The sequence below is a fragment of the Magnolia sinica genome, chromosome 5 (genome assembly GCF_029962835.1).
Source record: "Magnolia sinica isolate HGM2019 chromosome 5, MsV1, whole genome shotgun sequence".
Lineage (NCBI taxonomy): Eukaryota > Viridiplantae > Streptophyta > Magnoliopsida > Magnoliales > Magnoliaceae > Magnolia > Magnolia sinica.
This window is the reverse complement of record NC_080577.1, coordinates 56,962,839-57,034,927: the sequence shown is the minus strand read 5'-3', so window position 1 is coordinate 57,034,927 and position 72,089 is coordinate 56,962,839. Positions and strand designations below refer to the sequence as shown.

The following is a 72,089-nucleotide window of genomic DNA, read 5'->3' as shown; positions in this document are numbered from 1 at the left end:
GCACACCATGTGTATAATGCAAGGATAGGGCAGGTGAAGATCTCGGGATGTATGAATGGCATAGACCAACTGATGTACAATCAGAGCTGGGAGACAGATTTTTATCCCTGTGGCTATTGAGTACACTATCATGGTCATGAACCCTATGAGATTGGAACGGTTAGTACCTTTGGGATAGATGTTTGAAGTGAAGATACCATGCAGGACCCGAAATCGTGGTTCCGTGAACTTGGATTTTAATGCATTTCCTTGGTACCAAGGAATGTCACGACCATGGAAAAGGAACTTGGTGACCACTGATTGAGTTTCAGGATTTTCAAGATCCATCTCCAGAAGACCATTAGGTGATAAGGTGAGACCAAAAATTCCAGCAATAGTCATAGGGGTGATCTCCACGTCATCACCATCAACAGACACAATGATGGAAGGTGGATCAGACATAGGAGAATGACAGGAAGTGAAAAAGTTGTACGTTTGTTCAAGTTGACATGGCCCACCAAAGTCAAGAACAGGCAACCAATCTATTATAGCAAAAAGGGGTTCCAGATTGTACGGTATTAAACAATTCCTATCAACCTTCCTTTCATGGATAAGCTTCCTACCAGTGTACTTAGCCAAAACCGGATTCACGCTAACTGGAGGAGGTGTCGGTGCCTCAGATTGGGACCCACCACGCGATCCCCTAATGCGTTGGCGTGTGGGGGTCCCGCGTTCAGGAGCCCTTACTCTTGCTTTTGAGGCAAGAACTTTTTTGTCAACTGGCTCTAGAGTTCTCTCCCGAACCGGACACCTATCCTTTATCCTTTCCCAATTTAACAAACAAGGATTTGAAAGTTTTGAGGAAAATCGCACAGAGTCTCTTTTTAAAAACCTGAAAATACACAAAACCAAAGGCAAGATGGAATCTTGAAAAGAATGAATGGAAGGGGTAATACTGGTTTTAAGGAGTTTCCGAGACCAACCGATGTACTTCCGGCTGAGGGAATGAAAAAGGAAAAAGTGAAATGCCCTTTTGAAAAGAAATAAAAAAAAAATCCGCTCGACCGCCTTTTATCGGGCGGCAATCTTCGATATCATCGACTAGTGTTTCAATGATATCGAGATATCCTTACCTGATGTTATCGAAACTGCCTTCGATATCATTCTCGATTTATGACTCTTCCCATTCTAAAGAGGCGTCGATGATATCGACCTCTGATCGATTAATCGAGAATCCACATGACTTATCAACAGACATATTGAAGGTGAATAATTTTCCTTTTTTCGCATTACTTCGACAAACCATTCATGTATAATGTAGTATATCTTTGAATCAACAATATACATAGCAAAAATGTTGTACAAGCATTGTAAAAATCAAAATTATAAACATTTAGAATGTTTATATACAAAAAGATTGAGGTGAGAGACCTCAGATGTATCATTAGGAGCTCAGCAAAAATTTCATCATTTCAGCAAATATCCAGATCTTGATGCATGATCTGGACATGTTTTTCTATGCTCAATATTTCTAGGCATAGGGATCATCATTTCCTTTACCTTTGATGACATAGCAGTGGTTATTTGTGCGAGAACACTTCATCACTGATTTTCCTGAGTGGTCTAGGATTTCGCATTTTTCCTTGTTGAATGTAAGTACATGCTCATTGTCACATATTTGAGAAATGCTTAAAAGATTATGAGTTAATCCTTTTATGTAAAAAGCATTCTCATTTTTCAGCAAGTCTATTCCTTTAATAATTCCCTGTCCAACTACCTTAACGGTGCTTCCGTCTCCATAGGTGACTTTCCCATTATTAAGATCTGAGTAATTTGTAAGGAGAGATTTGTCACCTGTGACATGTCTTGAACATCCGCTATCCAAGTACCACTTAGTTTCATTGCCTGGTATATGGTTTGAATGAGTAACCAGACAATTCTTCTTTTCTTTTGGAACCCATTTTGTGACAGGATTTTTTACTATGGTGGATTCAGCCACTTGATTCAATACTTCTTTCACTCTGCCATTTATTCCAGGTGGTGATGGGTGTGTATTCCTCATATTCCTAGGTGGATACTTGATGTCTTGTATTTTCTTGGCTGGTTTGAATTTTTGTCCAGAATTATGTTGTCCCCCTAAGTGATAAGCATTCAAACTTATAATGACCCAAATCACCACATAAATGACAAACGAGGGTAGTTCCAGTGTTACTTCCTGAAGCAGCAGATTTTTTAGTCTCTTGTGCTGCTTTTACAGATTTTGTTTTAGATTTTTCATATCTTAAGCCGCTCTTGTCCTTTCCATGTCTTCCCATACTTAAGAGTTTTTCTAACTTCTCACCACTCTGGGAAAACTTATAGTTTAGCTTAGCGATTTTTCTGGATTCTTTTAAATCAAATAGGAGTGTATGATTTTCATTTTGAAGGAGCATGTTTTTGTCTTTTAAGAGCTCAACCTGTTTGTTTAGTTTTTCAAATTCGAATTTAAGGAAGGTGTTGATTCTTTCAAGTCTATCGTTATTTGAATGATATTGTTGTAAATCATTGATTAAATGAGTATTAATTTCTAGAATTTTATCTAGATCTTTTTGGAGCAATTCCTTTTTGTTTTTAGATATACTAAGTCTTCTAACAATGTTAATGCTATAAACATAAAGTTGATTGTAAGCATCTTGTAGTTTATTCTGTTCTTCTTCTTCTTCATTTTCAGTTTCCTCATTATCTGATGGAAATGATTCAGTGGCTTGCGGTTCTTCCTCATTCTCAGTTTCACTGGGAATGATTGGAGTAGTGGAGATCATAAGAATTTTCAAGGATTTCTGGTCTCCATTGCTCTCTGAGTCGCTAGATTTTGAGTTTGACTCTTCCGTATCATCCCATGTGGTAGCCATTGCCTTACCCTTAGTTTTTCTACTTGGGCATTCAGTAGACAGGTGTCCAAACTTTTGACAAGCATAACATTGTGGTTCTTTGGTCTTTTTACCAAATTTACCTGCAGACTGTCTGTTGTCCACCCTTCTTCCTTTAAATGGACTACCACAATTTTTCTGAATCATTGAGCCAATAAGGCCACTTCCTCATCTTCATCTTCTCTTTCACTTTCAATGTCCTCATTTGTTGTTTTCTTTGAAGTTTTGAGGACAGTAGTTTTAGATTTTGGGATTTGTTTGAAGTGTAGTTCAAATGTTTGTAGGGAACCTATGAGTTCTTCTACTTTCATTTCATCTATGTTTCTATATTCTTCAATGGTTGTTACTTTAGGATTGAACCTTTCCGGTAATGATCTTAGTATTTTCCTACAGATTTTAGGAACCAGAACTTTCTTTTCTAATCCTCCCTTGGAGTTGTAAATGATATTCAGTTTTATGAAAAACTCTATAAAGGTCTCATGCTCTTCCATTCTGAGACTTTCGAACAGTGATGCTAGAAGTTGTAGTTTGGATCTCTTCACAGTGCTTGTTCCTTCATGGGTTGTTTCCAACAAATCCCATGCTTCTTTGGCTGTCCCACACATACTGATTTGATTGAAAATATCTTGGGACACAGCACAGTAGATAGCATTCATGGCTTTAGCCTCAACAGTTTGGTTTTCTTTGTCAAATGTTGTCCACTTCTCTTTAGATTTCGGTTTGGTGATAGTTGTGCCATTTTCAAGTACTATTTGTTCAGATGGTGGCACATATCCTCTTTCAACTATATCCCAAACATCATGATCTAAGGATCTAAGAAAGTAGTGCATTCTAGCCTTCCAATATGCATAATTTAATCCATCAAATACTAGAGGTCTAGAGATCGATGAGCCCTCTCCTTTGGCCATATTCCCAACTTCAGTCAAGATCACTCTCTAGGCAGTGAAGCCCTTAAAGAGAGACCCTCTCTGATACCAATTGAAATTACGTTAATGACCGCTTTAGTTGAAGTAGGAATATGCCAATATGTCCTAGAGGGGGTGAATAGAACTTTTTTAAAATTTTATAACAATTTAAAAACCTATCACTCTAATCCTAACAACAAGCATACATTAGGATTACTCAAGAGTAACTCTACTAGCTTCCAAGCCCGGTAGAGGATCCAATCACAAACTATTTGAGAGATGAACAATATGCAAATTAGTTTATGATGGATGTGATTGTGTATGTGTGTGAGGTGTGATCTCAGATAATCAAATATGAAAGTATTTAAGGAAATCACATAAGCAAATGGAAGGCAATAGCAATCTCAAACACAATCATTTTTATAGTGGTTCGACTACTTGTCTACTCCACTCCTAACAACCGCACTCAACCTTTGAGTGTACCAAATTTTACTAAGGAGGTTTCACATGGTTCACCCCAAACCCAAGGTTTTAAATCAGGTTCACCTTTAACCATTACAACCTACACCTAGGCTGACTGTTTATTCTCCCACGAGCAAGGGTCAACACATAGCACCCGATTTTAGGCACACTGGCCAAGGATCCACACAAGGAACCTCATTGTTTATGCTCTCATGAGCAAGGGTCAACATAATGCACCCACTTTTAGGCACACTGGCCAAGAATCTTCTATAAGACCCTAACTATTTATGTTCTCCATAGAGCAAGGGTCAACACAACGCACCCACTTTTAGGCATACTTGCCAAGGATCTTCCACAAGACCCTAACTGTTTATGCTTTCCACAGATCAAGGGTTAACACAATACACCCACCACGTACACTCCTGCCGGAGGCCTCCTAGAGGACTTGCAATGGGTGAGAAATACTTTAGACCCAATCCTACAAAGGAATGATCACAAGGGTCCTCTGGACTTTAATAACTTACAGATAAGAGGATGAGTCCCTTTTAGCTCATTGTCGAAAATCTCCTCCTTTGTTGATGAAGAGACTTCAACTTCCTTGAACCACAACTCAGAAGATGTACTAATGCATGGCAAAGGGTTGGGTCAAGGTTATGATGGAATCCTACTCTCCTAAATGTTTTCCTATAAGGGAGATAGAGCAATTCTAATCATTCATGCATTCAAGGTATCCCAGCTCAATGATTTTCCATTAAGATAGTAGCTAGAGGATCCTTGACTGCGAAAGTTCATTCCCTAATCCACTCTATTGAATGTCAATGATGAGGGTGGATTGGAGGATGAACTTCCATGAAAGAAAGGGATTTGGGTATATGATCTAAGGTTAGACACTCAAAAGCACTCTCTTCTTTCTCTACCAGCAACTAAAGACAAGTTCTCTATATATAGGCAAAAAGTTCCAACGGATATAAAATGGTCACATTTTTTACAGAGTTCGATATCATCGAGCAGGGTCGATATCATCGAGCGTATACTCTCGATTGTATCGACTAGCAGCTCGATGACACAAACTCAGATGTCATACGCTTTTGAAATATTTTGCCAACTGGTCGAGGGAATCGAAACACGCGTTGATGTCATCGGATTTCGAACTCCAATTTCATCGATACGAGGATCGATTCCTCGACATTTGAAAATGAGAGAGACATGCCTTAGAAATATTTTAAGTCAAAGATATGATCGAGGTACACTCGATATCATCGAAATTTGAATGTCGATGATATCGATAGTCATGTTAATGCATTGATAAATCAAAAGGATTTTCCAGTTAAGCTTGTTGGGTAGTTTATATCCATTCTCGATGCATTCTACCCAGCCTCAATATCATCGATATTTCAATATCAAATTTATCGAGTGACCCTCGATCCAAGATAAAAACCACCTAAAAATATTACTAATAAACTGTGTCCTAGATTGATATCATCGAAGGTCTTCCGATATCATCAGTTTTTGAATTCTGAGGATAGGAGTGCTTCAATATATCGAAGGACTTCATGATTTTCTTTAGAAAAATAGGGACACAAAAGCTCTGCTATCGATTTTATCGAGTCAACTTCGATAGACTCGATATTCAAGTTTCGATGATATCGATACTGCTATCGATTTATCGATAATTCTATCCAGAAGTATATGCGGTTGCTGAACAACATATGTCCTCATTCGATAATATCGAGTGAGTTCTGAGGACATTGATAACATTTATTGATTATATCGATCAGTCTATCGATAAATCGACAAAGGTAGAAAACTTAGAGATTTTTTGAATTTTGAGAAAAGTTTTCTAACTCAAAAACCCTATGATATACTAACAAGTTTTAAGGGTTTTAATTACTTAGTGTTTTGGGACATGGGATGTGAGGCTTAGATTTATCTATGGCGAGTTCGGGCCCACATCCGGTTGAGGCAGACGAGTGATTGATCTTCCTATGGAGCTTCTCTGTCTAGCGAATCAACACTCACGCTAATTGACAAACCAGGGCACTTTCACAAAATAGGTTATCGGAGTCGCTTGTGAGAGAGCTTTGATGCGAGGGCATACATCATTATTTGCACTTCATTCCTGCATTAATAAGAGTAGTTAGGAAGTGATTGTTATATTGCTTTATCATTATTGCTTGATGGACTTGATAACATGTTAAACTTTGCCTTATAGTACCACTGAGTTGGCCACTCATTCCCACTTTGGGACGGTGTTTTAAACCACCAATCAGACTCTGGTTTAGATACAGGTGCTGATGAAGTCTATGCGATGGAGCTGACTTTATGGATAAGGAGGAGGAATTCTCCTACTTTCAGCTCTCGAGCGGGTCGATGTAGACCTCGTGCTGATGCGCAGGAATGACAGGGATATTTGGCTTAGTTGGACACATCTACTTTTCTGCATTTTGTTTATTTTGAAACAATACATGTATATATTCAGCCCGGTTGCATACTCATACTCTAGAGGTTGTGAAACACTTACATACTTAAATATATATGTTTCAGACTTCCACTTGCTTAGTTTAATTATATCCGGAGTATGATATGTTGTTTTAGTATAATCTCACGTATATTTAACTCATTAATATGGGCAAAATCTAAATATCATCATCCATATTGCACATATTGCATAAGTGATGTTCTGGATCTCGGGAGTACAGCTTTGCTCGACCCTCGAAATTCAGGGCGTTACAAGTCCAATAGAAAAGGTCTAGGGTTCTATTAATTTTAATTAAATTTAAATGAAGTGGCTACTTGTATTAATTCTCTTAAATCTTGATAAGAAGAGTATTCACTTTTTTTCTTTAGAATCAGAATGACAGAGTTTGAGATTAAGAGAATTAAACAAAAAAAAAACTATAAATTGATTTATAAATATCATCCAATAGCTTGACAATAACTGAGGCTTCTCTCTCTCTCTTACAGAAGGATTATAATAGTATAATAGTGATAATTGAATAATTCAGATTGAGAGAGAACCTCAATTTATAGGCAAAGAAGTTGTTTCTTTGACTGGCCTAAGGCAGTCTTTAATTGGCCCACGCACTAGATTATGTTCCAATGGATGTATGGATTTGATCGGGATAAGATTTAACAAACCTTTGACTGGTCATAGGCCCTGCTCGACTGGTTGAAGGTGGTCTTCGACTGGTCGAGGATGCCAAAATACTAATTGATTCAGTTGCTAGACTTCGAGCCGAGGAACCCTGGACTAGTCGAAGATTGTCCTTCGACTGGTTGAGCAAACCACTCGACTAGTTGAATGTGTAATAAAAAAAAAATTTCACTTGGTTTGTACTAGGACTGGTCAAAACTCAACCAAATTCAAGCATAAAAACCCATTTTTAAATAGATATTGAAAGCACCTAAACCTAAGGTCTTTTTAGGGTTTATAATACCTGTATGGACTGAACTTCATTGTCTTGAAGTATATTAGAGACCTGAACTTCTCTAAGGAGATTGATCTTCTACTCGAACATCAGTACATCTTGACTTCATGTTGTCTTTCGAGCTTGATCTTCAACTTGATCTTGGTCTTAATCTTCTACTAAATCTTGAACTTGTCTTGAACCTTGATCTTGAACCATACTTGAAGATCAATAGATAAGATGTTTTGACTAAACGAAATTTGACAAATAAAGTGTACTTTAAACATTATAGCACTTACACTCTCCCCCTTTGTCAATTTCGTGACAAAACACTTAGTATTACAATTATCAGAATGAAGCCTTGTACTCTTGTACTCATGTTGTAGAAGAGTGTTGGAGATTTCAAAATATTTACTTACTACTCCCCCTTAATTTGTACTTCCCCTGTTTAATGACATAAAACATTCCATTCCAAAGCATTCATTCCATAGCATTCATTCATTCTCCAAGCATTCAAGTATCATTTATATATTCATATATTAAAAACATGTCATTCTTCAAGTAATAACTAACTCTCTCCCCCTTTCTGTCACAAGTTTACAAGGGAAGGAATAATTTATCTATCAAGTAAATGAGATATTCAATGAATTAATTAGCACAGAAACTTAATAGAAGAAGAAATAAGCATATGAATATAGCAAGGAGATAATGTAAATTAGCATATGAAATTGTCAAAGTTAGAGAAATCATTCAAGCAAATAAGTAAAGTTTAAGTTTTATAGACCCATAAATATAAGTACTAAAAAGAAATGATCTCAATCAGATCCAGATGATGAAAGAACAGGCATAGAAGGATCAAGCTGATTCAAACTCCTGGAGATACGATGGCAGTACTTTTTCATGTTCTTCATTGAAGATTTTTTTAGTTTGAACCAGGTTGTCCTGAGAGATATACAGTGCAGTGACCTTCTCCTCTAAAGATTTAAGACGATCATCAACTTGAGAAGGTTGATAATCAGGATATGTTGGATCATTAGACTCATCCAGTTCATCAAAAATGTCGTCCATGGAAGTGTCTTCAGGTGCAGGTGCTTCTTCCTCTTCTTCTTCACGTTGGCCTGTTTTGACCAAAAACGAATGCGTATAGATAAGGGAATTATTATTCAATAATAACAAAGAAAATAGAAGAACATTCATCATCATAAATTTCATTAATTCTGAGTTTCAATTACATCCTCTTATCCCTTAATTCTAAGACAGAGTACAGAAAATTAGTGCAATGAATGAAATGAGAAAAGTTCAATGGCAATTTTAGCATCATTTCGGCGTAATTTGCATCAGTCAGAGCAACAGAGGTGTTGTACGAGTCCAAGATACTTTGCTTCGAGTCAACACTTGAGAGGTGTATGTATTGAAAATCGAACTGCGAAGTGATCCCTCAAAACTGCAAAGCACAGGGCTGTGGAGGCCTTTTATTGCAGGACCATGCAACAGACTCACCAATCCACGCAACACTATTCACCCCGCACAACACTATTCATTGCACAATACTATTCACGCACAACACTATTCACTGCGTAACACTATTCACGTGGTTCATTCTCTCTCCAGAATTTCTGATGATGCAAATGAGAGGGGGAGGGGGTATTTATAGGCTTTCACACGTGCGAGGCATTAATTTTTGTGCCACGAGCCCCATTCCGCGAAACACTATTCACTGCGCAACTATTCATCTCGCGCAACACTATTTATCATGGCACTATTCATCCCGCGTAAATATTTATCATGCACAACACTATTCATCACACAACTATTCAGCCCGCATAACACTATTCATCACAGCACTATTCATCTTATAACTCTTCATCCCGGCCTTATTCATCACGGCACTATTCATCATAGCACTATTCATCATGGCACTATTCATCATGGAACCATTCATCGCGGTGGATTTTCCAAAGAGGGATGATAGAGAGAGGGCTACATAATGGGTAGGGCTGCCTATCTTGGATCCTTGATGTGCAATAAACCAAACTCCTATCGACTCATGCATTTTTTGTGCCCCAACAGATGCCCCCTCGATCCAATTGTTTGATTGTTTTATGAAATCAAATAGAGAGTCGATCTTCTTCTGCAAAAAATCCTTTCACGTCGGAGAAGGATCGCTTAAACGAAGATCTTCAACAGTTAAGTTCGAAAAGAAAACTAAATAATCGCGCTTGAATGGAAGATTGAATGATTGTAGTCGAACGGAAGATTGAATGATCATGTTCGAACGGAAGACTGAATGCCCCCAATCAAAAGCACTGGATGAGTTTTCAATAGGGAGGATAATGGTGGTAACGAAAGCACTCTGTCTTCAAAGCAGTCAATCAAATAGAACTCCTTTCTATGAACATGGCCACAATTGCATCCTCCACAGTTTTAACTCCCTTATTCGCACAATTCTCTTTTCATCGAAACTTACGACTATAACAGCTGTGGCAACTCCATCTTTGAGAAACTTGATCAGAGAATTATCATTCAATTTGCTCCTGCTGTAACGATCTCTTTGATCAACTCTAGTGACTGTAATGCCCCAGATTTCGAGGGTCAAGCAAAGCTCAACTCCCGCGATCCAACGCATCACTTATGCAACATAGATAATTATGTTTAAATGTTGTCCATATTAGTGCATTAAACATGAGAGGGATTACACTAAATCGGTATATCATACTCCAGAGTTAATGTAATTAAGCAAGCGAAAGACTGAGATAGATATATAAGGTATATGTACATGTTTCACAACCTCCAGAGTATAAGTATATTACTGGGCTGAATATATACATGTTTTAACTCAAAATATACAAAATGATAAAATGTAAGTGTCCGACTAATCCATGTATCCCTGAAATCCCATCGAAGCAGCACGAGGTCTACATAGACCTGTCAGAGAGCTGAACATAGGAGAACTTTCCTCCTCATCTGCAAAGTCCAACTCCGCTGCATATACATCCTCATCACCTGCATCTATAACAGAGTCTGGTTGGTGTTTTAAAACACCGTCCTAGAGTGGAAGTGAGTGATTAACTCAGTGGTACTATAAGGCAAAGGTTAATATGTTATCAATTCAATCAAGCAGTAATGATAAAGCAATACAAATCATTCCCTAACTACTCTTATTAATGCAGGGATGGTATGCAGTAATGATGCATGCCCTCGCACGACACTCCCTCAAGCGACTATATCAACCATTCGCGCATGGAAAACACCTTAAAGTGCACTTCCTCGCCAAAGCACATGCAATGCGGTGCATGATCGTGTTAGCCGAGTACTTAATTAGGCTTATTCATACAGTAGATTCAGGAAGCTAAGGTACCTCCCTTTATATCATTTACCCAACCGAAAGATCCATCTAGGGTCGTCAATCCTAGTTAATCACACACGATAGGCAAGTTGTAGGGCATCACTACTAATGAAAAGCAGTGGATAGGTAAGTTCGAGAGTTTATACTTGAGGTCACTACAGGGAGGCTCGTTACCTCAGCGTAGGCCGACAGCTCAAATACAGTGTCCCATACCACTATATTCAGCTCACGAGTTTGGGTTGCTCACTGGTCACTACGGGGAGGCTCGTCACCCTAGCGTAGGCCGACAGCTCGACTACAGTGTCTCATACCACCATGCCCGACTTATGAGTCTTAGCGGATCGTAGTACCATGGTTGAAACAGGTCTTTACATTGGTAAGTGGTACCTAAGATTCAAGCAGTGATGTCTATACATGGTAAACACACAATAGGCCAATCAGTTTATTAGACAAGTTCGATTGGTACGAGCGCATACCAAATTAATCGACATGGAGCGTGTAAGCACTCCCTGTGGCCTAACCACTGTCGATAATCGTCGTACGACCTGGATTCACCGAACGTATCAATGTGGCGAGACTAGTTCGACCACTCAAACGGGAATTGTTACCGACTGCCTGGACTGCATTGTAGTCCCAATCTTACTCAAATATAGCATGTGAATACATGTGATAATTATATAAACATTTAATGAACAATCCAAATACAACACTTATTTGAGCATTTTATCAAACACATGGAACATGTCGCCAAACACTTGCATTAAATCCATAAGTCGCATAGCGGCGATATGATTTCATGAAAGAAGCCATACATATGATTAAGGAAATTAAGAATCGTATCTTATTACACTTAACAAATGCCAACCATCAACATTTTTTTTTCATTCAGATATTTTATCAAACACTTAAACTATACCTTACTAAATGCATAAACTATATTAGTTACGACATTCACTATAACAATTCATTTCACAACATCGGTTATAAAGCATATAACACACATGGATCTTAGATTAGTAATCATGACAAGCACAAATCAAGATTTCACATGCATTCAAACATTTCAACAAGCACATGGAATGCATTTTCATACAAAATAATTCATACATGTGTAATATATCGAAATCGACGTGTCTAAGATGATATGACAGCAGTCAAGTCAGACATAAATCATTAGCTAACATTGAAAGCCTTGAAAATCATAACCTAAACATTTATATTCCGCACCTTTCGTCGGTAAGCTTGATTCGGACTTATTTTAGACTATACGTTTCCAAAAATGAGACGACAAACACCTACACGACATAATAGGTTAGCTAGGTTGACAAACTACCAACCTGGATTTCTACAACGAAATTAGGGTTAGGATTTCTTACTCAAATCGTAGTTGAAAATGATGGTGTAGTGAAACGGGAGAGGTGATTCAGCCCGTGGAGTAGTGGGAGTGAATCCCAGCAACGATCTCCCTATCTCTCTCCCATTTCCTCACTCTTTTCTCTCTTCTCTCTCCTAGGGTTAGAGAAATTCGTATGAAATGGGAATGGGGTGGTTTAAGGGCATTATATAGGCCCAGAACTGGCGTAAATGGCCCTAGAGCCATGGTATACTTAGGTTACAGCTAAAGGCTGCTTGTTTAGGGAAAACGGGTCTCATCTGGAGGTACATTTCTCCCCTATGGCATGGAGCAAGTTCTTTGACCATAGATCTAAGCCAGGTTATGATTTTGGTATGATCGGATTAGCGGATCGACCGTGATGGACCCCCGTCAAATCAACGGTCGTTGTCGCTCAATCAGGACCACAAGTATACAAATATGTGTAGAGAAATTTTTCTGATCCATGGGTGAAGTTCGGTTAGAAATTGACGGTGTGAAATCTTTAATTTCGCCCACAAGCGAATGACCCAATTCACTTAAGTTTCAATACATTTTCTAAGGATATTCACGTTTCTCACACACTTCGCTCAGGGCTCAAGTTGTGCATTTCTGGATACTATTTGGGCTCGATTCCCGCATTTGTCTTCAAGCCCAGTAAGGCGGACATAACCCTATAGTTTCGTGGTCATCGGACTTTCGACGTGCAGTCCAGGTCCGATTCGGAGTTTCAACATGCTCCTAAGAGCAACTGGCTTTTGGGATTTCTCTTAGGTTATTAAGTAGTGTTGAGTCATTGCTTTTGATAGTTTTGGGTCTTGCCATTTGTATAGATAGTGGTTCAAGCTAAATCCACTACCTATTTAGTTTAGTATTTAACTAAATTTCGCCTAAATTTTTGAAGGATACGATCCTTAGGGATTTCTGCCTGAGGTGGTACTCGGGACTTTGTACGAATTTTTCTGAGACGTTACAATCTACCCCCCTTAAAGAAAAATTTTGTCCCCAAAATTAATACCTTTTTGTACTCCTCAAGGATTTGAGGGTAGTTCTTACGGACTTCAACTTCCATTTCCCAAGTAGCCTCTTCCTCAGTGTGGTGAGTCCACAATACTTTCACAAGCGGGATAACTTTGTTACGCAACACTTGTTCTTTCCTATCTAGAATATGTGTTCGTCGAAGTACATAGGTAGCATCTTCACTTAGCTGTACTTGCTCCCACTTGATAATGTGAGTAGGATCAGGAACATATTTCTTTAACATCGATACATGAAATACGTTGTGCATGCCTACGAGTGATGTGGGCAAAGCAAGGCGGTATGCTACCACACCCACTCGATCTAAATTTAGAATGGGTCAACGAATCTCGGCGTAAGCTTCCCTTTCTTGCCAAAACGAAGGACTCCCTTCATTGGAGAAACTTTCAGGAATACGTGGTCCCCAACTTCAAATTCAAACTGTCGTCGTTGGGTATCGGCGTAACTCTTTTGTCTGCTCTGAGCTGTAAGAAGTCGACGCTTGATAATGTCTATCTTCTCTGAGGTTGCCTAAACTAGATCTAGGCCAACCAAGCTCTTCTCGCTAACTTCTGCCCAACAATGTTGTGCTCGACATGGGCGCCTATACAATGCTTCGTAGAGAGTCATGCCAATGTTCACTTGGAAGTTATTGTTATAAGCAAACTCGGCACAGGGAAGATACTTGTCATGCCCCAAACTCAGAAATCAGGCTCACAAATTTTTCGACCGTTGAATTCGGCGCCGATAGCCTCCATAGTACCCCATTCTTAGCTCCCAGCATCCATACGCTAGATTCCGATCCTAGGATCCTACAAGGAGGATTTTCCAGTGCACATTTATCTCATAAGAAATATAACCACAAGTATACCCAAATCACAAAGGCAATATCATCATCACATATCCACTAAAATAATCATTTGAGTACAATGCTGAAAGGGAAATACATATATCAAACTCAAAGCTCCAGAAGACCGCTTCACGCTCCAAGCTCAACGCTACTGCTGCGACCTAATGCCACCTGCATGCATCTATCGTGCATAAGCTTATAGAAAGCTTAGAGGTGGTGAAAGTGTGTGCACAAGATAAGTGCCAAGTATTCAATACAATGCCTTAATCATACAATATCGGAATTACTGGCAAGATCATGAATCATACGATATCAGAGTAAGCGGAAATACTGCAAGTCTATAACTCATACAATAGTTGAGTATGCAACACAAATCAGCTATACAAATGAGGAGTCATAGAGAGCCAAATATCAGATGCCGAGGGTACAATGCAATATGTAAATCCTGCTAAGTCCGTCTAGGACATATAAGTGCAGAAACATAGCAACCCAAAATGTCAATGCCTGTGGATGTAATGCAATATGCAATATGTGGTGCGAATGAAATGACCAAGCTGCAGTGTGAAGTCGGGATGATAGTACGTAGTATCGCAGGCTTTGGGGTCCACCACAAGGGACTTCTATCCAAACCAATCCCATGCCTAAATTTGGATAGTCAGACTCAATGCAGTAAACTCCTGATCTTAGGTTAGTCACGCGCCCCAATCGAAATCCTAGCCATTGCGACAGTACACAACAATTAGTTACGCACCACCAGCCCGAGTGGATACTGAATGAATGAATATAATGCTGAGTATGCAACTCCTGCTCCACAAATCAGTACTGTATATCTTTAGGATCATCACCGCGGTCTAGTACACTCTAAGCTGGCTACCGTCTCTGCAGGCCGCGGAACCTAGCGAGTGGAAAAGACCTCACTACCCGCCTGCCAGCAGTATACCAATGCCTACCCGGCTCATCGATAGTGGACCCATTTAGGAGCTGGTCAGACTCAGCTTAACTATGCTTAATCCCTCAGGCAGGTAAGGCCACACTCACTCCCAACTGACCACGACACAGTGGGAGACGCAGCATCCTGGTATTCGGCATCGGGCGCTCATATATCCACTTGGTCTCAACGTTGGGGCGTCCTCTGGTACAAAGAGGGTTTAGGGATTTTCACCCAAGGCCATCTATGGTGGCCCGATGCTAGTAACGTATTTTCGGTGTCCCATCTGGCCATCCACGATATGCCTGTGGAGGCTACGGCCCTGATGTCGCTAGGGCGTACAGTAATCACAACACATAATGCAAGATGCATGAGTCATATAATCTAGTCATGCATCAATCCTGCGCATAACGTGCACTCATGTCCGCCTATCAGGAAGTCTCATAACAACCTGCCCAATGACATATGTAATGGTCAACCACATCTCATAACAAACATGCAGATGATGCGTATGGGCATGTATCATGATGCTATGCTGTCACATACTCATAATCGGTATCAATAACCGACATCGACAATCGACCACGACAATGTGGACATTTAACCAACATTACTCCCAAAAAACAGCCCACATAGATCCTAACATATGGTGGACCCATGACCTCACACAAGGGCTAAATATACAACACCATGGGCCTCACTCAAGAGCTTAATACACATCACGATGGGCCTTTCATATGGGCCTAACATACATCACAATGGGTTCCATCGCCTGACCCTCAAATGTATCACAATGGGCCTCATCACATAGGTCTCATATACATCACATTGGGCCTTAAACACGGGCTGAATACATATCACAACGGGCCTCAAATATGGGCCGCATATACATCACATTGGGCCTCAAAAATGACCGAATGCATATCACAATGGGCCTCTAACACGGGCTGTATATACATCACATTGGGCCTCATTAATCGGCCTTGATATCTGACTTTGACAATCGTAATTAGCCTCGATAATCGGAATCAGTATCAATAATCAGAATCGGCCTCGATAATCGACCTCTACAATCGGAATCGAAATTGACCTCAACAATTGGCATCGACAATCGGAATCGACAATCGGAATCGCCTCCACAATCGGAATCGACAATCAGAATCAACAATTAGAATTGACAATCGAAATCGATCTCGACAATCGAAATCGTCATCAACAATCAGCGACAATCGGAACCGATGAGAATGGGCCTAACAAGGCCTAAGGGAAGGTTACAATGTGGACATCCAACCATCATTGCCCATCAATGTGGACATTCAACCAACATCGCTCCCAAGCAGTGGCCCACATAGAGTCAAACATAAAGTGGGCCCATGACCTCACACGAAGGCCTAATATACATCGCAATCGGCCTCATATACATCACATTCGGCCCACACAAAGGCCTCACATATGTTTCATTGGGCCCACTCATGGTCCTTATATACATTATATTGGGCCTCAACCCATGGGCCTCAAATACATCAAATAGGCCGCATCATGTGGGCCTCAAATACATCAAATGGGCTGCACCAATGTGGGCCTAATACATATCACAATGGGCCTTGCCCTTAGGCCACGAATACATCACAATGGGCCTTGCCCATAGGCCTCGAATGCATCACAAAGGGCCTTGCCCATGGGCCTCGAATACAACACAATGGGCCTTGCCGATAGGCCTTGAATACATCACAATGGGCCTCATAGATGGGCCGCACCAATGGGCCTCAAGTGGGCTTGGGCCACACCAAAAATCATTTCAAAAGTTGTAGGTGTAACATGTGTATCACTATACACTATCATTCCACGGGGCACATGGCCCACTAACGATGATCAACACTGTCCAAACATTGTCCAGGTAAATCAGCACCATCCAAACATTGTCTATGTAAATCAACACCATCCAAACATTGTCTATGTAATTCAACACCATCCAAACATTGTGCAGCACCGTCCAACACAATCTGAACGGTGTGGATGAAATAAATACATCATGGGGTCCTATGCTGGTGAAACAGATGGTCGACTAGGAGAAATGCGTGCATCACGCTGGACCCTTGAGATGGACGGTTTGGATATAACAATACCTCATGATGGAGGCCTAAGGACACAGCTGACGTCAATACAGTCAGCTATATATAGCTGTGTGCGGTACACTATCCAATCCGTTTCCACGCAAGTGGGCCCTACTGGACGAGTGTCGATGATATCCTTACATCATGGTGGGGTCCCCATAGTTGGTCCAAACGGACGGCTGGGAATAAAAACATTAGGGTGGACTCCCACGTGGTGTGGCCCACTTAGATATATATATATATATATATATATATATATATATATAAAGATGGGCTCCACCCGTCCAGATTACTGGATGGTGTGGATGAGACCCACACACATGGTGCGGCCCATCCATCACCGTCCGGAAATGGACGGTTAGAGTAAGCATCATGGTCCCACAGAATTTGGATGGACGGTGTAGGTTGAACAATACATTAACGTGGGGCAGATGGATGGACGACTGGATGAACTGTGTACAGTAGGTGGGGTCCACGCTCACCAAATGGGTAGAGGGTAGGATACAACACATGCATCAGAGGGTGGGGCCCACCGTTCAGCCATCCGGACGGTGCGGCTAAGACCCATACATCACGCATACATCAGAGGGTGGGGCCCACCGTAAAAATGGATGGACGGTCTGGATATCATGCTTACTGCACCGTCCAGCAACTGGACGGTGTAGATATAACCATACATCATGGTGCGGTCCACGTAGTGGCCCACCAATAAAATCTTATATTATAATATATATTATATAATATAATATTATATATTACATGTGTCTACACAGTAGCAACAGACTACCCATACTCATCATCCAGATGGATCTAGACGATGTAGGCATTATGATAAAGGTGGGTTCCACGTAGCAGTGGCCCACCACAACATTCATATAATATGTAATATATTATATTATATAGTGTGTGTGTGTGTGTGTATATTATATGTATCATATGTGTGTGTGTGTGTGTGTGTGTGTGTGTGTGTGTGTGTGTGTGTGTGTGAAGCCTTGTAAGTGGCAACGTCCAGCATCTAGGGACGCTGGACAGCCTGGACGGGGGCCCACCATAATATTTAGGTCCCACATAAATGGACGATTTGGATGTAACATATACATTACAGTGGCTACTCAAGGCTCCTGCTCGTCCCAGCTATAAATGGATTGACGGTTGATTTGCAACACAAACATCAAGGTGAGGTTTCCACTCCATCGTCCATATGATGGACGATGTGGATAACATCATGCATCAAAGTGGGCCACTAGATGGGAAAGCAGGAGGTAGAGAAAGAGAGAAATCAGTGAGATGGAGGGACCCCGCCACTACAGGCCCCTCTCTTTACAATACATACAGTAAGTGGGTCCCATCACAAGTGGGCCATTAAATCAAAAATCAACGATGGATCAACTACCTATTGCACTCTTCCTTGGTCCCTTAGACTCTTATGCTCCTTGCCTTCAATTTTAATGGAGGTAGATGATGAATGAATGGTTAAGATGGGAGATGAGAGAGTGGGAAAGTGGGTCACACTTGGATTTGGGAGAGAGGGCTTGGACGTTGGGCATTGCTTGGGAGGTTTGAGAAATGAGAGAGAGAGAGGTGATGACATGATAAGGGATGGTTGGAATGGATGTTGTAAGGGATGGGAATGGGAAGGCATGGGTTGGGTTGAAATTTGTGTGAAAGAGGGATGGGTGGAGAGAGAGAGTTGACTTTGGGAAAGGGACTGGAATGGGTTGCTTGTACTTGTGGTATGGAGTGTACTTGACTTAATTGATTGATTGATTAATGGAACATGTTGTAGAGATTCTTTCGCAATTCGCAATACACGACGTTTCTTCGGAATAAAAGCGGGCCTACATCTTCTCGCCTGGGTATCGGATCGGTGCGCGAGTTGCGGCGTTGGAACCGCGGCGACGGCGCGGTTGCAGGGGTACAAGTTTCGAGTCGAGTTGACTCTGATATGTGATACTCAGCTTAAGATCGCGCGCAAACGTTGGATACGGGTCGATGGTTGCCGGAATTTGACCGGAAGGACCGCGGAAGCCTACGGAATGGTACGGACTATGATACGGGCCTTACAACTCTCACCTCCAAGTAAAAATTTCGTCCTTGAAATTTACTAACGTCACAAGTATACATAACTCATAAAAGAGGGAAAATTGTTTCACTATGAAAAAATCAGAAACATAACATACAAGTACAATCAAACAACAAGGAGACAAGGATAACACTCGTGAATCTCAGCCTCTTACTTCCAGGACATCTCCTCACTACCAAAAAACAGGGTAAAGCCGACGGATCTTTTAGAAGGCTACGGCTACGGATTTTAGCCGTTGGATATAGCTACGGATTTTAGCTGTAGCTGAAGCCAAATAAGCCATTGGCAAAACCGGCTTTTTAACAGTGGACATCCAATCACTATTTTTTTTCACATTGTGTGGTCCAACCAAGCTTTAGTTCAGCCTCATGTTTTGGGATCAATGTTGAAATTATGTTAAGAAATGGATGGACGACATGGATGAAACAAACAGATCATGGTGGGGCCCACAGAGCCATACCAGTTCCAAAGCTCAAGTTATCGTTTTTATTTTACAGTGAAAGAATGTGAGTTTTGTATTTGATTTAAACTAATGGTGACTTTTTCATAACAATAGTGGCAAAGATTTAGAGTTATCCAGACCATCCAAATAATTAGTCTAGTTGTAAATGGTAAATATTTATACATTTTATTACATAATATTATCTTAACCATCCAAAAAATGGTCCCATGCATGTACGACTGTTAATATAGCTTGTGTTATAAATAATGGAAAACTCACAAAAGTTGGATTTAAAATCATTATCATACCCAAAAGAGGATTTCCATGAGCGCCATTTCATCTTCCATCCAAAATCATTTTCGAGCGCCATTTCCATCGAGCGTCGTTGCCGAGCATTATCTTCCATCAAGCATCGTTGCCGAGCATCATCTTCAAATAGGTGAGCTTCTCTTTTCTCCACCCTCAATCTTCAATCTGGATTTGAAAGACGATGCTCTAATGAAACACATACATCATGATGGCCCTCTGTAACTAGCTCCATAAAAACAATAGATGTCCCTCCTACCTCAGCTATATCTGTAAAGTGCCCCATTTCGATGAAATATATAGAGAAATTCTCCATTTAGCATGACATCAGACTCACCACTGCTCAAACAACCCTACCGCATCTCCAATCTGCCACTGCGAATGCCATCCTACGACACCCTGGCCCAGGCTTCTTCCTCTGCTGCGACACCCATCCTGCCCTTGGCCGACATCTTCCAAAAGGCATTGTAAGGAAACGAATAGACTTGTTAGTTTTGCACAACTTAAAAAAAAAAATGGTTGAGATGCTTGAACCGTAGACATTTGTGAGGGCGATCCTGATTTTAGGGCCAAGGCATCTACATGGTGGGATTCTCAAGATCGATGGACTGGATCACACACTTGTGTGCAAGACAGACCTTGAGACCTTACATGTTCTTTTGCTTGGATTTGTTCTCGGTCATACAAGATGGGCGCAATGTTCCATGATCCAGAATTATTTGATGGGCCCCACTGTGGATGGACCATGCCTTGTAAATGTCATATTAGGCCTATATTTGGCATCCTTAGTTGAAGATGGACCAGTGTTCAAGTTGATTTCTTGACTGTCTATTTTCAGGCCGTGAATGGAATGGAATGGATTGGATTGGATTGGATGGATTTTTGGGACATGGTTGATACTGTCTGGGGCCCATCAGATCAACAGTTTAGAATTGGATTCAACAAAACATTCCTGAATGATCTCTGGAGGAATTGGATCCTTGACCTGAGCATTTCCACTTGTGGGCCCATGGTTCATCAATTTGTGCTCCATAAGCCACAAATGGAATTATTAGGATTGTACATCAAGGAGATTTTTAGGCCCATTGTCCATCCAATGTGAGGCCCTTCAAGATCACCAAACTATTGTGAGTGGAAGCACCATAAAATACATTTAAATTTTACAACAAGAAAATCACTTTCACAACTATGAGCAGCTTCTTTGCTGCACAAAAATACTTCTGCACAAAAATACACAAGTAAACGAAGGAAAACCTATCAGAGATATTGATTCTCCACCATGACAAAAGATATATATAATATGAGATCTTTAAATTTGGTGAAATGGGATTTCTAGGATGGAAGCAATTTTCTAGGGCCACGGCTTCAGAGAAAAGAGAAATATCTCAAATTAAAGCCCTAAATATATCTCTTATATTATAGTGATATTAAGGCGTACCAAATTATGGAAGCAATTTTCTAAGGCCACGGTTTGAGAGAAAAGAGAACTATCTCAAATTAAAGCCCTAAATATATCTCTTATATTATAGTGATATTAAGGTGTACCAAATTACTAGCTCCCTTTTAAGAAGAAAACCCAATCTACTCCCTTCAATCAAGTACATCTAGTGTGGAACCATTGACTATTATACTTCTTAGGAGATGGCATCACGCTAAATCCGCAAGTGGACTAAAAACAATTCATCATAATTTCTGACTGCTTATCTTAAAACTATTAATTTGATTACATTTAATTAGGTATTTTTAATTCCTTATGTGCATTTTATAAATTTCAATACTCCAATTGTGATACATCCTTATTTAGTTTTGAAATCAAATAGATTTTATCTATACAAACTTGATCTATCAAAACCCATTGAAAATATTAAATATCTAAATTTTCTCTAAAAAACAGTTGATAATAAAATTGGACTATACATTCAATCTGATGTCTTACTTAGATAAGCCTCTTATACCAGGGATCATAATGTATATTGTCGCTCTTTCTTTAACTCGTCTTTATGGCCCAACCTCAATTTAATCACCTTCTTAACATGCTTCTGACTTCAGCAAATCTGTGTCATGATCCTGAGAACACAAACAAAAATAACGTCACCTCATCACAACTTTGCCAAATAATATAAAGTAATAAGTACACAAGTTACTGGATTGGAATTGAGTGTCATTTGTAGGTAATTGATGTCGTAGCATGTGTAGCTCAGTTCTTGTAAATGATTATTCATCTACGCGATCATTATGTTGGATTTGTTCTCGGTCATACAAGTACTATTGTTGTGCCTGCACAGAATGGAATTTATTTTGCATAGATGTTTTTCCTTTTCTTATTAAAGAATTTTTATTTTTATTTTTTAAAATGCTTGATATGCTGATATTTCAGCTGTTTCTAGTTGTCACTTAAGAACCAAAGCTTATATTTTTCTTTTTGGTAGCATTTGAGTGTCTAATTACCTGCTTGCCTTTTTTTTTTTTTTTTTTTTCTTTCTTTCTTTCTTTTAATTGTAATTCTCGTTGACTGTTTTATATCAACAAGGGACGTCCCCGTATTGAAGGAACGGTTTTAACATGACAATGACGGTAAGCTTAACTCTAAATATCACCTTTATAATCAGAATTTGTGCTCTTTATTGTCTACTTTTGAACTATAAGCATATGGTGAATGTGGGTTGCGCATTGCAGATGTTGTTCAACATCCAGACCACTCTTTAGCTGGGTTCTGGCTTATATGGGATATGGCCGAAAATGAGGCCATTTAAAAAATCCTTACCAGTTAGTCCATCAATCTGGATGGGACAAAAAATTCTCTTTCTTGCCTCAAGTGAAACACTTAGGGTTGCCAGATCTGCATATTTTTTTGACATGGGCCAGTTGTGATGTCGTCTGCTAGACAAGCTGTCCGGATCTTGCATGCCTAAAAATGTCCCCCGTGGGAATTCAGGAACAAAACCAGCATTCCTTGTGAATAAATGAAGGTTGTAGGAAATATTAGGGTGCAAGAACTTCAGACTTCAAGTTCGATTCCTGTTAGATGCTTTTGCTTGTATTGTATGTTATGTTAGCTCTTAATGGGCTGTAAAGTTTTCTACTTGGCCCAACTCAGCGTTTTAATCCTGTCTATGATTATTCCATTAATCTATCATGTATATTCTTTATATTCTGTGAATTGGATTGATTGTGTTTTATATCGTTCCTCTTGCCTATCTCGATTCCTGCAATCCCGAAGTACTTTACTACAAAAAATTGGCTCCCCCCCTCCAACCCCATTTCGGCTGACTGGAATTCGCCTTTTGCAGAATTCAGTGCCTTTGGAGGAAAGTCATGACAGCAGCTGGGTGCCAATCTTTGTGAGGCAGTCGAACTTCAAACTTCCTGCAGATTCTTCTGTGCCAATCATCATGATTGGTCCTGGCATGGGATTGGCACCCTTTGGAGGGTTCTTGCAGGTTTATAACTCTGACAGATTTGTGCGTGAATCCCTGTGCCAGTGAGGTGAATTTACTAAAGAAGTTGAATGCTTGCCATTTTCAGGAAAGACTTGCTCTGAAAGAAGCTGGAGCAGAACTGGGCCCCTCCAGCCTCTTCTTTGGCTGTAGGAACCGCAAAATGGTAATGAATCTCTCAAATCATTTGTTTGTGGGATTGGGGGACAACTGGGTTTTTTTATGACCTCTACTGAGGCTACCCATGGGAGTGCGATTTTTAGTTACTTTCCCACAAATGCTAGCATGAGTTTGATATCAGGGCAGATCAATCTGGTGGACCCCCTATATATGTTATGGCCCAATGACCAGGCTGATCCAGTCATTAGGGAATTCACAACTGTATGGTGAATGTTGGCTGTTGGTTAAATTCTTTTCAACTACCCACTTGTCATACACGTGTGGCCCATGTGATGACCCCATCATTGTGATTTTTGGGCCATGATGCATATACCATGTAGGTTGTTGCTGATTACCTGATTCAGCCATCAGATGATCCACAAGCATATAGTGAATGTGGGTTGTTAAATAATATTCTAACCATTAACTCATTTATTGAAGTCAGACTTTACTGAAGAATGTGAATTTGGCAAAACCTATGAACTTGTTAAATTCATGAATCTACTTTACATTTGGATTTAATAAATTCCAAAGTCTACTTTATAGGTATTGTTAAATAATATTCTAACCATTAACTCATTTATCTGACTTGCATATAATTAACTGAAGTGGTGATCCAACACACAATTAATGCAATACATATGTGAGGTCGGCGCACACGTGATCACCGGCATTCCCTACTTTTGAGGTAATGCAAGTTTAGAATGGGTCCACATATTGAAAGGGCCTGGATCCGCATGAACTTTCTACATCTCATCATGCAGTTTCCAGCTAGTATTCTTAGGCTCGGATCATCATCTTCCAGGTCAATGTCTACCAATTCAGATGGTATTATGGTGCGTCGAATGAATTATGCTGGAATTAGATACTCCAATAATAATCAAATTCCGATTTCTCCGTCTTACAAGACGTCGGCCTTTGATTTTTATTTTATTTTTCAAAAGAGAAACCAACAATTTCTCATTTTGACTTCTCTTTTATAGTTTTTCAATTTTTAACATCTATCGCCTTATTAACGATCTAAAATCTTCTTTGATTTCAATTTCCAATGCCTAGTTCCAAATGGGACGGAACAACTGCTTAGAGATCCGAGCAAACAGCACGTGTGAGAAATTCAACCCATTCATCAGGTAATGCACACTGTAGGTATGCCATGTACCAAATATCTGGATGGTACATTCACTGAGTGAGCCACCCAAGGTTTCCATCTACTTGTCTCATACTACATGCCCTGCTCATGAGTTTTTACTGTATTAACTTTTGTGCCGAGGAATCTATATGGTGGGTATTGGATCTCTCACATGTATGCCAGATTGGCATGTGTTCGAGTGTATAGAGGAACTGGGCTATACATGGATGTTGAATTAGCAAACTTCCAGAAAATTATTTCACCGATCTTGATACTTCTGCAATTTGTGAATGGGTCTTTCCGATCTTCCATGTATTGCATAACTTTTTCCTGAGACGCTACTTTGGTGTCTGTCTTAAAAATTCTATGCATCTTGCCTATGTAACTTGGTGTACATGTGGTGAGGTGCTCTATTAATCTACTGGGCCACTGTACAGATGTGATATGGTACAAAACTTTGGCATCCAACTGTGAGTTTTGTAGGTTGAGTGTGGACCTTTGCCTGTTTTGAGCTAATTGTTCCTTTTGCATTTATATGATGTTGAAATGCCCTTATTTCTACATGTAATTGCAGTATGCCTAGAAGCCCACCATTTATAGAAGGTTCTTTGTATTCACAGGAGCTTTGCTAAGACCATATGCCAATGTTAGTTTAGGGCAGCCCATCTACATGCCACCACATGTGACAACTACCAACGTGCAATGTGGGTAATGCAATCCAGGCTGTCCATCAGCTGGTTCCCACAAGCATAAGAACCCTAGCCCCATGCCATCTACTTATAAGGTAGGCCACAGTTTACAGAATAAATGAACAGCTGAAATAAACTTGGCCAAGTGTTTCTGAATAGCCCACCTATTTCTTGCACACATGCTCACACATGACACATGTAGTGCCATGTACATGGGCACCCTTGTACATATGTTTATGCTTAGAAAACCTCTAAAAACAATTCAAATCAAGATCAACTAATAAATTGAATAACCAACCTTTGGCTAAATACAAAACTCAAGTTAGCTTCTTTTCCAGTAGAGATGCAATTGAAACTAGACATTCTAATCTAGGTAGGCCCACAGTGGCTCTAAAACATCAGATTGAACATTGATCAAAACATCCATAAAAATACCTAAAAATAATAAAAACATGAGAATTGATAACATATACAAGCACTGTATGTGATTTTCCAGTCCGTCCCACTAAGATTTCATGTGCATAGGACATCTGAGCCATATGAAAAATAAACCACACACTGAGGATCACCTGGGGTGAAAACAAGCCTGCACCAATCTTCTGCTTCTTATTCTTATTCTTCTTCTTCTTTTTTCCAATTGACATTAGCAGACAGTTCATGGCCTGACTCAATGTGCAGGTGTTGCCCACTCATTATCGATCTGATTTTAAATCAAGGTATCTTCATGGTGTATACTGTAAAACACCTTTTGCATGGCCTGATCATCCTAAACTAATATGTTGGCAGGAAAACTAGAGTATGCAAGAGTTCTCATAAAGAGCCTATAAGTGATGAGGTCTGATCACTGTCAATAGCAACATAATTTCCTGTTGTGTCAACCAAAATGGGTCCCGCCATGATGTATGCATGACATTCACTCTGACCATCAGGTACGCGCTCCGATATTTGGCCTAGAGCCCAAAACGAAGTCTGATCCAAAATGCAGATGAGCCACACAACATGGAACATTTCTGAGGAGATGCCCACCCATTAGAACCTTTCAGATTGTGTGCAGTGCCCATCGTGGTGTATATATGCCATCCAGTCCATTTATTAGCTGCGCCCTATCAGGATGAAGGAAAATTCCAACAAGCAAGCCATTTCAAAATCAAAACCCAGATGGGCCATGCCACATGAATTTATAGGTTTTAGGCATGATTTTTTTATGTTTTTCCCTATGGTAGGCCCACCTGAGTTTTGGATTGGCCTGATTTGAGTTCTAGGTGTGTTCTTTAACATCTCCTTATGTTTCATTGAAAATTTCCATCAGTGAAAGTTTCACTGAAAATTTTCACCATTTTCCTTGAGGTTTCCCAAAATTCACATCCTCTCAATGTTTATCTCTCTGAAATTGTGAAAGACTGTTTACTGACTGAGCTTTTCATATGTGAATGCAGACCCCCAAATGAATGGGAAGCAGATCTTCCAATCTTGCCTTGTGGCAGGAACTGTGGGGTCCACTGTGATGCATGTGTTTTATACACCCTGTCCATCCCCTTTGCCAGCTCATTTTCAAGCATAAGCCCCAAAATGAAGCAGATCCAAAGCTCATGTGGACTGCAAACAAGCTGATGTGCTTTTAGGGATTTTGATGGTTGAATTTCTATTGAAGTTCTGTTTCTTCAACTTCTGTTTCTACAACTTTTACTCTCTCACTCTCTCTCTCACTCTCTTAATTTCTTTTAAAAAGGTGGCAGCAAGATAGTGTCATTGATAATAGTTTGCCTGGCGTGGAAGATGGTCAACAAGGGTTCTTCCATGTTAGATTTTGGGAGTGTTTACGTCACTTGGGACGGGTTTAAGGTTCTCAAAGTGCATATCCTCCACAATTGGTGACTTCATCTTCTGCCACCAGTGTCAAGAACACGATTCTTTTGCTGATGAGGTGCAAACAGTTCCAAATTGATGGCTCTGAGGCCTGTCTCTGGAAAATGTCGCCGCTGGTAAGCACCCTCAATGATGTGTGTTACAATTCTTCTAGACTTCCAAGAAATCTCCCCAAGGGTTTAAGGGAATGTATTTGAATTGGATTTTTATAGGCATTTTCCCAGGACAAATCAATCTATGCAGCTGTTACGGATGAATTCATCACAATTAATTTGATGAAAAGCCCTACATAAACTGCTGTGAATCTATTGAACCTTACTATAGAATCTAGTGTTGGTGATCTAGCAGCTTCATAATTTATAGTTGGTTCGTGGGTATCCAAAGGGGATATTTCTACAAGCACGACATGTTTATTTGATTGTCTTAATTCCAGGTCCTACTTCCATCAATATGATTCACTCACTCTACTGGAAATTATGCATCGGTGTTCTTTCACCATTCTTTGAAATGCATAGCTAGACTATAAGAACTACGAGTGCCAATTTCTACACAATTAGGATCATATTCATGCTTGTGACAAATTTGAAAGCTGAATGTCTTATATCACATGAGAGAATTACACACTGTGGTAAGAACTGTTATAACTATTTGATTCCATTTGAACATTTATGTGAAAGGTTGGTTCGGTATGCCATGCATGTGCTTTTCTGTTGTGTAGACTTTCCTTCTCAAGTAGGTTGGTTCGTTCAAGGCTTTGCAGAAATGGGTATATCTAGAAATGGATGTGTGCGTTGAGCCCTGAACGAACCAACCTATTTGAGAAGCTAAGTCTACACAATAGAAAAACAAGAAATATATCATCCAAATTCAATGGATGATATATTACACATTTCATTTTTTTAAAACTAATGAGAATCGCCGACGGCTTTAATCTATCGACAACACCGACGGTTTTGGCCGTCGCCCTTAGCCGTCTGAAACGCCGATGGTTTTAGCCGTCGAAAACGCAGACGGTTTTGGCCGTCGCCCTTACCGTCGACGAGCAACGCTGATGCACCCTTTATCGATGGACCTTGCGATGAACCATCGGCATTGCCCTGTTTTTTGGTAGTGCCTCCATGAGCAATCTAGCAAGACGATGCAGGGGCCAAGTTGCACGAATCATCGTCGATTCCTCCTGATGCCTGAGGATCCTGCTGTTTTTGTTGCCGCTGTTGGGGTCTCGGCAGCAGATACTATCGTTGCTGCTGCTGCTGTTGAGGACGGGGGCACTTGCTCCTACGATGCCCTATCCCACCGCATCTAAAGCAAGTACCTGTGAACTGACACAGAGGAGGTGCTGGAGGTACAACTGGTGCCCTTGGTTGCTTCTGCTGCAGTCGGGGGCACTCCCACCTACGGTGTCCTATCCCACTGCATCCATAACAGGCACCGGAGGTCTTTGCTGCTGTCGACGCTGTCGGGAGCTACTGGAGGGCGTCCGCCTCTTCCGGCCTTCTCACTGAAAAATGGTGCAAGTTGCCTCAAAGGTAGTGCTGAAGGTCCTACTGGTGCTCTGACGGCTTGGTAGGCTGCGCGTCTTTGTTGCTGTTGACGCTGTCGGGAGCTACTGGAGGGCGTCCGCCTCTTTCGGCCTTCTCACTGGAAAAATAGCGGTTATCGCTTGCAATATCAGCTGCAGCTAGTCCGCACTCACGGACATGGTTGGTGTTTTGCTAGACTCGAACGGGGGTGCATAAGTCTCAGGTGGGGGAACAGGAATCTTAGGCGGGGAAGCGGAAGTCGCTCGGGTTACTTGCTTGGGTGCCATATCCTACATGAAGGAACAATGGCCTATTATCCTTAAGCACTTTCGAATGCATATACGATGGGGAGCTATATCAGGAAGTTTCTAAGTTATTTGAACTCGGGGATTTAATCATTCTAAGTTCTCAATAACCATAGAGTGCAGGGTAGCTATCAGCAGATATGTGATGTTGTCCTCGGGTATTTCCAAGTTATGCTCTGATACCATCTTCTGTCAAGCCCCAAACTCGGAAACCGGGCTCACAAAATTTTTGACCGCCGAATCCGGCGTCAACAACCTCCGTAGTAACTCATTCTCGGCTCCTAGCATGCATACGCCAGATTCTGATCCTGGGATCCTACAAGGAGGATTTTTCAGTGTACATTTATCTCGTAAGAAGTATAACCACAAGTATACCCAAATCACAAAGACAATATCATCATCACATATCCACTAAAATAATCATTTGAGTACAATATTGAAAGTGAAATACATATATCAAACTCAAAGTTCCAAAAGACCACTTCACGCTCCAAGCTCAACGCTGCTGCTACGACCTAACACCACCTGCACGCATCTATCGTGCATAAGCTTATAGAAAGCTTAGAGGGTGGTGAAAGTGTGTGCACAAGATAAGTGCCAAGTATTCAATACAATGCCTTAATCATACAATCTCGAAATTACTAGCAAGATCAAGAATCATACGATATCAGAGTAAGCGGAAATATTACAAGTCTATAAATCATACAATAGCAAAGTACGTAACACAGATCGGCTATACAAATGAGGAGTCATAGAGAGCCAAATATCAGAAGCCGAGAGTACAATGCAATATGTAAATCCTGCTAAGTCCGTCTAGGCCATATAAGTGTAGAAACATAGCAACCCAAAATGTCATATGCCTGCGGATGTAATGCAATATGCAATATGTGGTGCGAATGAAATGACCAAGCTGCAGTGTGAAGTCAGGATGATAGTACATATTATCATAGGCTATGGGGTCCACCACAGGGACTTTTATCCAAACCAGTCCCATACCTAAATCTGGATAGTCAACTCAATGTGGTAAACTCCTAATCTCAGGTTAGTCGCGCGCCCCAACTGAAATCCTGGCCATTGCGAAAGTACACATAACAATTAGTTACGTACTACTAGCCTGAGTGGATGGTGAATGAATGCATGAATGAATGAATATAATGCTAAGTATGCAACTCTTGCTCCACAAATCAATACTGTACATCTCTGGGATCATCACCAGGGTCTAATACACTCCAAGCTGGCTACCGTCTCTACACGCCACGCAACCTAACGAATGGAAAAGACCTCACTACCCGCCTGCCAGCAGTATACCAATGCCTACCCTGCTCGTCGATAGCGGACCCATTTAGGAGCTGGTCAGACTCAGCTTAGCTATGCGTAATCCCTCAGTTGGGTAAGGCCACACCCCTTCCCAACCAACCACGGCACAGTGGGAGACGCGGCCTCTTGGTATTTGGCACTCGGGCGCTCATATATCCACTCGGTCTCGACGTTGGGGCATCCTTTGGTACCAAGAAGGTTTAGGAATTTTCACCTAGGGCTATCTATGTCGGCCCGATGCTAGTAACATATTTTCGGTGTCCCATCTGGCCATCCACGATATGCCTGTGGAGGCTACGGCCCTGATGTCGCTAGGTCGTACAGTAATCACAATACAATGCAAGATGTATGAGTCATACAATCTAGTCATGCATCAATCCTACGCATAACGTGCGCTCATGTGAGATAACCTCCGCCTATCAGGGAGTCTCATAACAACCTGCCCAATAACATATGCAATGGTCAATCACATCTCATAACAAATACGCAGATGATGCATATGGGCATGTATCATGATGTTATGCTGTCACATACTCATAATCAGTATCAATAACCGACATCGACAATCGACCTCGACAATGTGGACATTTAACCAACATTGCCCCCAAGGAACGACCTATATAGATCATAACATATGGTGGACTCATGACCTCACACAAGGGCCAAATATACAACACCATGGGCCTCACTCAAGAGCTTAATACACATCACGATGGGCCTTTTCATATGGGCCTAACATACATCACAATGGGCTCCATCGCCTGGCCCTCAAATGCATCACAATGGGCCTCATCACATAGGCCTCATATACATCACATTGGGCCTTAAACACGGGCTGAATACATATCACAATGGGCCTTACATATGGGCCGCATATACATCACATTGGGCCTCAAACACAGTCGAATGCACATCACAATGGGCCTCAAACACAGGCCGTATATACATCACATTGGGCCTCGTCAATCGGCCTCGATATCTGGCCTTGACAATCGGAATCAGCCTCGATAATTGGAATTGGTATCGACAATCGAAATCGGCCTCGATAATCGAAATCGGAATCAGCCTTGACAATCGGAATCGACAATCGGAATCAACCTTGACAATCGGAATCGGCCTCCACAATCAGAATCGACAATCAAAATTAATAATCGGAATCGATAATCAGAATCGATCTTGACAATCGGAATTGGCCTCGACAATCGGAATCGAAATCGGCCTCGACAATCTGAACCGGATTTGGCCTCAACAATCGGCCTCGACAATCAGAACTGATGAGAATGGGCCTAACAAGGCCTAAGGGAAGGTCACAATGTGAACATCCAACCATCATTGCCCATCAATATGGACATTCAACCAACATTGCTCCCAACCAACATAGAGCTAAACATAAAGTGAGCCCATGACCTCACACAAAGGCCTAATATAAATCGTAATGGGCCTCATATACATCACATTTGGCCCACACAAAGGCCTCACATACGTTTCATTGGGCCCACTCATGGTCCTTATATACATTACATTGAGCCTCAACCCATAGGCCTCAAATACATTAAATGGTCCGCATCATGTGGGCCTCAAATACATCAAATGGGCCACACCAATGTGGGCCTAATACATATCACAATGGGCCTCATGGATGGGCCGCACCAATGGGCCTCAAGTGGGCTTGGGCCACACCAAAAATCATTTCAATAGTTGTAGGTGTAACATGTGTATCACTGTACACTATCATTCCATGGGGCACAGGGCCCACTAACGGTGATCAGCACTGTCCAAACATTGTCCAGGTAAATCAGCACCATCCAAACATTGTCTATTGAAATCGATACCATCCAAACATTGTGCAGCACTGTCCAGCACAATCTGGACGGTGTGGATAAAATAAATACATCATGGGGTCCCATGCTGGTGAAATAGATGGACGGCTAGGAGAAATGCATGCATCACGGTGGACCCTTGAGATACACAGTTTGGATATAACAATACCTCATGATGGAGGCCCAAGGACACATCTGACGTCATTACAGTTAGCTATATATAGCTGTGTGCGGTACACTATCCAATCTATTTCCACACAAGTGGTTCCCACTGGACGGATGTGGATGATATCCTTACATCATGGTGGGGTCCCTACAGCCAGTCCAGATGGACGGCCGGGAACAAAAACATTAGGGTGGACTCCCACGTGGTGTGGCCCACTTAGAATATATATATATATATATATATATACACACCTGGTGGGTCCAACATGGATGTGGCCCACCAAGATATTTATTTTCTATCCAGTCTGTGTATAAGGTCACAAAGACCTGGTTATAGAGGAAAAGCAAATATCAGATGGTCCAAGACCCTGTAATCCCAAGGGGGGTTTTTAATGGTGGACGTTCATCCCACTGTTTTCTTCAGCGTGGGCCACTTGATTTTAGATCTGTCTTATTTTTAGTCTCAGGTCGTGAGACGAGGTGGCCAATTAGATGGACAATTTGGATGAATCACATCCATCAAAGTGGGGCCGCTGGAATGCCAGATGGAGGGACAGTTTGGATTACATCACAGTGGGCTCCACCCGTCCAGATTACTGGACGGTGTGGATGAGACCCACACACGTGGTGCGGCCCATCCAGCACCATCCGAAAATGGACGGCTGGAGTAAGCATCATGGGTCCCACAAAATTTGGATGGACGGCGTGGGTTGAACAATACATCAAGGTGGGGCAGATGGATGGATGGCTGGACAAACTGTATACAATAGGTGGGGTCCATGCTCACCAAATGGGTAGACGGTAGGTTGCAACACATGCATCAGAGGGTGGGGCCCACCGTAAAAATGGATGGACGATCTGGATATCATGCTTGCTGCACCGTCCAGCAACTGGACGATGCAGATATAGCCATACATCATGGTGCGGTCCACGTAGTGGCCCACCAATAAAATCTTATATTATAATATATATATATATATATATATTATAATATAATATTATATATTACATGTGTCTGCACGGTGGCAGCAGACTACCCATACTCATCGTCCAAATGGATCTAGACGGTGTAGGCATCATGATAAAGGTGGGTCCCACGTAGCAGTGGCCCACCATAGCATTCATATAATATGTAATATATATATATATATATATATATATATATATATATATATATTATGTATCATATATACGTGTGTGTGTGTGAAGCCTTGTAAGTGGCAGCGTCCAGCGTCCAGGGACGCTGGATAGCCTGGACGAAAAGGGCCCACCATAATATTTAGGTCCCACATGAATGGACGATTTGGATGTAACATATACATCACAGTGGCTACTCAAGGCTCCTGCTCGTCCTAACTATAAATGGATGGACGGTTGATGTGCAACACAAACATCAAGGTGGGGTTTCCACTCCATCGTCCATATGATGGACGGCGTGGATAACATCATGCATCAAAGTGGGCCACTAGATGGGAAAGCAAGAGGTAGAGAAAGAGAGAGAAATCGGTGAGATGGAGGGACCACGCCACTACGGGCCCCTCTCTTTAAAATACATACATCAAGTGGGTCCCATCACAAGTGGGCCATTAAATCAAAAATCAACGGTGGATCACCCACCTATTGCTCCGTGCCTTCAATTTTAATGGAGGTAGATGATGATTGAATGGTTGAGATGGGAGATGAGAGAGTGGGAAAGTAGGCCACACTTGGATTTGGGAGAGAGGGCTTGGACGTTGGGTGTTGTTTGGGAGGTTTGAGAAATGAGAGAGAGAGAGAGAGAGAGAGAGAGAGAGAGAGAGAGAGAGAGGTGATGGGCTGATAAGGGATGGGTGGAATGGGTGTTGTAAGGGATGGGAATGGGAAGGCATGGGTTGGGTTGAAATTTGTGTGAAAGTGGGATGGGTGGAGGGAGAGAGTTGACTTTGGGAAAGGGAAGGGGATGGGTTGCTTGTACTTGTGGTATGGAGTGTACATGACTTGATTGATTGATTGATTGATGGGATATGTTGTAGAGATTCTCTCACAATTCGCAACGCGCAACGTTTCTTCGGAATGAACGCAGGCCTACATCTCCTTGCCTAGGTATCGGATCGGTGCTCGAGTTGCGGCGTTAGAACAGCGGCGACGGCGCGGTCGCAGGGGTACAAGTTTCGAGTCGAGTCGACTTTGATATATGGGACTCGGCTTAGGATCGCGCTCAAACGTCGGATACGGGTCGAGGGTTGCCAGAATTCGATCGGAAGGACCGCGGAAGCTTACGGAATTGTATGAACTATGATACGGGCCTTACAACGGTCATCCCAACTGTCCTTAAAATCAAGCACACACGCTTGTAACATATCATCTCATATCTGATTCACTCGTTCCGTCTGCCCATCAGTCTGTCGGTGGAGCGCGGTACTGAACTTCAGTTATACTCCCATTGTTTCTTGTATTCGAGTCCAGAATATAGACGTGAATTGCATGTCTCGATTCGACATAATCTCCATAAGAACTCCATGCTGTCATACAATCTCCTTAATATACAGCTTGGCTAAATCTCTGCTGAGTTTGAAACTCTAACCAGGAGGAAATGAGCTGATTTCGTCAATCGGTCTACAATCACCCAAATAGAGTCATGCCCCTTCCTCGTCTTCGGTAACCCGAAAATGAAGTCTATAGATATGAAATCCCATTTCCATTCAGCTATGAGCATGGGCTGAAGTAAACCAGGAGGTCGGCGATGCTCGGCCTTGACCTGCTGGCACGTGAGACAACGGGACATGAAGTCTGCTATTTGAGCCTTCATGTTGTCCCACCAGAATGAACGCTTCATGTCTCTATACATCTTCATACTACCTAGATGCATTGCCAACTTTGAATTGTGAGCGGCCTCTAAAACTTCCCTTCTCAAGTCATGACAATTTGGGAAGCATAAGTAGCCATAATATCGTAAACTTCCGTTCGAGCAGACTCTCCATTCGGATTCTTCACTCTCACCGGCCCGTTCTCTCATCTTCACCAACAGTTCATCTTCTTTTTGAGCCACAATGATTTGATCATCAATAAGTGGTTGTACATGGATGTGTGCGACGCTCTCCAACGGCTCTTCTACTGTAAGCTTCAGTTCGAAGTCTCGCACAAACTCTACCATATTCCATTCTTCTATCATCAGCGGAGCTACAAATTCTATTGTCTTCTTGGAGCTCAAAGCATCGGCCACAAGGTTGGCCTTGCCAGGATGGTAGGAGACCTCAAACTTGAAGTCTTTTAAGGTTTCCATCTAACGTCGCTGCCTCATATTCAGGTCTCTCTACATGAAGATGTACTTGAGGCTCTTGTGGTTGCAAAAGAGCTTGAACTCCTCTCCGTAGAGGTAATGTCTCAAGAGCTTTAATGCGAAAATGACCACTGCTAATTCCAGGTCATGCGTGGGGTAGATTTTCTCGTGTTTCCTCAACTGTCGTGATGCATAGGCAATCACTGTCCTTTTGCATAAGAACACAACCCAAACCAATACGAGACGCGTCGATGTATATAGTATATCTGATCCCCTGCTTTGGCAATACTAGCACGGGTGCAAATGTCAGCTTGTCCTTTAATTCCTGAAAGACTGCTTCTGCTTTCTCATTCTAGACAAACTTAAGATCCTTTCGAGTGAGTTGCGATAACGGTCTAGCTATCTTGGAAAAATCTTTAATGAAGCAGCGATAGTAGGCAGCAAGTCCGAGGAAACTCCTCACTTCTGTAATGGAACCGGGCTGCTCCCAGTCCTGCACTGCGGTCACCTTGGCAAGGTCCATGGCAATTCTTTCCTTGGACACCACGTGTCCCAGAAACTTGACTTCCTCCTTCCAGAAGTCGCATTTCTGGTATTTTACAAATAACTGATTCTTCCTGAGAGTATCAAAGACTGCTCGCAGGTATTCTTCGTGATCTTTCCGACTCTTGGAGTATATCAAAATGTCATCTATAAACACGATGACGAACCGGTATAGATACGGCCGAAACACCCGGTTCATGAAGTCCATGAACACAGCCGGTGCATTCGTAAGTTCGAACGACATCCTAAGAAACTTATAGTGCCCAAAACTAGTTCTAAATGCTGTTTTCTGCATGTCTTCATCCCCGACGGGCAACTAATGATACCCTGACTGCAGGTCGATCTTAGAGAAATTTCATGCCCCTTTCAACTGGTCAAACAGGTCATCTATCCTGGGCAGAGGGTACTTGTTCTTAACCGTGACGTGATTCAGCATGCAATAATCAATACACAACCGCAGCGACCCGTCCTTCTTCTTTACAAACAATACCGATGCTCTCCAAGGGCATAAAACCTAATTCCAGCAGATCATCTATTTGCCTCCTCAATTCCTCCATTTCACATGGAGGCATGTGGTATGTTGGCAAGGAAATGGACGTCGCACCAGGCACAAGGTCGATAGTAAAGTCGATCTCGCGCCGAGGAGGTAGTCCAAGTATCGTTTTGAACACGTCCATGAAATCTTGGACTACAGGCATGTCCCCAAGTGTCGGACCATCAACATTCTCCAATAAGGAAGTGTAACAACTTATGCGGTAGGGCTAACTGACCTGAACTGGGAAAGTAAAGGTCGTGCCCTCGGGTCCATGTGCCATCACCAGTCGAGTTTCGCAGTCGATCTCTGCCTTCATTTCAGTGAGCCAATCCATGCCGAGGATGACGTCGTTATAATATAGCGGGGTGATGATCAGGTCAATGCACATCGTTCTGCTTCCGAAGTCTATCGGGCAACCTTTACAAAGCTTAGTAGTGTCGGAGAAGTTCCCTGTTGCGGTAAGGACTCTCACCCCGACCATAGGGATAATGTTTAGCCCTAAGCGCTTGACTGTATAGTATGATGTTATCAAAATAGTGGACCTGATGTCCACCAATAGAAATACAGGTGTTGAATGTGGGCAGTGACTTCGAAGGCTAAAGCACTGTAGTTGCTGACTCAGATGCTTCAATTGCAAGTGCATGTACACATGCTTGTTGAGAACGATTGGGTTGTGCTGACATAGGTCATTGAGGCGGCCTATTTCGAGGTACAGGTGGTCTGTAGAATGGTTGTGCTGGTGGTGCGGATCGTAGGGTTGGAGCTGAAATAGCTTGTGGCAGCTGGCGGTTGATCTTTTGAGGCAGCATAAAGCTGTGGTCCTTCATCTTGGTAAAACAGTAGGTGTCTGTATGGCCCGCCCTCTTACAGTAGGTGCACCAAAGATCTAATCGCCTCAGTTGGGTCGATGGAGCCATTAGCCTGAGAGGCGAATCCGCACGTGACCTCTTGCCGATGAATGGTCGATTTGGCAGCTCGGGTCGAGGCCTTGGGCCCATTGGCATACGTGTCCGTGACACCCTGTCTCCATCCTGCTTAGCTTGCAGGGACATGTTCACTAGCTCAGCATAGTTGGGAATGCTAGTGCAACACATATTTATACAGATGTCAGGCCGCGGACCCTCTAAAAATGTCCACATCCTCATCAGCTTGTCCACCAGGATCAATGGTGCATATCTGGCTAGCTCCATAAAGCGATTTTCGTACTTAGCTACTGTCATCCCCCCTTGTTGAAGGCAGAGAAATTCACCCTCCTCATTACGGGATGGGAGGGGAAATACTTTCCATGGAAGCGGGTTTCAAACGCGTCCCACGTCCACACGTATCTTGTGGGAATGGTTCGTATGATGTTGTCCCACCAAAGACTAGCCTCCTTCTCAAACATATATGTAACTAGCTCCACCTGCTTTGCCTCAGTACAGTGTAGCGGCTTCAGCATCTTGGATATATGATCCAACCAATACTCTACCTCCTCAAGTCGGTGGGTACCCACAAAAGTAGGAGGGTAAAGGCGCTGAAAGCGCTCGAGCAAGCCACTTGTGCTCATAGCTACAGCAGGCTGCATAGGTGGCATAGGCAGGGCCGCGTTCATGTTTTGGGTAATGGCCCCGCAATGGTAGCCAAAACTTGTTGCTGTTGTTACATTAGGAGCATATCTGCTCCAACCTATTAGGAGGAGAAGCTACCTGAGGCATGTGTGGCGTCGATGTAGACGCACGGTTCCATTTCAGAACCGGTGGTGCACATGGTGTTGGCCCTTTGGTGGGGCCAGTGGCCGGCTGAGAATCTGGCATTGTCTCAAAATTCGGGCCCAAGCTAGAGTCCGTCTGGCTATCATTCAGGGGAGGTGTCCTGTCAATTGATCCGCCAAGTGCTAGACGTGCTATATTCCGAGTGTTTTTAGGAGGCATTCCCTATATACAACATAGGGTGCAACATGTGTAAGATTTAAAATAATTACTCACTTTTCCAAATATTCTACACATTTCAAATCAAAGAAGCTTCACGCATTTCATTTAACCAAAATTGTCACGATACATATGTACAAGATTACGTGAATCATGATCGAGAATGCATGTGAGCTAAGCTTAACAAAAGTTTTAACACTGACTATTCTAACACCAAACTAAGCCAATTAAGACTATTACATAGAAAAGCAAGAAACAGAGAGAACTAGAAGACAACTGTAGCACACGCCTAGTCCTCTAACTCTAGCGAGGGTGGAGGAGCACCCTTATCCTACATACAACACATGAGGGTCTTTAAGGTGCAAGACATTTTCTTGAATTTCTGTTTCAGATAGGCCTGATTCTCCTTGATCTCCTATTTCAGGGCGGCCTGGTTCTCTTCATTCCTAGCCATGCAGGCTTCCAGGGTGGCTCGATCGTGGCGGTCTTCATGTGTAGCAGGAGGTCCCCTATCTGAGTCCCAGGCCTCCTCTCCTTCCTCACTTCCTTCTTCCTCACTGCCTTCTTCATCACCACCTTCTTCATCCTCACTTCCATCTTCCTCTTTGCTTTCTACTTCTATTTCATCACTATCCTCATCGTGTTGTTGGGCGTGTTCTCACTAATAATGTGGATTGGGGCGACGTTATCCATATGGAATCTGAAGCTGAAGTGTCGAGTGATCTTGCAAATAAGTTGGCTGAAAGGTAGTGAGGAGTCTTCTCTAGTAGACCGTGCAGTGTTGATTATCTGAGATGGGATGAGAGTAGGCAGGCATACCTTCTCCCCTTGTCCAACTCTGTACAGAAAGTCTACCATAAACTTTGTGCATTCGGTGCGATTGCTCCACGTAGGATACACGTTATACGTGCATATGTGGTGGAGTAGGTGAAAGTCGTTCGTCATCTTAGTCGAAGCGAGGCTATTTCCTCGCCTCCAATGCTCACATTGGCCACATAGGAAACGTGTGCGGCGATTTCTCTCTCGCTCACTAGCGAGATTCTTCTCACTTGATGTACTATTCCACGTTCTACCCCCATAATACGGGCCACCATGTCCACATTGACTACGGCTTCCTGCCTTCCCAAAGGGATAGTAAACTGGAGAGGCTCCAACAGTGGGTTCCATATGTGGGCATAGAAGGCTCGCACAACGCCTTCACTTGCATGAGTGTTTCCCTCGAATATGGGACCCCGCCCATTTTCTAAGAGAAAGTCGATGGCTAGATACAGTCCAAACATCTTCTCATCGACATGTGCTTCAAACACCACCTTGTGGTTACGGAACTTATCGAGATTAGCGCCCGCCGATAGCAATCTTTCCAACGGGATTTGAAGATCGAGGTCCCGTTTGGATCTTTGTTCTTGCTCGGCACTTGTACTAGCTTCGGCGCTCGCCTTTTTCGTAGTGCGGCGTGGTCGGCTTGGCCCGGCCTCATCTGGGGCAACTCTTTTCTTTCCCATGAGGGAAATGAGCGTAGAGATTGAGAAGATGGCAGTGATAAGCTCAAAGAGAGCCATGAAAGTGAAAAAACTTGAAGGATGAGATAGGTTGGTGGGTTTGGAAAGCTATGAGACACAAAAGAGGGCTTTTGTGCTTAAATAGATGGAAATAGAGAAGGTGGAGGGATGCAAATGAGGGATAGTGGGGTGAGGATGAACAAGATAGAAGATTTGAAGGTTTGAATGTATGGAAGAAGGGATTTGAGAGGGAATGGAAGTTTTGGAGGCTTCAGGAGTGAAAATAGAGTTGAAGGGGTGTGAAATGGGTTTAAATAACCCAAAAGGGGCTTTAGAGGGGTGGTGGGGTGGTCTCACATGTGAGCTAGGGCCCACATGGTCGGTCGGATGGCGGTGCACCGCCGCCTGCATGATGCCACCGCGCACCCGGTGTGAAGGCTGACGGTGTGCCGCCGCGACCTCCCTGGGTTGCCGGTGGTGGCCACCCCCTCCTAGGGTGTTGTACATGTGTGGGGGACCCCCTGGGTCCCACCGAAAATTGGGATTTGGGCCCCTACGCCCGTATGAGGTGTTTTCTCGGTCCAACAAGTGCGTATTCACTCTTTTTGGATTATTTCAAGTGTGGGATTCACCGAATTCTTTTTCAAACCCGTCGATCAATGGACCAAAGGTGATTTGAATCATTGCACGTGATCCAAGTCTCTCAGGTATTCGTTGGGAACTAACCTATAGCCTTTTGTTTCGCCCGTCGGTGAAACTTTAAGATCCTATGTTCGTTTCTAATTTCCATCGCTCCCTTCCTAAGTCAAAGTGCGTTAGAGTGTGTCGTGTTACCTATAACCCAAGTCTAGTTTAATCCAAATAATACTCTGATACCAACTTGTAACGCCCCGGATTTCGAGGGTCGAGTAAAGCTCAACTCCCGCGATCCAACGCATCACTTATGCAACATAGATAATGATGTTTAAATGTTGTCCATATTAGTGCATTAAACATGAGAGGGATTACACTAAATCGGCATATCATACTTCAAAGTTAATGTAATCAAGCAAGCGAAAGACTGAGATAGATATATAAGGTATATGTACGTGTTTCACAACCTCCAGAGTATGAGTATATTACCGGGCGAATATATACATGTTTTATCTCAAAATATACAAAATGACAAAATGTAAGTGTCCGACTAATCCATGTATCCCTGAAATTCCATTACAGCAGCACGAGGTCTACATAGACCTACTAGAGAGCTGAACATAGGAGAACTCTTCCTCCTCATCTGCGAAGTCCAACTCTATTGCATATACATCCTCATCACCTGCATCTATAACAGAATTTGGTTGGTGTTTTAAAACACCATCCCAGACTGAGAATGAGTGATCAACTCAGTGGTACTATAAGGCAAAGGTTAATATGTTATCAATTCAATCAAGCAGTAATGATAAAGCAGTACAACAATCATTACTTAACTACTCTTATTAATGCAGGGATGGTATGCAGTAATGATGCATGCCCTCGCACGACACTCCCACAAGTGACTACATCAACCATTCGTGCATGGCAAACTCCCTAAAGTGCACTTCCTCGCCAAAGCACATACAATGCGGTGCATGATCATCTTAGCTGAGTAATTAATTAGGCTTATTCATACAACATATTCGGGAAGCTAAGGTACCTCCCTTTATATCATTTACCTAACCGAAAGATCCATCTAGGGTCGTAAATCCTAGTTAATCACATACGATAGGCAAGTTGTAGGACATCACTCCTAATAAAAAGTAGTGGATAGGTAAGTTCGAGAGTTTATACTCGAGGTCACTATGGGGAGGCTCATCACTTTAGCGCAGGCCGACAGCTCAAATACAGTGTCTCATACCACCGTATTCAGCTCACGAGTTTGGGTTGCTCACTGGTCACTATGGGGAGGCTCGTCACCCCAACGTAGGTTGATAGCTTGACCACGGTGTCCCATACCACCATGCTCGGCTCATGAGTCTTAGTGGATCATAGTACCATAGTTGAAACAGGTCTTTACATTGGTAAGTGGTACCTTAGATTCAAGCAGTGATGTCCATACATGGTAAATACATAATAGGCCAATTGGTTTATTAGACAAGTTCGATTGGTACGAGCGCACGCCAAATTAATCGACATAGAGCGCATAAGCACTCCCCGTGGCCTAACCACTATTGATAATCGTCGTACGACCTGGATTCACCAAAAGTGTCAATGTGGTGAGACTAGTTCGGCCACTCAAACATGAATTATTACCGACTGCCTGGACTGCATTGTAGTCCCAATCTTACTCAGATATAGCGTGTGGATACATGTGATAATCATATAAGCATTTAATGAACAATCCAAATACAACACTTATTTGAGCATTTTATCAAACACATGGAATATGTTGCCAAACACTTGCATTAAATCCATAAGTCGTGTAGCGGTGATATGATTTCATGAAAGAAGCCATACATATGATTAAGGAAATTAAGAATCTTATCTTATTACACTTAATAAATACCAACCATCAATATTTTTTTTTTTCATTCAGACATTTTATCAAACACTTAAACTACACCTTACTAAATACATAGACTAAATTAGTTACGACATTCACTATAACAATTCATTTCACAACATCGGTTATAAAGCTTATAATACACATGGATCTTAGATTAGTAATCATGACAAGCACAAAACAGGATTTCACATTCATTCAAACATTTCAACAAACACATGGAATGCATTTTCATACAACATAGTTCATACATGTGTAATATATCGAAATCGACGTGTCTAAGATGATATGGCAGCAGTCAAGTCAGACATAAATCATTAGCTAACATTGAAAACCTTGAAAACCATAACCTAAATGCTTATAGTCCGCACCTTTCATTGGAAAGCTTGATTCGGACCCGGTTCAGACTGTATGTTTCCGAAAACAAGACGACAAACACCTACACGACGTAATAGGTTAGCTAGGTCGACAAACTACCAACCTGGATTTCTACAATGAGATTAGGGTTAAGATTTCTTACCCAAATCATAGTTGAAAATGATGGTGTAGCGAAACGGGAGAGGTGATTCTGCCCATGGAGTAGTTGGAGTGAATCCCAGCAATGATCTCCCTATCTCTCTCTTCTCCTCACTCTTTTCTCCTCTTTTCTCTCTTCTCTCTCCTAGGGTTAGAGAAATTCGTATGAAGTGGGAATGGGGTGGTTTAAGGGCATTATATAGGCCCAGAATTGGTGTAAATGGCCCCAGGGCCATGGCATACTTAGGTTACAGCCAAGGGGTGCCTGTTTCGGGCAAACGGGTCTCATCTGGAGGTCCATTACTCACCTACAGCATAAGGCAAGTTCTCTGACCATGGATCTAAGCCAGGTTATGATTTTGGTACAATCGGATTTGCGGATCAATCGTGGACCCGTGTCAGATCAACGGTCGTTGTTGCTCGATTAGGGCCACAGTATACAGATATGTGCAGGAAAATTTTCCTGATCCATGGGTGAAGTTCGGTTAGAAACTGACGATCTGAAATCTTAAATTTCACCCGTAAGCGAATGGCCCAATTCACTTAAGTTTCAATACTTTTTCTAAGGATATTCGCGTTTCTCACACACTTCGCTCAGGGCTCAAGTTGTGCATTTCTGGATACTATTGGAGCTCGATTCCCACGTTGGTCGTTAAGCCCTGTAAGGCGAACATAACCCTATAGTTTCGCGGTCATCGGACTTTCGACGTGCGGTCCAGGTCCGATTTGGAGTTTCAATGTGCTCCCGAGAGCAACTAGCTTTTGGGATCTCTCCTAGGTTATTAAGTAGTGTTGAGTCATTGCTTTTGATATTTTTTGGTCTTGCCATATGTATAGATAGTGGTTTAAGCTAAATCCAGCGCTTATTTAGTTTAGTATTTAACTAAATTTTGCCTAAATTTCGACAGGATACGATCCTTAGGGATTTCTGCCTGAGGTGGTACTCAGGCCTTTGTACGTATTTTTTCAAGACGTTACAGTGACTCTTTCTTTAAACTCTGTGGCCAAGGAATTGTTCTTTAATGCTTTTCCTACTGCAACAATCTCTTCGATTGTCTCCTTTATTCATAGTCTGCATAATCTGAGATTTCGAATGGTAATCTTTCCTACGAAATTAATCAGAATTAGTGTTTCAAGATAGCATAATTTTCCAATTTAGTTTCATGAAGTATTGATAATTTTGAAATATCTTGAAAGCTTTTAGAATGATTGTAATATTTACAATATGATAATGATTTGGCCATTCCATCTTTGTGCTTGTCAGTGTGCTTTACATTGTATTTGTTGCATTCTTTGCTCATTATATCATGCTTTTGGAGATATCATTATTGGCTCTAGAGGTTCAACTGCTGAGTCTTTTCTAGTTTGTGCTCCTTGGTATTTCTTCATAGGCTGGCTAGGAGGGTATTTTCCTTGAACCTTTGCTGATTCAGAAAAATAGAGAAGACTTCTTTCAATTTCCATTTACTAGCTTTCCAGAGGACATATAAGTGACTGATAATGGTTCTATCTCTTTTGGTGAACATTCATTTCTTGTCTCCATTAGGTCCAATACTCGGAGACTTGCGATATCATTACTAGAACAATGAGAAGTTATGACATTGGATCATATAATTGGGCCTTGATATGGAAACAACTTTTGAACGTTCACATTGGATCACGCTTTATAATTTTTAGCTATAATTATCCAGTTCATGCTTATTATAGTTGGATGTATTGGTGGGCTCATCAATATTACTTAGTGCGCGATTATTGCCCAGTTGATTGTGTCATATCGATTCCTTCACCGCGCATAAGAAATTATCAAAAAGACCAAGACATAGATTACTTTAAAGAATTAGATCATGCCCCCTTATCCAGGCCAACTTTGCATAAGGATTTCTTTAGAAGATAATATTTATGAAATGAAATCTGCTGATACTCTTGAAGGATGGCTAGCATTTGGTGCCCTTTGAAGAATTCGAAGAATGCATCTGAATTTTCAAATCTTTTAGAAGAAAATGATGATTCTTTGCGATTTCATCTTCCTCCGCCCTTGCGAATTTTACAGGATAACCTTCCTTCACATCAGAAAAGCAAGAGACAGGAAGACATCGTAGTTCTCTTCGGAAGGATAAGCATATTATAATTGAAAATCCATAATTCGTATAGTTCATCTCGAAGAATTAACTTTTGAATAGAAAGTAACATGTATTTTGAACAAACTTGCTATTGCTATCATTTGAACTTGATTCAAACAGATAGGTGAATATATGCATTTCCAGATGTTGTTTAATCAGTGTTTGAGATTTTCATGATTTATTTTATCATATCAAGCAATTACATATTTGAGCATATTTTAAGTAAAATAGGCGAGCGTATGTATCTGCAACATTTTGATGCTACACATAGTTTAAGCTCTTGAGTAGTGGAGCTAGTATACTTTTTGACTGAACATACTTTGACTGGACATGATTTGACTAGACTGGACTTGACTTGATTGGACTTAACTTGACTTGACTGGACTGGATTTAACTTGACTGGACTTAACTTGACTTGACTTGACTGGATTGGACACTTTCATACACAGTTTAAGCTTGGAGCGGGCACAATTTTTTAGACTCATAAGTTGTTGGAGTCGGGTCTTACGCGAATGGCCTCTATAACTCTTATGAGTTCACTGGACTTATCGCGGTCGGGGAGTTCACAAATTGCAATCCATCAGAGGGGCTCAGTGAAGCTACCGGGGCAATGAACTCAGTAGGTTTTACGCACAGGGTTGGCCGCAGTAACTCTTTAGAGTTCACAGGGCTCACAAGGCTACCTTAGGGTACCAAATCCAAGCTTTCAGTCAATTGATGAGGGGGTAGTTTTCTTTAGAGACCCATCCTCATGAGTTTCTACTGGAATCAAACCAGGAATCTGGGGGGTCTTATGTATGGTTGGCCTATCTATGCACGAGCCAAAGAGCGCACATTGTAGCCTGCTTTTTCTTCTTCTGCCAGGTCGGACCAATTCATGGGAGGGCATTTTCTCTCACCTTCTCCCGTGATGCTGTCGGAAGCTATATAGATGACATTACTCTTACGCATGACTAGCCTTTGAGGACTTTTGGCAGCTTAGGGCTTTTAGTCGTTGGCTTCATCTGTTGCCCGCATGGGTCTAAGCATGTGATGGCCTTCGTGGGCTTTTTAGGGCCACTGGCTTCTCACTACTGCCCGCATAATATTTGACGCATTGCCAATATTGGTAGGTCTTATACGTGATATTCCGCTATCGTAGATAATAAATCGCCATCACTATTGTAAGAGTTATGCATAGCACTCCGCTGCCATAGATAATAAATCGATAATTATAGTACTTATGTTATAGATAATAATATCAATTTAACGATAATGGCTTTTGTAATAGTGGTCAACAGCGATTAGCGATGACGATAAATATCAATTTGACAATAATCATCAGCGCTTGGCGATAATCGGTGAGAAATTTGATAGGCTTGATATGCTTGAGAATTTGCCTTTTATATAAGGAGAAGAATACATGGCATTGCCTTTTGAAGCTTTCTCATCATTCTGCTTATCTTGCCCCCTTTTAATTGGGAAGTATTATAATGATAATCTTCAGAATCAAAATTGCAGCGATCGTCAAGAATATACCTGCCCCCAGTCTTGTGAATATACTTGTCTTGTGGCTTCACATTCCAATCACAAAGATATGAAGAGTTGTGTCCATATTAGAATATTGTTCTTCTTTCAAATGATCATGACTATCTTCAATCGAGATTGCGTGTCATTACTTTCTCTCTTATATCATATGTTTTCCTTATGACTATTTCACTACTGTTCATCATTTTTTGTAAAATATTCTTCAAGACGAAACAATTCTTAGTTCGATGTCTGCGAAAAAGATGATAATAACAGTAATCATTTTCTTCATTTCCTTTGGACACTTTAGCCATGACAATTTAATTTTCTCTTCGGCCAGCAATTAGTTTATCATAGGAAATCTATTGTCTTCTTTAAATGTATACTTCTCGCAGTTCTTAAATCGTCTGAATCATTTCTTTACTTTCTTAGTTGTGGAATCACTCATATTTCTTTCACCATAGGTTTTTTTTTTCATCCTAACAATTCTTCAATTTTCTTTTCTCTTTGGTAGTATCAATCGAAGTTCTTTTGAGATTTTGAAACAACCGGCTCATATGAGAATCGTACACTTTTGTACTAACCTTTTTAAAATTGCAAGCATTCTCGATCAGATCTTGAAAGGTTTGTATATTCAGACCAATAAGACTCAATGCAATATCTGGTCTTATGCATTTTATACATAACTTGATTTGTTCTTCTTCTTCTGCAAATTTTGGGCATGATGCCCCCAGGAATCTCCATCGATCGATGAATTCTTTGACCAGTTCGTCTTCTCGTTAGCATATAGAAGCTAGATTGTTCAAACTAATTTCTTCAGCGGATGGCCCAGGAAGCCATGAATAATGATAAATATTCTTGATGAAACTCGTTGTTGGAAATATTGCAAGTGAGAACTCCCTTGTCGCAGTAGTTTTCTCTTTACCTTTCCATATCTTTGACGGATCTCTTGCAGACGTCATATTTATAATTACTTTTCTATCTCGTTATTCACCTTTCTTTATTACTATCTATCCTTGTTTTACCATTTTCTGTAACATATCCTTCAGTGTAAAGTAGTCTTCTGTGGAATGTCCTAGGAAACGATGATAACGACAATAATTCTTTTCTTTTGTCATCTCCACTTCCTCTGGATATTTGAGCTGAGGTAACTTAATAGCTCCAACAATTATAGTTTCTCCTTCATCAACAAAACATCTTCTTTTTTGAAAGTGTATCATTTGTGAGAGTCATATAATAGATGTCGTTTATCATTTACACGACCCTTGTAACGATCTGAGTCTTCTCTTCTCCTTGTTTCTCGTCTGTTGTGAAAGGTGTCTCTTTTCTTTTCCCGATCAACAATATTTACCATTGATCTATTTGATCTATTCTGTTTTGAAATGCTGGCATTTTGCTCACCATTAACTCCAATGCATGTGCTTTTATAGCAAGATCTCAGAAGGTCTTTATGTTGGTGCTTGTGAGTTTGAATAGAATTCCTGTTTCCATAGATTTTAGGCACATCTTTACCCATTCCTTTTCTTCGGATAACTGTTGCATAAAGCTCCCAAAGTTTTACATCTATCAATGAATTTCTCCATGGGATATGACTCTGGCGGTAGCTCGAGACTTGTCACTTCCAGTCAATACAGGTTAATTCTTACGACTAGGATATTAGTTACACTTGCCATTGGTTGTAGCTTAAACGTATGTATTGTATCGTCGTTCTTTCGATCGTTGCTTAACTTTACTCATCGATCTTTGATTAGCTTTTAGAGCTTTGCATTGAAGCTTTGTGGGTGGAGCTTGGAGATTTGTATTAAAGCTTTATTGTTGATTTGCTCCCTTTTGATTGAGTGAGATTTTCTCTGAGAATCTTCACAATCAAAACTATTTTACTTTTGGCCGTAGCAATAATTCGATCACCATAATACTCTTGGGCTTGAGCATTATCATATAATAGTTCAACCGTAGTAATAATTCTGGCTCCAATGTTGACCCACAAAATTGATACTGACAATTATTATATTAAAAAATCAACAATTACCTTTTTCAGGATCAAAGAATCAAGAGTTTCACATGGCTGATTGGAAGGATATGTTTAAAAAGAATATTTAGAAATCGTGTTTTTCTCTGATTTCTCTATTCATTGAGCATTCTTTATTCTTGCTTCACCAAAGAACGAGGGTTCATGAAGACATGACTTGAAATACTGCTTGTCTTAGGTTATGGTGTTTGCTTTCTCGAAAAATCATCAATACTCTGGACTCACTTTCCCTTTTTCTTTTTTTTTTGTCATGCTCTCTTTCATATGTCATTGTAATCACACATTTCTATTTTCTTCATCATTGTTTCTTTCGTCATCTTGAACATAACTTGACCTGATTTGATTCTCGCGGAAGATATCGACATGATGCCCTCAAATCTTTCCATCGACTAATGAATTCGTCATCTGATTCATCTTTCTCGTTGGCGAGTAGAGACCAATTTAGTCAAACTGAATTCTCAGGTCTTGTCTATATTTGATCGTAACTGCTTCAACTTTCTCTGGTATTTTCTGTGGTGGTGATTGTGTATTGTTGATGTAATTTTGTTCGAATCCATTGAATATGAAGTAAACAATCGCGTTAGTTGGGAGAAAAGTTATTGTGGTTGTGTAAGGACGGAATACATGTTGTTCAAAACAGAGTATCAATTATTTTAATTAAATAAAATTATACTTTGTTTTAGAGATGGAGGGGAGAATGTTCCTGTTGAGAGTCGTCATTTTCGCATCTATTTGATGCCAAACAGTGATGAAAATTCTCTAAATATTATCTAAGTTATCATTGAATAATAACAAATCCCCAGCAGAATCGCCATTTTGTTTCGACTAGAAACGAATACATTTCGATGGGGGAATTATCATTCAATAATAACAAAGAAAATAGAAGAACATTCATCATCATAAATTTCATTAATTTTGAGTTTCAATTACATCCTCTTATCCCTTGATTATAAGACAGAGTATAGAAAATTGGTGCAATGAATGAAATGAGAAGCAGTTTTATGGCAATTTTAATAGTATTTTGGTGTATTTTGCATCCGTCGCTGCAACAGAGGTGCTGTGCAGGTCCAAGATACTTTGTTCGGGTCGACACTTGAGAGGTGTATGCAACGAAAATTGAACTGCGAAGGGAGCCCTCAAAACTGCAAAGCACAAGGCTATGAAGGCCTTTTATTACATGACCATGCAATAAACCCACCAAATCCGCACAACACTATTCACCCCACACAACACTATTCATCGTGTGCAACACTATTCACCGCGCGCAACACTATTCATCTCGCGCAACACTATTCATGCGGTTCCTTCTCTCTCTGAAATTTTTGATGATGCAAATGAGAGGGGGAGGGGGGTATTTATAGACTTTCACATGTGTGAGGCATTGATTTTCATGCCACGAGCCCCATTCCGTGCAACACAATTCACCGCACAACTATTTATCTCACGCAACACTATTCACTCTGCAACTATTCATCCCGTGCAACATTATTCATCGCAGCACTATTCATCTTATGCAACACTATTCGCTGCGCAACTATTCATCCCGCGCAACACTATACATCGCGCAACTATTCATCCTGCGCAACACTATTCATCATGTAACTATTCATCCCGCGTAACACTATTCATCATAACACTATTCATCCCGACATTATTCATCACGACACTATTCATCGCGGCACTAGTCATCGTGGAACTATTCATTGCAGCACTATTTATCGCAGCAAATTTTCCAAAGAGGGATGATAGAGAGAGGCCCGTGTAATAGGTAGGGCTACCTATCTTAGATCCTTGATGCGCAAACCAAACTCTTATCGACTTGTGTATTTTTTATGCCCAAACATGGTTATGAAGAAATTTCAGATTCATCTTATTCAAGTTTATATTTTAAACGGTAATTTCGACTCCAGTGCCTCAGACGCAGGAATGGTGACATTACAATGTAAAGCAATGTAAGTCATGAGGTAAGCAAATGGAATCGAACCATGACCAGGATGTAGATGAAACTAAACAATAATGTAGCATATTGGAGAAGGAAGATAGACTTGAATGCCAGATGCAACCGAATAGAGGACATGAGTCATAAAGGGAGTAAGTTCAGACTTATTCCCCGATCTAGGATAGACGTTAGACGTAAAAATCCTATGAAGAACTTGATATATTGGGACCATTTCGTTAGCACGGAGAGCATTACCGGATTTCCATTCAGCATTAAAATGACATAATTTATGAGTAATCGCTTGTCATTTAGAATTAGTCATTTTATCAGTCAGATTATCCATTGGAATTGCATCTTCCGCAATAGTAATCTCAGTCAATGTCGAGATAGTATAGCGATTAATTGTGAAGGTCTCTTCTACGAATTTAATCGTAAATGTAAGATCTTCTAGAGACACATCACAAATAGAAGCGTACATTCCTTGTGCAATGGAACGGTAAGCCGTTCTGCCCCAACCAAGGATGTGTTCCCAACCGATATTGGAAAGAAGAGGAACATAATCAAACGGTGCAATGTGATCAAGATTGACAGTCCGCTTGATAATTATATCACTTGAGCGAAAATCCCTAACGTGCTCTGAATCTTCTTCAGGGCCCCTTAGGGTTCTCACATTAATTGGAGTCGATCTAGAGGATGACCTATCACGACTCTTGTGTATTGCCATTCTTTTAGTACGATGCTCCATTTAGTGCTTGCACAAGAACTAATTCAAGAGAGTATATGGATTGAAGCTAGATCATATTTTACACAAAACCCACTACGAAGAGGGTTTGAAATAAAAATACACCCCAAATATGAGATTGACTAGTAAAGATGTACCAAAACTTGAAGGAAATCGAAAAACAAACACTTACAACCAACTTTGGAAGTTGGGTTCTTCGAGTGAGGCACTTGCTAGTCGAGGAAGATGATGGAAATGAAATGGAAAAAGTGGTTCTTCCCTTTTTATGGTGAAATCCTGTGGTCCTCGACCGGTCGAGCACGTACTCGACTCGTCAACGGTTTGACCAGTCGAGTATGTACTCAACTCGTCGAAAAAGACTCAAAATCTGAATTTTGACATGATTTTTTTTTAAAAATTTTTTAAAAATTTATTATCATGTTATGCATTTAATTAATATAAACATAAAACAACAAAAAGAAATGCATAAACATGATAATTAATTAATAACACACAAACCAATATCATGCTTAAAATTGAAAAATCTATTCCTGTTAAGCAGTTTGGTCAGTATGTCTATAAGCTGCTTCTTCGTATGAATGTATTCTATCACAATACTCTTATCTTCAACTAATTCTCGAATATAATGGTATCGAATATTAATATGTTTAGTACAAGAATGTTAGATTAGATTTTTTGAAATATTAATTGCACTCGAATTATCGCAGTATAGTGTCATTATATCTTGCGCAATACCATAATCAGATAACATTCTTTTCATCCAAATAAGCTAAGTGCAAGTATTACTAGCTGCGTGTATTTAGCTTTAGCTGTCGAAAGAGATAATAAATTTTGTTTCTTACTGAGCCAGGATACTAAACAGTTCCCTACGTAAAAACATCCACCACTAGTAGATTTTCTATCGTCAATATTTCCTACCAAGTTTGCATCAGTATATCCGGCAATTTATACAGATGTATTATGCGAATACAATAGACCTAAGTTAGCGGAACTTGCAACATATCTGATTATCTGTTTAACAACAATTAGATATGATTCTTTAGGATTAGATTGATATCTAGCACATATTCCAACATTAAAAGTGATATCACGTCTACTAGCAGTTAAGTATAGAAGACTACCAATCATACTACGATATAGACGGGAGTCTACACTTTTACCTGATTCATCATTTGAGAGTTTAAGAGTTGTATTCATTGGAATATCAAACTTTTTCCCATTCTCAAACCCAAATCTTTTTACAAGATTCAAGGCATATTTGGTTTGTGAGATGAACATCCCATCTTCAAGTTGTTTAACTTGTAATCCAAGAAAATAGTTTAGTTCACCAACCATACTCATTTTAAACTTGGATTTCATTAGATCCGCAAACTCAACAGACAAGTTAGTGCATGTAGATCCATAAATGATATCCTCAACATAGATCTGAACTATCAGTATATGATCGTTATATTTCTTGATGAATAAAGTTTTATCAACATTGCCCATAATAAAGTTGTGACTAAGTAAAAATTTAGTCAACTTTTCGAACCATGCCCTGGGAGCTTGTTTCAAACCATAAAGTGTCTTTTTAAGACGCTACACATGATTTGGAAGTTTGGGGTCCTCAAAACCCTTAGGTTTTTCAACATATACTTCCTCATGTAAGTCACTGTAAGACCCCGTCTATTCCGTACCATTTTCTATGCCTATATGCACGATGATCGACGCCCTTGGCGAGACCTGAACTAGCCGTGCATAGTGCACACCCGACTGACCGAAACCCCAAGACTTCGAAACCTATTTCATATCGACCGCCCCATCACCATGATCGTGGAGGTACCACCCGTGCATCTGTACGATGCTCCGTTAGTGAGATACGCCGCAAAGAATTGTTAGTGTATCATGTGCGCATGGCGCCATATATTACATTCCACATATGTGCACAACACATGCTCCCACACATGCACCATACCACACATGGGTGAGAGAATCTCTACCCATGTGTGTGATGTCACACACCCATACCCCCCCCCTCATGTGCACCCCAAAGTCAACTCTTCTCCATACCATATCCTATGCATGATGTCATCACACCATACCATCCCATGCCTCTTTAATCCACCATTAATTCCTAATCATGCACAAATTCTCATAATCCTAGCCTAAGCTAACATTAATCACATTAACTTAACCTAATCACATTTTTATCCATTTCTCTATAAATAGTCCTCCATCCCTTAGCATTTTCACCATTTTCTACAATAAGGAGAGAGAGAGAGAGAGAGAGAGAGAGAGAGAGAGAGAGGAGTGATCTTGGTGGGCCATCAATCCCATCCCATTAATCCCATCCCTTCCATCCATCTCAACCATCCATCTAATCCATCAAGGTGAGTACACCCACCCGACTCATTCTTATTTTGTTTTCACTGTGTTTATGTATGGTGGAGATGATGTTGATGATAATGACGTGTTTAATGGTGTGGATGCATAGGAGAAGACATAATATATATATATATATATATATATATATATATATATATATATATATATATATATATAATATATATATATATATATATATTTGTTATAGACTCCATGTGGGACCCATTGATAGTGGGCCCCACCAGAATGTTTGTATCCCATCCAAACACTCCAAGTAAGGCCCATTGGGCTGGCCAAATCCACACACACCACACTCCACCTATATATGTAGAGTATAAAAAAATAAAATAATAATTTTTTTAAAAAAAAATAAAGATGAGGGGACACTGTTGCTGCCAGCGTCCCAGCTGCCTGTTGCAAGAGGGGTAAGGGATTGTGGGACCATAGTAGGCCCCACCCATAACGTATGTGTTTAATCCATGCCGTCTATCCAATTGCCCAGCTCATTTTAGGCATTGGGCCGAAAAATGAAGTTAATCCAAATCTCTGGTAGGCCACACCATCAAAAAGATTGTTTTAATAATGATATTTATTATCAAAATTGTTAGGGCCCGCTGTGATGTTTCTGTACGCTAAAAAATGCTGAATATTGAGCTCATTGGGTTTGTCACGAGCTATAGAATCCAACAAATGGACTGAATCGTCCTCATGTGGGCCCCACCTATGAAAAACCTCGATAAAATAAAAATAATAAAATATATATAATAGCAAAGGGGTTGGACGCCCCTTGCTGCTAATGTCCAACATCTAGGGGACGCTGCAGCGTCCTGCTGCTGGACACAAGAAGGGATGGTGGGTCCCACCTCTGGTCCCACCATGATGTATGTCGAACATCTACACTGTGCATTTGATGGGTCCCCTTTAGAAAATGGGTTTCCCCAAAAATCAGTCATACACAAAACTCAGGTGGCCCACACCATCTAAAAACATGTGAAGACTAGATAAATCAGCAAGTTTTGTGGGTCTGATCATGGGGTATGACTTATATATAAACTGTACATCCATTTGGCGAGCTCGTTTTAAGGCTTGAGAAGAAAAATAAGACAGATCTAACTATCAAGTGGCCCACACTACAAAAAGCAGCAGGGGATTGAACGTCTACCATTGAAACCCTTTTTAGGTCACAGAAGTTTTGGATCAATATGAAATTTGTTTTTCCTCTTCATTCAGGTCCTTGTGACCTTATGAACAGATTGGATGGAAAATAAACTTTATGGTGGGCCCTGTAAATTGTTTAACGGTGAAATCATTATCTCCACTACTATATATGGTGTGGTCCAGATAATCTTTGGATATGATTCATTTTTTTGGATAATGCTCTAAAATGATCTCTAAATATAGATGAACAATGTAGATATAATAAATACATCACTTTGGGACCCATGTAACTTTGATCTCCTTGAACCGTTCGTACAACTCGAAGCTCAAGGATATAAAAGCACTTACTGGGGTCCACCTGAAATTTAGATGCATCTGAAACTTGGACTGACCCCTCAACCAAGTGGGACACACATAATGGATGGGCTGGATTTATGAACCACGTCTTGGTGGGCCTAACAAATGATTATGAATGTTTAATGGAGGGTAACCCTCTCTGCTTGTGTGTGTGGTATGGCTCACACGAGCCATAGATTGACTTGATTTTAAGCCCCCGGCTGTCATGCCCCAGACTCGGTAACCGGATTTACAATAGCCGGTTCTGGCCGCAACAGCCTCCGTAGTACCCCATTCTCGGCTCCTGAAGCAGGTTCTGATCCTGGGATCCTATAAGGAGGATTTTCATAAAAGTATAATCATTACCAATACGAGCATACCCAAGATCACAACAAGTATATCTGAGAATAACAAAGGTACACATCACAAAATCCACTATGAATTTGAATTTTTACAAGTATCCATAAGGTCCAAAAGGACATACATAAGATAATAGAAGAAGGAGAGAAAGGCCTGCAACACTGGGGTCCTCAAGCTCAGCTCTAATCCAATCTTTGCCACTACGACGCCCGCCTAGGATCTCCTACACGCATCAATCGTGCATAAGCTTGTAGAAGCTTAGAGGGTGGTGAAAGTGTGTGATAATGGTGCTCAGAAGAATAGAATGAGGTACAGAAAGGACATGCTCAATGACAATATCACTAGCCTTACCAAGGCTTATCATGAATATGATGCAATGAGTGTTGGGCACCATACCAAGGTAATGCATGAAGGGGCTTACACAGCCGATGCGAATGCAATGCAAGTAATGCTAGTGCTCATATCCAATCCATACATCAAGTACATTTCCAATTATAAGGAAATCACCGGGGTCCATTACATTGTTGGATGACTTCCTCTTTACAAACCCCGCACAGTCAAATGAGTGTAAGAGACCTCACTACCTGCCTGTGGACAGCGAATCACCAGCAAAGCCTGATAGTAGTGGATCCATTTACGAGCTGGTCAGACTCAGCCTAGCAATGCCTTCTTACATCGGGTGAGTAAGGCCACACCCTTATCCAATCGACTACAAGACAGTGGGAGTCGCGGCCTAATGGTATAAGGCCCTCGTGCGCTCATATATTTCACCCGGTCACGGTGTTGGAGCAAATCCTTGGTACCATGGAAGTTTTAGAAATTTCACCCATGGACATCCTATGTACCCGGTATGCTCAAGTAATATTTCCAGTGTCCACCCATACGGCCATCCACGAACATCCCTGTGGAGACAAGGCCTTGGTGAAGCAAGAGTGGTATCATCATGAAATACGATGCCAATGCATGAATCATATATACAGATCATGCACAAGCTTCAGACACTGAATGTGCATAATGGGAGAAACTCCATCCCTCTATGACCACCACACAATGCAATCAATTCGCACAGATGATGCATATGTGTTACAATGATGTAAGTGTGCTACCTGTAGAATATATTCCTCCTTCCCAAGGAGGAACAAGGTTTAGATACATAGACAGGTACTCTAAAGAAAGGAGAAGTCCTCTAGTGGGGGCCCAATACTTTGGGATGGCCTACAAGCTAAGAGAGTCATAAAGTCTCGATGGAGGAAATGGTCCTAACAAGGTCTAAGGTGGGCCTTCAACCACCTATAAGGGCCTTATGGGCCTACCTTCAGGCCACCAAGGAAGACATCCAACCTTAACTGGGTCCCAAAGGGTAGCTCGCTAATTACACGTATGTAAAACAAGGCCCAAGGCCTAAACAATCCGGGCCTAGTGGGCCGTATACAAGGTCCAACACTTAGGCAACATGGTGGGCCCTTAAACAAGGTTTGGGCCCAATCATAAAGATTATAAGACTACTCATTATGGTGGGTCTAATGGGCAGCCCATTATTCCAATATATGAGAAATCCTTATATTTAAAACAAGTAAGTTGGGCCTCACATCTCGGCCCAAGTATGAATTTATTTTTTAATGGGTAAGCAAGGGCCCGACTACTTGAGTATTTGGCCCATAAAACCCATCACAATGGCATGATAAATATAGGCCCCAAGGGTCCAATGGGCCCATCAAAAGTTTCAAGGTAATGGGCCTAGGAAAACCCAACAAATAACTAAGAAGACTAGTCTAATAAAAACCCAATTGGAATGAGCCTTAAATATACACTAATTAAGCCAAAAAAAATCTAACTAAAATGGGGCAAGATATGTGTAATAATGTCCCCATATTTGGTGGGCCATGCTGCCCCAAAACATTCATTTATGGGCAGCAATCATGGGCCTATTGCTGAAACCCAACCCACCCTCAATCTGGGCTTGCTGGAAATTCCAAAATAATTAATTCATAAATTTATTTTAGTCCCTGGTAAACCATACATGTCACAAGGGGGTCCAATAGATAAAGGGAGTAGATTTAACACATAAACCAGATGGGCCATGTTACTGGACTGGACGTCCAATAGTACCCCAATGGGCTGGGCATCCCATGCATAGGTAGCTCTATGGGCCTAGGTATATGGCCTAAAAACTCATCCAGTGGGCCCTAATTGAATGCTATTGAAGGGGAGGATGATCAAGTCCCCTATGGACTCGACATGAATGAATGGTGGGATATAAAATACATTAAAGTGCGCCCACAAAGTGGCCTGAACGGCCAACCAAGGCTGGATGCCCCAGCCTAGGTGTCCTAGTCTAGTGGGCCACTCTAGGCCACACCACGGACTGTAAAAGGGCCTGTTGGCCCTAAAATTTTGTAGGTTGGTACTTACATAGGTGTTCCATACCTCCACAAAATTTCATGATTTTTGGATACTCAAAAGTATTTTAATTTATTTAAAGAAAATAGTCTATCCAGAAAATCTAGTTGTCCTGGATGTCCCAACGTAGTGGCCTGTCCAGCCCTTGGCACGGTGTGCAAAGGGGTCCGTTCGCCCTAAAAATTGATAGGTGGGTCCTACCATGGGTGGTCCACCTGCTTGTAAATTTTTATTATTTTTGGATACCCAGAAGTATTTTAATTAAATTCAAAATTACAGTATGTCCTGGGTGAAATGTTGCTGGAATTATAACTGTCCATATGTTTGGGACCACATGGGGTGGGCCTAAACTTGTCTAAATCCTTGGAAAATTGATGGGAAGGGTGGTCCTACTCATGGACAGAAAGTGGGGTCCTGGGGTGGCCCACTTATTCCAGAAACTCAGGTAAAAATGCTCATTTCCAACTTGCAGTGTTGCTGAACTGTCCAAAAATTTCTGGACAGTTAGCCCACTTTGGCCCATCCCATGGGTCTCAATCATGGGAGAAATGGTGTGGGCCCCATTCCACATCAAAGTGGGGTCCATGCACTACAAAATACCCAAAGAAATTTGGGAGAAAAGGGCATGTAAATAGATCCAAACATTAACTCAAAAATCATGCTCAAACTGGGCCTGAAATCTGGACAGCAACATATGTTGTCCATATTTCAGCCCATATAAATTAATCTAAGGGTTTATTGCCTGATCCATCAAGTGGGGTCCACCTTGATGGGTTAGAAAATTTTCAGATTCATTAGTGTATTAAAATCTCTTTGAAAAATTAAGTTTGGAGGCTACCCAACCCACGAATGCATGGTGGGCCTGGACATCCAACAAGGTGGGCTTGGATGTCCCATCTCCCTGATGGATCTGAGATGTTGCTGACCTTCTTAGTGAGCCACATATCATTAGAGATAAATAGAAGAAAAGTAGGGAAAGAGAGAGAGAAGGAGAGTGATCCAGCCATTGGTGGAAGGTCCCGCCACTAATGGACCTTCCACACTACAATCCATGCCATCCACCATGTACATATGTTACATGCAAGCTACTATACATCAAGAAAAGTTGCTGGAGGGTGGGGACACCTTTTTCCACTATGCATGCAAAGGCATAAATGGCCTATGAGATGCTAGAATGAAGAGGAAGTACATCATGGTGGGTCCATGGAGAATGGCCCACCATGGAAGAAAAGAGTAAGATCTAGATCCATGGCCTCCATCCTAGGAGCCATGTATGACCTCCACCATGGATTGGTGGGTCCTACATGCTTCCATGTATGTAAGGAAAAGAAAGAAAAGAGAAGAAAGGGAGAAGAAGCTAAGAAGAGCACCCACCTCCAAGGATGATCACCAAACTTTCACACTAAGATTCTCTAGCTCCAAGGGAAAAGGATCAATGGTGGAGATGGGGTTTCAAGGGTTAGATGGTGGGGGATTAAGGAAGAAAGGAGTTAGAAAATGGGGGGAACTTGGGGATATTTTTGACAATGGAGTGAGGGAATGAGAGGGAGAGGAGAGAAATGCTAGAAGAGAGAGAGAGAGAGAGAGAGAGAGAGAGAGAGAGAGAGAGAGAGAGTCATCATGAGTTTTCTCTCCTAGGACAGGCAAATCCATCATAATGCTAGGGTGATATAAACAATGCTCATAGACTCATAGGCTTGGAGTAGGGATGGGTAGTGTGTGGGTAGTGGGTGGTGTAGGAGATGGGGTTTAGGTAGTGTGTGTGTGGTGTGTGTTGGAACTTGTGCAAAAAGGGAGTGGGGCTACATGCACTACTCCCAAGTGGGCCACATGATCATGATCAAGGGCTAGAAATGAGATGCACACAACTTATGATCCATACATCGGATAGACGCAGAAGACGCGGCGTCGGAATCGCAACGACAAAGCAAATAAGATGGCACAGGTTTCGGCTAAATCCGAGTTAGGTCTACATGACCGGACTTAAGGATGACCACAAACACTAAGGGTCACGGGTCACTGGGATTCGACTAGTAGGACCGCGAGACCAAGATGAACGAGATGCATACTCACACATATACATACATACATACATGCAAATTCAGGTCGGGTCTCACACAGGCCCACCATGGATTGGTGGCCCATTAATTATAAAAAAATGGATTGTTTGCAATGTGATATGTAAATGGCCTGGATCTTTGTTAAAATTACTATATATTGCCGGTGTACAATCATGTGACTATGTGGTGTGTGGACAGCCTGAAATTGATACCACTATGATGAATGCATAGCCCAAATCCTATGAATATGTGCTACTAAGGTGACCACTAACATGTGAACTTATGGCCCTTAACCATGAAATTCAATGATGCTCGGACAACCTCTAAGCCATATGAACTTATAATGTATATGATGTCTTAAACCATGTGAAATTGTGCGGCGTGAGTGGTCTACCACCATATGATCATGTGATGTGATATCTGCCCTAAATCGTGTGAGATTGGGTTGTTGCCCTAGATTAGATAATTATATAATGAATGGACAGCCCTTGAACACTTGGCACTTTGGTTGGAGTGCAGCCCCAAGTAATAGAATCATGTGACTTGTGTTTAAATCCTTAAACATGTTCAATTATAACAAATATGTAGACTCTAGTGGTGTGAGGGTGTGATATACCTATTTAGCCCATTAATGATGTCGGTTTCTGATGTATGTATGGCTTCCAGGTATTGGTGGATCAAAGGCGCAGCGGACGCGTTTGACCCACAGAGCACCAGAGGAAAGAAAGTGCTCAGTGCTATGACCCATTTGAATTGACGATACCGTATGCCACTATCTCCCAGACCACGTCTGTGAAGCATGACGGCGGTCCGTATCGCTTAGGCTTAACACTGTTAGGCAAAGACTTCCATGTTGGAATCCAACTCATCCCTTGATAAATCGGGAGGTTGGCGACCCAGGGCATATAACGTCGAACTAGTGACATAAATCTCAACTTTCATTGCGTCACTATCGACATCAGCCGATCATTATCTAGTGGCTGAGTTGTAATAGGTTCAAAAGTAGAACGTTTGATCGGTTTCGCCAACGCAATCAGCTTCGACAAAGTGAACCACGACAAGTACAACTTAACAAATGATCGGACCTCTCATCACCCACTTGTATAGCTTGTCTATGATGGGCGGGAATGATGGTAGGCAGCCCGAATTTGGTGAGTGTGATTGGTACTGGTAATAAAATCATAGGCCATGGTGGAGTATATGTAGTTATCTAATTGTATGAATGTGAAATGCACACAAGGCCAACCAACTACATGAAATCAGGTGGCATTGGTGGCCACCCAACAATATGACCACGTGCTTATGGGCATAGTCATGGTCACTTAAACCATGAACCAGGTTGTAGTGCAGATTTTCTTAGTCATGAGAATTATGATATAGGTTGGATTATACAACTTGATAATAGAGTGTGGTCCTCAACTCGGTATTATGTGACATGAATATGATCCCTATATTCAACTCATTAGTAAAGCGAAAGTAAGGACCACTAAACTAAATGTGATGTGATTAAATGTGGCGCTTGGTCCATTCATCATGTGACACTAAACCAGGATTATTAGTTGTGTGAAGTGTGAGGCGGTTGTTACCTAAGACTTAGCATAATTAGTGTAGCCTTGTATTCGTGTGTAGGATTATGATTGTTCAATTATGTTTCGATATTTTGAGATATGGATACTAGATCATGATAGTAATCGTATACATACTAAACTATGTGAAATTGTGGTACTTACTGCCTAACCATATGAAAGCTTAGTAAAGCGGTTGCCCCATTATGTGAACTATGATGTAATGAAAGTACGCAACCATCTAACCTTAAGTCCTCTATTATGACAAGTAGAGTGACATTTGAGTGGCCATAAGACCATGTGGGCATATGAGAATCGTGTGGTTACTCAGACTTGTGAACTATGCCGATGGTGTAATATCTTGGGTATGTGAACTTAGGACGTGTGTTAGATTGATTGTTGAACTCATCTTATTAATAGTATTGGGCTTGATTTATGGACTCCACTAATATGTTCACAATGGCATTAAAGTGGTGGGTCTATTAGCCTTAAAGCCTACCTTGAGTGGACGCCTTGTGGGCCTATTAGAGGTAAACCTATTGGGCCCATAAGTTACTTCCTCTTACTAAAAATGTAAGACTCCATGAGAAGTGCATATTGGGCCTATGTTTGGACTTCTTGGTAAGTGCATGAGACTCCTTTTGATGTATGTATGCCAAGTCCCATTTGGGCCTTGTGAATGAGCTATGATTGAGTCCATGAATAAACCGTTCGTGGTAATCAAATGGAGCACCCAACAAGCTAGAAGGTTAGGATGTAGCGGCCCACTAATCGGCCCATTCGAGTGTGGCATTGAACATAACCTTAGTCTACTTGAGACGATAGGTAGACTTATTGAGATGTTGGATTACAATCTAATTATGTATATGGTGATGGCACATGTGCAGTGATTGTGTAATGCGATACTTGCGGTGATGATGATATGTGCAGTGATTGTGTGATATGATACATTAGTTTAATGCAATGATTGTATGTTATAATGCTAGCTTATGTCCAAATGCTTGGATCTTTATATGTGGGTTTGATGCATGTTATGGTATGTGCGTATTTCTTGCACATGTTTGATATGCAGTCTGTTATGGTGACATTGTATGAGATTTTGGCCATGCGATTGGTGCCGAGTGATGGATTGATCCTAATTGTGTTTTTATGTGGTTGATGCACACTTGTGACGTGGAAGATGTGGACACTCGTACAGCCCCATGATCATGAGGGAGAGTGCACATTAGAATAGTATTTTGCCATGTTAGTACCGTGATCATTTTTTATTGCTCTGATGATATTTGTGCATATTGCATGTGCATGCACACATACATATACATGCATCATGGATGAGGAGTGCATGGTGTGCATAGTTTAATCATACGGAGATCATATGCATGTGGTAGAGGATGTTGGTGTGGGGCGCACATGATGGAGTATGTGGTAGAGGATGTTGGTGCAAGGCGCACATGATGGAGTATGTGCGGATGTTATTTGGTCCGAGAGACCGTGGGCTTGGTCCCTGGGTTGAAGTCCCTAAGCGAATATATTGGGCATAATCCCTGGGTTGAAGTAATTAAGTGAATATATCGGGCACGGTCCCTGGGTTAAAGTCCCTAAAGCTCACTAGATGCTACATTGTGATTTATGATTATGTCGATGCTGGCATTACATGCATATCCTTTCCACGATGGGTGTGGATTGCAGATCAGATGTGGTTGGTAGAGGAGCCCGATTGATATTAGGGTTACCTCGTATGCATATGTGGCTTACATGCATAACATTGCTTGAGTGGAATTATACTGCATAACGTGCTTATGGATTATCATTACATTTTGCAGAGCATCCTCATGAGATGGATTGAACACCACAACAGCATCGTGGTTATACTGATGAGACCACCATAGTGGCATCGTGGTTGGTATTTGTGGGCACTGAAAATTTGGATTTCTTATATTAGGTCCCAGACCCCTGGGTGAAATTCCCTAAACCTCAAGTGGTACCCTCGATCCTCATCGTCAAGATTGGGCGGATGCCATAGGTCACCTAGTGTCAAAGACCATAGTAGGCTTGACTCCCGTCGATGCGATCGGGTTAGAAGAGGTTCGGCCATGCCTAGTTGAAGAGATGGAGCAAATGTGGTTTGGTTTGACCAGCCCCCGAAATGGGTCTACTACCGGCGTGCCGGGTGGCTACTGACATGGCTATAGGCCCTCCACTGACAGGGTGGGTATGCGAGGCCTCTATTCAACAAGTTTCGGACTTGTTCTGGATACTAGGCCCCGATGATTCCCAATAATGATAACTGTATTGTGATGTGGACTTTTAGAGGAGGATTTGCATCCTTGCATATATCAAGCATACCTTTACATATCATCACTTGCATTGCATCCCATCCACTTGGCTTTATGTAGCATTGCATATCACCATGTTTCAATTTGTGTACTCTGATATTTTGATTGCTATTGCATGCTTATACACTGCACACACGAGTGTACTCACTAGGCTTTTTGCCTAAGTTTCCTATTTCCTATTTTTTTCAGGGTAGGAGTAACTTGAAGGACATAGCTTTCTCGATGCATTGTATCTATTTTGTGATTTAGCAATATTGACAATGTGTACCTTTTGGAAAAGCATTGTACTTGTAACCATCAAGATTTATAATGGAGATTGTTACTAATATTGTGAATACGGATCATCATGCTTAGGTATTATTATTATTTTTTAAAAAAAAATTCAGTAAAAAATCTTCCTTGTGATACGCCGAACTTGGGACTTGGTGTATGGAAGTCGAGTGCCGGATTCGAGGCATCACGGAAGCTATCTGTCCCCGGATTTGGGGCGTGACAGTCACCATTTAGAAATGCACTTTTAACATCCATTTGATATATTTTGAATCTCTTATGACATGCAATCGAAATAAATAATCTTTTGGATTCAAGGCGTGCAACTAGTACAAAGGTTTCATCATAATCAATACCTTCTATTAGAGTGTACCCTTGTACAGCCAGTCGAGCCTTATTTCCGATAATATTACCCATTTCATCAGATTTGTTCTTGAAAATCCATTTAGTTCCAATTACATGTCTATCAGTAAGTCTAGAAACCAAGTACCAAATATCAATTCTGACAAATTGATTTAATTCATCTTGCATGGCAATTATCCAACGCTTGCTCCTCCTATTTTACGTTCCATTTACTGGGCTCTTGGAGAAGTAGTGACCCACGTGAAGAGTCCTACAATTGGGGCATCCTCCACTTATGCCTCCTGGCACTATCTTACTAGATGGTTGCGTGTTTACTTCCCTTAGACCTTCGACGCACCTGAAAATACATATGTTAATCCTTCACGCCTTCCCCTATGGTTCTTTCAGAAGAGAGCGATGATCAGGAGGATGTATGACTAGGTAGTTCATAAAATTTTCGCGATTGACACCATTGACTTCTTTCAAATTTGTTTACCCAGACATATAGAAGATACCGATATGGTGGATACTAAGTCACTTACATCAATAGAGCGGATGTTCTAACTTTTGATTCGATCCTGCAGTCTCCAACTCAAAGAAGATCAGAGTTCTAGAGAGAACCCTATTATCCGAGCTGATTTGCTCAACAATTTGGTTTCGATCAAGAAGTACCCGAAGATTGTGGAGCTGTTACTAGAAGAATGTGGAGCTATGGCATAGGTCCATACAATTGAGTCATCGTCTGGAAGCAACTATTGGGCGGTCATGTCGAATTTACCTTTTCAATTCCTGGTTGCAATCATTTGGTTCGTGCGTCGTATGTTTGGACAAGATGGACTCATCAGTTCCATTTAGTTTACTAATGTTTGCCAGTAGACGACCCGATATGGATCCCTCCTCTAAAACTCAAAGGATGAAAATTTGAACAAGGAGTTGGGTACATAGTTGAGAAGAATCGCGCTCCTTTCTCAGGTCAGCTTTACAGAAAGATATCACTAGAAGAGCCAATCTGTGAAATAAAACTTGCCAATACTTTAGAATGATGGATTGCTTATGGGACCCCCATGGATTTTGAGAAAGTATCTCGAGGGCGCTCTGCTAGAGTTATTGATGATGTTGCCGGAACATCTTCTTCCCCTGCTCATAAAGTAGAAGAGAATATGTAAGGTGATATTATTCCCTCGACTTCATCACCTACTCCTCAACCTGTTCGTCCAAGTCCATCCCCCCAAAGGACTCAATCGCGGACACGTTCTCAAACTCCTCCCTTTAGGAAGAATGAAAAGACTACTCCAATTATCCCATCCTCATAAGTACAAAAGGCAACTGATAAGACAACTTCCCCTTCTAAAGGAAACCAAATAATAGTTGAAGAGTTGGAAGTGCATGTTTCTTCTTTAGAAGAAGGAGAAGGAGAAGTAGGAGAGGAGACGAAGACATCATCAACTAGTAGTAGCTCTTCCATAGGAGAGGATACCGAATAGGGCGAAGTGAATATTAATGAAGGGATTGGTGAAGATAATGACATAGAGGAGGGTGAAGTTGATATCGGCGAGAATGATGATGTTATCATTGAAGGCAGTTGATAAAGAACTTCAATCAACAATTCAATCGAATGTTCAGCCTGATGTTCAACCTGATATTCAACCTGATACCCAAGTCCCCTCGATAATTCCGACAACAATTGAAGAAGAGGAAGAACCTATGGAATATGGAGAATATGGCTATTCGCCAGGTAAGAATATTTTAGTTGATAAAGAACTTCAATTGACAGTTCAATCGAATGTTTAGCCTGATGTTCAACCTGATATTCAACCAGATACCCAAGTCCCCTCGATAATTCTGGCAACAATTGAAGAAGAGGAAGAGCCTGTAGATTATGGAGAATACAGCTATTCGCCGAGTAAGAAGCTCCACATATCTTTTAGCTATAATCGTTCTCCTCTCTTACAGGAAATATTTTCTGTTCCAGAAGTTGACACTTCTTTTGCTTCAGGTATTCCTATCATAACGTACAGAGTAGATGAACTCTTGGGTGAGAATCTTCCTGTAGAAACACAGCCCAATCAAGCGAGAACTTCTTTAACTCCTTTGGTTCGTCCGAAGATCGTAGTTTTCCAATAGAACTGGCCAATGTGACCACTCCAGCCATTGTTGACTCGAGTACCAATGCAAGGGCTCCGTCTTTTTCCATCATGATGCAGACTATTCTTGGTCCCTCGTTTGTCGAAGAAGCACAACCTTTGGCTATACCTATTCCTACTACGGGTATATTTATTTTGGTGTATTTCTGTCTCGTATGTTTACGTATGTCTTTATAAATTTCATTCTGATCCATGTTTTCTTTCTTATCTTCTTTTTTTTTATATCTTACAACTGATCCTACTTTGAGTGGTTCTGCAAGCTTAAATTCAGTCGCCACTGTTTCAGATTTATTATCTTTGGAAAAGGTCCCTGTTTACCCACTAGTCCTGATGAAAGATGCCTTATCAGCGGCTGTGTGTATGTTTAAGGATTCTGACTAGTGGTCAAACTTAGACATTGCGAGAATGACAAAGATTAACATTTCTCTGTTGCATGATTCTCCGTTGCGGTTTCATAATTCAGTGAATAATTTGAAATATGTACAGAGTATAGTCATTGTTCCAGAAATTTTAGAATGCAAGAAACAATTATCATCTTTCAAGGAGAAAATTTTTCGCATTGCTTTTGTCATTTCAGGCTATAGTAACGAACACTAATCTCTCCAAGAAAGACTAAAGGCTTTAGGCGATAATAGGATAACCATCCAGGGTCAGATTGCTCTTTTGAAATAACAAATTTCTCAACTTTAAGCTAGAGATTGGGAGGAGGAATTGAACATAAGTAAGCTCAAGGAGGAAATGGAAGTTAATGCTCATTTTGTTGATCTTGAAAAATCTGAAATGATCAAGAACGAAGAAATCGTTGCTTCTTTGGAGAAGGAATTAGCTAATGCTCCTGATCATGCTAAAATTATCCTTGAGGCTGAATCGATACATGCTACAACTTAAGTTCAATTGAAGGAAGACCTACGGAGATATTTGATAGCATTAGGCATATCGAAAGATTTATAGAATTTTATTCTTTCCAGCATATGTAAGATCTTTTTGACTTACAAAATTCGAAACATTATAAATGAATTTCACTACTTTTATTCAAAAATATGCTCTTGCTTTTTTATCATAAGATGATGAACATACTTTCATAAGCATTAAATCATATTTAAGCACACGCATGTATGATATTTTTTTATTAATGTTCATAATCATACTTTGATGAGGTATACGATTTCTGTCGTATGGATAACCTACTTTAATCGTTAGTGTCGTATCATCTATATGGTATCATTTCCATGGGCGGAACTAATTTCAGTTTTGGTTAGTTTTACACACAGTTTAAGCTCTTGAGTAGTTGGAGCAATCATATTTTTTCAGACTCTTAAGTAGTTGGAATTAGGGTCTTATGCAAATGGTCTCTGTAACTCTTATGAGTTCGCCAAACCATTGCAGTTGGGGAGTTCACAAACCGCGATCCATAAGAGGGGCCCAGTGAAGCTACTGGGGTAGTGAACTCTCTAAAGTTCACGGGGCTCACAAGGCTACCTTAGAGGTACCAAATCCAAGGCCCCCAGTCCATCGATGCGGTGGTGGCTCATTTAGAGGCGAGGCCCTTCGTCATGAGTTTCTACTGAAATCAAGCTAAGAATCTGGGGGGTCTTATACATGGTTGGCCTATCTATGGACAAGCCAAAAAGCGCACATTGCAGCCCACTTTTTCTTCGTCTGTAAGGTCTAACCCATTCATGGGAGGATATTTTTTCTCAGCATCCCCCGTAACACTGTCAGAAGCTGTACAAGAGACATTGGTCTCATGCGTGGTTAGCCATATAAGCGCACTCCACTGCCCGTATGGGTCTAAGATGTGATGGCCTTCGTGGGCTTTTTAGGGCCACTGACTTTTCACTGTTGCACGCATAATATTTAATGTATCACTGATCATGATAGGTCTTATGCATGATTAGCTGTATAAGCGCATTTCGCTGCCGTAAATGATAAATCACCATCGTTGTCATAGGACTTATGCATGGTTGATTGTATAGGCGCACTCCGCTTCCGTAAATGACAAATTGATAAATGATATATCGCCATTGCTAATAGTATTCCGAGTAGTATTTTATGATTAAAATAGTGTATCAGCTTGGCGATGATATCGATTTTGATAAAAATGGCTTTTGTAACAATATTCAGCAATTAACGATGGCGATAATATTGATTTGGCGATAATCATAGGCGCTTGGCGATGATCGGCGATTATATTAATTGATGATAATCATCAATGTTTAACGATAATCGGCGATTATTTATTTCTGGATTTATTGTGTACTCCAAGTACAATGAATGCTTTGATTTAACAATTGTTTAGCCTGAATCAGAGAAGGAATCAATCTATATAATTGATTGATCTAATGTCATCTCTGGGTGCATTAAGCACTTTGAATTCCATGCAATTGATGTCTGGATGCTTCATGAGAGAATCGTTCAATTAAAATCATATCGTTATTGGTTTATATTAAGGGTTTAACAGAATTATCTTCCAATTAGATAAGATAGGACTTCGATTCCAATTGAGATATACATTGAATCAGTAAATTTAATTTGTGATTGCTATAGGTGGATTCTTGTATCCTTAATCTTTTATTTATTTGTTTTAATGTCTTTTTTATCTCGTTGGATTAAAAATCCAGACAAACCATTAAACTTAGATTAGTTTCTTGGCTATGCTCCCCATTCCTTGTGGATTCGACCTTGGTCTCACCAAGTTATTACTATATCGCAGCCCTACCTTGGGGTTGTCAACCCTTGGGTTCGATCACATTTTTGGCGCCGTTCCTGGGGACTGGTGTGAACACGATTAGGTTTAGGTTTTCTAGGTTTAATTTTTGTTTTAGGTTAGATTTTTCTATTTTTCTAAATTTTTTCAACTTAAGGTTTTTAGGATTTTCTAAATTTCATATTTTTTTAGGGTTTATTATTATTATTTTAGATCTTTTAACATTACTAACATTGTTTATTTGTTTGTGTTTTATAGGATCTTCCAATCTAGTTCTTCTCTTCCAATAACATCCTTCCTTACTCCCTATACTTGCTTTCTCAATTTCTGTAGAACCTAAGAATTAGGACATCTGAGCGAATGAGGTTTAGTTGATGGGCTCTCGATCCATCGACGAGTTAGAAAACACATAAATACTCATGAAACATCATCTAAAACTATGGTTGAGACTAGATAATTTTTTATGAGAATCTTGTGCATGACACACCACCAGTTAGGATGATGCGTGATGAGAATGAGGTACACCAAGTTCCACCGGTTCAGACCTTACATGATTACTTACAACTGGCTAGAACAACTACACCCCCTACATGATTTTCCCAACCAACGCAGAAAACACGGACTGTAAACTAGGGATGATCCAATTACTCCCTAAATTACATGGACTTGATTTAAAAAGTCCACATTTGCATATAAAAGAATTTGAATAGATTGTCACAACCATACACTTTAACAATATTCCTTCTAACATGATTAGACTAAAATTATTTTCATTCTCTCTAAAGGAGAAGGCCAAGTCATGGCTTCACCCCTTAAAGCTGAGGTCCGTTGGTACATGAGCTGAGATGACCCAGGAATTCCTTAAAAAGTTCTCGGCTCATAAAACCAACACTCTTAAGCGTGACATAATGTACTTCTCTCAAATAGAACAGTTCAAGGACTTACTTCTCACTTGCCCACACCATAACTACGAGATTTGGAGAATGATTAACTTTTTTCTATTATAAACGGAATCCAAATATGCGCTAATTCGTAGAGATGATGTGTAGTGCAAAATTTATGAGCAAAGAACTGAAAGATGCATGGGATTACTTTGACACGCTAGCCGAAAATGCCCAATCATGGGACACATCTAACCAAGCTAGTAATCCCAAGGCAGTGCCAAGAGGAAGGCGAGTACATGTGCTCAAAGTGGAGGAAGATATTAGTGTAAAGTTGGTGGATCTCATAAGAAAAATTGAGGTCATATAATCTAGGAAGGAAGCGATCCTACCCAGAGTGGCTGTTGAAAGAATATGTGGTATTTGTGAGAGCGATGTTCACTTAACAAAGGATTATCCTGCAATCCCCGCATTTCAAGAGGTGTTGTATGCACAAGTGAATGCTACGAACGCGTATCAACACTCCTTCAGTGCACCAAATTCCAACACGTGAACTCCCAATTAGCGGAACCATATGAAATTTAGTTGGAGGAATGGACCGACTGCGAATGCAACCAATAATCTCCAAGGGCCATCTATTGAACCCCTATCCAGGAGAACTCTTAAGGATACGTTGAATGCATTCATGTAAGGGCAACTATAGGCCATAAATGAAGTCAAAATTTTGGTTGTAAGAATTGAGACACATCTAAATATTATGGAGAAATGGACCTTTTCGGCCTAACCTCAACCTAACCTTAAGGGACAATTTGAAATAAGTGATCCCAATTCTTCAACCCAATATGTGAAACATGTTAAATCCGTCACCACCCTGAGAAGTGCTAAATGTGATAAAGAAATTCCTAAGAAGGTTAAGAAACCTGAGGAATCCAAAGACTCGAAGGATGATGGTGAATCTAGCAGTGCTCCACATGACATAGAGACGGTGCAAGAATACAAGCATGTGGCCCCATTTCCCCAACGTGTCACCTGATCAAAACAACCAAGTTAAAATCAGGACATTTTAGAGGTTTTTGAACAAGTCAAGATCAACATCCCCTTGTTGAATGCAATTAGAGTGCATCTTTTGTCAAATTCTTAAAGGATTTGTCTGTGGTGAAGCATAAGTTGAACATGCATAAGAAAGCCTTTTTTGACAGAATTGGTGAGTGCCATCATAAATCAAAATACTTCCCCAAAATACAAGGATCCCAGAAGTCCTATGATCTCATGTGTAATAGGAAACTTCTGGGGTTGATAAATCACTTTTCAACCATGGAGCAAGTGTTAATCTAATATCATACTCAACATACGAGCAACTAGGCCTTGGTGAGTTGAAACCCACCAAGACAATGTTATAATCGGTTATCGCTCGATAAGAATACCGAGAGTGGTAGATGATGTATTGGTCCAAGTGGATAAGTTCTACTACCCAGTAGACTTTAATATATTGGATACACACTCGGTTATAAATGCGAGCACTC

General features: G+C 41.0%; 1 long non-coding RNA gene across 2 annotated transcripts; it reads left to right on the top strand.

Annotated features, from left to right (window-relative positions):
* The first annotated feature begins 19,929 nt into the window (after positions 1–19,929).
* On the top strand, positions 19,930–24,295 carry LOC131246060 (uncharacterized). Of its 2 annotated transcripts, none has more exons than XR_009171137.1 (2): positions 19,930–20,587; positions 23,411–24,295. It is a non-coding gene; the product is annotated as an uncharacterized LOC131246060 (long non-coding RNA). The 2 variants fall into 2 exon arrangements; XR_009171138.1 differs by having other exon boundaries at positions 19,930–20,607.
* Positions 24,296–72,089: the final 47,794 nt, after the last annotated feature.